We start from the raw sequence: 72,089 nt of genomic DNA, 5'->3' as shown, positions 1-72,089 counted from the left end.
GCCGTCCGATTTGCTGTTCATGAGGTACAAAAATAGTCTGTTTTAGATGCGGCTAACAATAACATAAACATGAGGCATTGTTTTCTCATCAAGATATAACTCCTTGTGTAACAGCCACAGGTTCGGCTAACAGTAACATAAACATGAGGCATTTTTTTACATCGAGATATAACTCCTTGTGTAACTGCCGTAGATGCTGCTAACAATAACATAAAGATGAGGCATTGTTTTATCATGAAGATATAACTCCTTGTGTAACTGCCGTAGATGTGGCTAACAATAACATAAACATGAGACATTGTTTTTTCATCAAGATATAACTCTTGTGTAACTGGTGTCTGGTTTGCTTTTAACGAGATACAAAAACAATCTCACATCACTCTCCGGCACCTGATAGTTTTAAGTGTTTTTCATTCTGGTGACTCTGATGTAACTGTCTCACTTGTCGCTCCCTCTGTTTGGCTACCTTCGCTTGGCAGAAAATCTGAGATCATTCTTGCCGCTTTATCCACCATGATTTTTTGAGTACCTACACTTAAGAGTTTGACAATGCAAGTTTATTGGTTCCCAGGAGGAAATTCATCGTTTCCCGAAGGAAAAAGCTAGTTCCAAAGATGGAATTAGGCGATTCTGATAACAGGTCATTGGTTGCCACGAGCAGTACATGGGTTTCGGGCTGTTTGGCTGCAGAAATCACTCGGCCACCGTGTTCGACAAAATCTTGGCGACTCACACTTAGCAATGTTTTTGAAGTCCAAACTTTGTTTGAACCTTCAACACCGCGAAAAACACTTTACAAGAAAGGACTGGACATAATACTTGAATGCTTTGCCTAATAATACGCAGAAAATAACAAGAAAACATGTCAAATCTTACCTTTTGTCGACAAGAGGTAGAGCATTCACCATTCGCGGTAGGGAACACGAGGAGAAATGCAACGTTGCGAAACGTTTCACAGTCAATATTTTTACGCAAAGAGATCGCACTTTTACGGAAAGTGGTTGGTGAATCCGCTTGTTACACTAGTATTGATGTGTTTGAGACAAAAAGACGTGCTACCAGATTCAAAGTGAGAAAAGCTTTAAACAATAAGTTTGTTTGTGTTTTTATAACCTGTAAAGTCTATCGAAATTGGATGCTCATCAAATTTACTTCCGGCATTATCGTGCGCCAAGAAAATCGATCGTGATCCCAAGGTCTCGTAACCACAAATCTGTACATTAATTTATTCATTAAACCGTCCCCTCTCCTACTCGGGATGTATTGTTCTGATTGTCTTCAACAGAAGCAGGCCAATCAAAATCCATTCTTGTCGCTTATCTCGCAAGGGAGGGGACCCACTCACCCCTACCTGTGTGGCGTCAACGCATCATTTGATACATTTATTAAAAACAGATTAAATTTGTGGCGCCGTATTGTTAACATGTTGTGGACTCAAGTGTGTCGTTTTCAAACGGAAATTTTACCGTTTTGAAAAGGTAAATCGAAAGATTAACTTCTAAGAAGCACTTAACATCTAAAACGATGGAAATTGGAGAGTTCCTGGCGAAGGAATTGTTCTATGTTTGACATTTCTAAAACCACGACGGGACTGAAAAGAGGTCATTTGAGCAGCTTACGTTATCGTAATGGAATTATCGAAATTTCCGGTGAAACCCTATGTAACGTAACAAAAAGGGAAACAATGTAACGCGATCTTCGTGACTCAAACTTTCCATTAGCAAGGATAGTTTTGTAAATCTGCGAAGCATACAGTTGGAATAAATGAATCAGCTAAAGCATCTCGCGTTTATGCCAGTATAGGCATGTTGTTTAATTACAATACACCGGAACAGGTCATAATACATTAAAGAACATTTCATAAAAAAATCGTGTGTTCCATTTACGTGAATCCAATGCAGAAAAGGAATTATTTTAATTTTTATTTGATGCTGTTGAAACGGTTATATCTTTTTTCGACAGGCACGGTAATCCGCTCCTGGAGTGCTGTAAATGTGGGGAAGAATTATCAATCCAGTCCTTTTTTGAGAATGGCAACCAAAAACGTATTGATGACTTTTTGGGCAACTGGTGCAAAGTAAGACTCCCTGTCCCTCGTGATGGTCACTGTATTTGCTCGTCTTGGATCAAGGTATTAAAGAATGAGTAGTCAAACAACCTTGTTCTTATTTCCGTTCAGTTTTGAGCTAGAACTACATTGCAACAGGGACTGAAGGTTATATTGGGAATGATATATCCTCGCTTGTGCATTCATAACCAGTTAACTCCAAATATACCGGCCTTTTTGCTCTGACGGCGGTCCAATGCTTTTTTCTGGATCAGGAGATTGGATCGATGAATTCTCGAGGTTATAACTTCAGTGATATTTTAAGTATCAAATTGAACTTAACACTTATGATACAGCTGGGCTTGTAAATATTTTGCAGTCGTAGTTGTCATGTTTACTTATCACATGACTATGTTCAAGTGAAAATTATATTGGGAAAGGTTTCTCCTCTTTAAATGTCAAGCCTGCAACAGAGATATCTTTCATGAATGTAGCACTCAAAAATAGGGAAACCTGTCCGATTTAGAATTTCAAAATTCAATTTTTGTGACATCGCAGTAAGTGACGTCATAAAATGGAGATTTTAAATTTTTACTGTACTGATTTAACAGATACATGAATGTTATCATCTTATCGAGCAAATTAACAAAATACACCACTGAAAGCTGTATTTAACAAGATGCCTATACTGGCATAAACGCGTGATGCTGAGCTTATTCATTTATTCCAACTGTATGCTTCGCAGATTTATGAAACTATCCTTGCTAATGGAAAAGTTTGAGTCACGAAGATCACGTTACGTTGTTTCCCTTGTGTTATGTTACATAGGGTTTTAGCGGAAATTTTGGGAATTCCATTACGATAACGTAAGCTGCTCAATGACCTCTTAACATTCTCCCATCGTGGTCTAAGACTGTCAAACAAAGCACGATTCCTTCGCCAGGAACTCTCCAATTTCCACCGTTTTAGATGTCAAGTGCTTCTTAGAAGTTATTCTTTCGATTTACCGCTTCAAAATGTTTAATTTTCTGTTTGAAAATGGCACACTTGAGTCCACAACATGTTAACAATATGGCAACACAAATGTAATCTAAGATTAATGAATAAATCAAATGATGCTTTGACGTCACACAAGTTGGGGTAAGTGGGTCTCCTCCCTTGCGTTAGACACAACAAGAATAGATTTTGATTGGCCTGCTTTTGTTGAAGACAATCAGAATAATACATCCCTAGTAGGAGAGGGCAGAGTTTAATGAATAAATTAATGTGCCGATTTGTGGTTACCATAAAGAAAAAAAAGAAATCAACCCGTTATTAGACACAGTATGACCCTCAGGGCATCCTGCGTAATTATCACTTATAATCTGAGAGATGTTGTCCACATTCCGTGCATTCCATCTCTGGTGTGTTTAGTTTTGACGTCACAAAAGTGAAGAATTTGAAACTCTAAATCGGACAGGTTTTCCCGATCGTTGTATACTGCATTTGTGCAAGATATCTGTATTTTAGGCTTAGAATTGAATAAGGATAAAATTTGTTCTCACTAGTATATCACATGACCATAAACCACGGCAACTGCAAGTTTAACAGAGCTTAATTTTATGCGTCGATTTCAATTTTCCTTGAATCTAACTGGTGTTGTATTAAACTTCATGAATTCATCCATCCTATTGCTTCCCCACATATGCATTTGACTGCTTTGAGAGCCAAAAATCATCTGTGTAACTGGCGTATTGAGCACAATCAGAACTTCACAGTTAAGCTAAACAATGTGACTACAGTCACACCTGTATATGATGGCCCTGGGCCATCCTCTTTGAACCGGCAACTCACCTAATCTCGCATTTTTGCTGATACAAACTTCGCATTTGCTACCATATTGAACGGTCACCTCTATTAAGCGGCTGCGGCCTCCAAGAAGCAACCCCAAGTTTGTCTGTCTTTGTTGTTTTTGCCTGTATTAATTTACTAACTTCTATAACCACCAAATGCGACTTTGAAGAAAACAAACGCTAATAAAAGAAACGAACGAGTGCCTAAGGAAATACAGGGCACTACAAGGAGTTTTAATGACCTTTTCTTCAAAATCTGCATGTACTACCCTACCTCAAATTTTCAGAAATTAGAAATTAGCTCTAATTAATCGTTCGTGCAAAGAGAAATAGTAATCTCTGAGACAGATTTTTCTCAAACTAAGAGAATGTGATATTTTTCCTTTTTCAAAGAATGGTCAAAGTCTGTCGTGCTTGAAGATGTATCAGAAAAAAACACAAAAGTTCTTCTGACAACAAAATTCGGATAGACCCTCGCCTTTATTTTGGTGGTGCAAAATTAAGAATGGGCAGTGGTTCGGTCTCATTTCATTGATGTTCTCTTAAAGTGTCTTGCAGACAACGGAGAATCAATAGAGGGAGGCGTGTTTGGACTCATAGATATGCTGACGACCGAGATCAAGAACCACCACGATCACTACAAAAATTTCATCACCGGCGACTGGAAAAAGGATCTTCACGACTACAAGTTGTACAAAAAGTTTGACTCCGACATAGTGGATCTTCTTCTGCACGCCCTTGCTAATTCTACGTCAACTTCATGTTATGTTGTTAATGCAGAGGAAGATATCAAATTAAAGCAATTCACCCACCGTTGTTGCCGCAAGAGAAATTTTTGTGTCGAAGTTAGGCCACCACTACTATGCCATTGCTGACGATAAACCCCCGGCCTCTCCCGCTCCAAATCACCTTGGTTGGCAATCACAGGCAAGATTTCCTCCAAGAACCACAGCATTCATCCTCATTGGTCATGGTCAAATCCAGTTATAATCTTCCTGGTCAGAGACTGATGGTAGAAGCCACTGATGATACAGTTACTGACGATAAAGTTACTGACGACAAGGCGACCGACGATAAATCGACTGATGTTAAAGTGACTGATGACAAAGGGAGGGATAAACTACCATTTCATGATGAAGTGACTGATACTGGAGAAACTAATCAGACAAGGTCTCACTTGATAGTACATAATTCAACAGTAGCTCAAAGCAGTGAAAAGGGAAGCAGTCAAGAGACAACTGCCAAGCACTTTTCCATTGTGCGGGAGAACAAACAACAGCGCCGCATTAAAAAGATTAAATGCTCGGAATGGGATGGTGTAACCGTAAAGAAGGTAGATGCTTTACCCTACGACATTGATGGACACTGCATATATCAGTTGCCGTATTCCAAGAACAAATTGGCTAGCAAGTACAAACACAAAGGAATTCCCAAAAGGCGCAAGGAAGATTGCAAAAGTGTAAAGGCAGTTATGAATGCAACGTGATTGATTGCATGTTTCGTAAAGAGTATGGGAACAACAACACCGCACATTTCGATTTCATTTCTCAAGACTGTGTGATTTGTAGGATTTGTAAGACACCAGCTATTTTTCGCGCATGTCCCACCGTTAAAGTCTGGGAATTTGAAGATCATTACGTTTCGGTAAAACATACTGGTACACGTACATGCCACCCTGTACTGCCTCTTTCCACAAAAAATAAAGAAGTTGAAAAAAAAAGTTAAAAACCACCCAGATTTGCCACTAAAGCGAATACAGGGGGAAGCAATCTTAAATGAACTCTATAGTGAGAAGAAGATCGAAGAAGTGAAGGCAACAGCCAGGGCCATGATCGACACTAGGAAAATAAAAAGAGTTCAAAGTCAGATGATCCATCCGTTCGGTCATAGTATAGACGCTTTAGAAAAGTTAAAGCTGAAGACCGAGAAAACAGACAATTACTATATTTTTGACATAGGTGACTCCGCGCTAACTACTGATACAAAAGGAAAGACACACGTTTTTAAAATGAGTAAAATTGCCGCAAAGATAGCTATTGATATGGAGAAGGGAGGTGATCATTTCATGGCTAAAGAGTACTGTTTTTTCGATGGAAATCACAAACGATGCGGAGGCTTTGTTATATTAGGTTGCTATGTGTACCACCCACTTCTTCGAAAAATAATTCGCCTTGCAAGCATGGAAGTAAATGTGGAAGACTCAGAAGCAATAGAGATGTTTTGGACCCTGTTCAGCAAAGTCCTTGCTGATTGTAAGGGGGACACCTTTTATAAATTCAATCCATTTGGTTGGCGTGCAGATGAGGCAGGATCTAACTGGGAAGGACTTTTCCGTGTTTTCGGCAATGTCCGCGACAGAATTGTATCGTGTGTCTTCCATCATAGGTAATCCGTAAATCGCTTTTCATTAAGACTACCCACCATGAAGGAAAAAGAAAAGTTCAAACTACTTAGTCTGGAATTGCAAGAGGCAGCAACGAAAGTGAAATGTTTCGAGACCCACGGAAAATTGACGCAATTTATAACAAAGAAAAAGCATCACGCACAGCTTTTACTTCACTGGTTTGAGTGTTGGCACAAACGTCGGGCTAACGTATTTAACGCCTTCAAACCTGTGCACGGCGCACCAAGAACGAATTGGTCTGAGGCTGTCCATTCTTCTTGGTCGCGTTCCTCTTCAATCAACCTCAGTTTAGTTGATGCAGCTTATCAGGATTTAGTGGACGCCATATTAACTGAAGTGCAGCTACAAGAAATAAGCTCTGGTGCTTTGGCTCCACTAAGGGGCCCCGATGAGGCCACCAGACAGGCAAGGGACTTCGAAGACCAGAAACATCGCGCAAAAGAGTATGCCAGTACTATCCAAGAGATAACTAAGAACCTTGAATCAGCAGCAAAATCCTTCACAGTTGAACCTGACTGCACACATAGGCCCGACAAATGGAAGTCTTCCGCAAGACGCCTGCGTGTTAGCATACACGATGTACGAGCCCGCGCTGACGAAATTCACCTGTATTCATCTAGTTCTGAAGACGAGAGTCAAATATCTGACATCCCTAGAAATCTTTTGAAACGACGGAGGCCGAAACGCCGCAAACGTTTCAATGAAAGTCGTAATAGAGCATAACGAGAACGCTTTGCTTTGATTTCTTACCAAAACGATGGCCGCGGCATATACTGCAGTGTAAAAGGAATCCAGGATACATTCTCTGTAACAGTAAGCAGGTGTCCCTCTTGCACTTGTCCATACTACATGTACCGACTAAACAATTCTGATCAGATCTGCAAGCATTTAATATGGGTATATGTCAATGTCATCGGGCTTTCCAAAGATGACGATGCAATTCACCAAGTGTGTCTCAATGGCCAAGAGTTAACTCGTATCCTTCAAAAAGCCCCAACACAACCACCCAGCACGGCCGTTTCAGTGGAAGAGTCTAGTCGGCCACTGCGGAATGCCAGTTTCAGTAGCCAAGTCCTACCACGAATGACAGCTACCAATCAACACCTGTCACAGCATGCCCCACAGAATCGTCCACCTCTGCGGTTTTTTCTTATTCCATAAATGATGCCATTGGGTACACCTATACCTCGGCCACTTTGCCCTCTGTAATGGCCACTTCTCAAACCCTTTATACAGGGACACAACACGCTTGTGTTTCGTGAACTCCCATTCCACCATCCTTTCTGCACTACCAGCTGCCGTCATCATTTCTTGTAACTTTTGGAGCTACAAATGCTGTGACTTCATCAGCGACCCTAGGGACCGTCACCGTCAAATTTGGTATGTAGATAAAATGGTTGGACATAGCACGGCGAAATGTGCTTCCTGCACACATATTCAAATGTTACCTGGTGTGCCCTCTGTTAGAGTGTGTGGCTTATGGATACCTCGAGGACGAAGAGCTGCTATTGATAGGAATTTCTATCTATGTGCGCATCCCGACTGTCTTTTAAGGAAACCACCATTCTCCAACTTGCGAGTGCCACCCAAAGAAATCAAGGTGTCCGTTAACAGTTTTCTCGACGAGAATGACATAGCTATTCTCACAGAACGCCGTTTGCCACTTTCATTTCCGTTACAGGACTTGTCTTAAACTTATCAAAAACAGGTGGTTTGATTGTATAGTATCATATTGATTTGCTCGAGACATGACAGGGTGGAAGTTCCTTAAGTTTTCAGCAATTTAAGGTGAGCCGCACAAGAACAATAACTCGTTTTTTCAGTATAGGATAATTTGGGATAAGTTGGTTTTGATTTTACCTACTGTGAAAGGCTGACTGGTCGGAATAGAGGAACTTTAAATTACTTCATGACAGTGCCCAAAAATTTCAAAACTATTTTAGGACACTTGAGGTTTTTTGCTATGCAGGAAAATTAAAACTTCTAGTTAAAGCTATTCTACTCTCAAAAGGAATTTGATGTGCGTTTCGATAGCCCTTGCCGAGATGTGATTGTTATAAAAGGCACATAAAGGTACTCTGGTATTTAGGAGACGTATTTCTTAATAAAAATTAAACAACCAATGATACAGAAGTTAAAGTAATGACAAGAAGGATTTAAAGCCCCTTTCGGCAGTTTCATGTCACAATATTCTGCAAATGCGCAATTGGTGGGTGTAAGTGTTGAAAGCGAACAGCGTTTTACACGATTCACTTTAAATACTTTATTCTTCCTTGGACCTTATTTCATCTCTTACCAAACCAAACAAATGTAATACCAGCATAACGTTATATGAAGTTAACGTGAGTATAGTTTCACTTCTAGTATTTAACTGTTTAACACAAGTAGCGTGACAATGTTAGGGTTGTCTCCGCCAAGGCCGTTACACAGTTGCGTGACGAGCCAAGTAAGCTGCGAAAGAGATATTCAGAAAATTCAGAAAGAGGGTGTCGGAAAAAAAATCGGCAAGAGCATAACCTCAATTCATACCCACAATACATAAACATCCTTGGGAGTGTAGGGGATTCCTCCCTCCCCCCCTCCCGACGCAATGAACAGTTTTCATCTTTAGGAAAAAAGCGGCGGCCACAGCCTCCCCCCCTCTTCCCTCCCCATGGCATGCGGAGAATCCTTACGCAGGAGTCCTACATTGGGCATGCAAAGAATCCTTACACAAGAATTCAGCAAAAAAGCATATCTCCCCGTGTCCACTTGACTCTGGTCACGCTGGTCACCTGACACTAGGTAAAAACAAACACTTGAACACACGCCTGCCACCCGCCTTGAGTATTGTCAATGCGCAATTAGCGAGATTACTCAGCGACAGTTGCTTATTATTGAAAATACGCCTTTCGCTATGCTACATAGAAACATTTCTGTTGGCATATTTGTATTTAATAATCATTTTAACTTCCCCCTTCTCTTTACATAAATTCACCGAAAAATTTACAAAATGTTTTGTGAACAATGGGAGCTATGCAATATAAACTATAATTGTTGCTAATTCATTTGATGCCATGCATGGTCCCATGTACACCTGCGAGTGAACTATCAACAGACTAAACTAAGACTCAAACCTTGTAACATGATAATACACGAACTATAACTGAACAACAAAGCTACAGACAGAGCATCAAGCTTTTGTTAAGACTTAAAGGCCAGGGAAGGTTCTCATATACGAAAAGTTTACACCGACGCAAATGTGAATGATTCCTCACTGCATATAACGGAATTCATTATTTGCCAAAACTGCTGGTACGTAGTGTAACCTCTGGACACAATGTCCAGAATTCCTCCACAAACATGCGCTTGGGGGTACGGCTCTTCCTCATTGGACTTGTGAAACTCGACTTTGATGTTGGTTATTGTCAGAGTTTCGCTGCCTGTTACCCATCTTAGAAATACCACAGCGTTTTCTTGATTCAGTGAACAGGTACATTGCCTAAAGTAAGAAAAGACGCACTCCTCCTCCTGGTCGGCACAGTTAGCACTTAGTATGGATGTGATCTTCTCTGGAGTAGGGAGAAGCTCGCTATATACACGATGCAGCTCGCCAGCCTTGATGTCGCACCACACGTGGCTGCTATCTCTCACTTGGAGCATACCTTCCTTTATTTTTGCCATAGAGTGCATCGGTGCATTAACAAGAATAGCCCTAGACACTTCTATAATTATAGTTCTAATGTTATCAACAGTAGGGGCCAAAGCCACCCCTCCCCTATCGGCAAAATCGACCAGAAAATCAGTATCCTCTGCGGATAAATGGGTAGCACTCATGAGCCTCAAAAGGCGCTCACGCTCATACACTGTTAAGTAGTCGAGCAGAGCATCTCTGAATGTTGATCAGTAAGGATCGTCGCCGCACAACAATGCTTGCATGAAAGCCTTGTTTAGGAAGACTGGGAAGATGCCAGCTGTAACATAGCCATAAAAACTAATTCGACCGATGAGAACATATTGTTCCCTTGATATACCAGTGACATGGGGAATAAAGGAGTTGTCTATTCCCTCGAGAAAACCGGGACCGGGCTTGTCGCCAAAAGAGCGTAAATACATCTCTTTTGATCCCATCCAAGTCTTATCCTTGTTCACCAATGAACTGGAATTGGACTCCCCGAGCCAAGTTCTCCATGTTCTTGTGAAAATCGAGAACATCTTGAACCAAATTGGTTCTAAGAATGTTCACTTGATTAATGCCATTGCTTTCCAGGCGGGCGCTGCAATACCATTGTTCTCTTGCGTTAAGCACTGAACTCTGGTTCTAAAGCAAAATTGAATAATTAGATCGTTTAATTATTTTTATTGCTTAAATTTGTGGTAATTATGGCGGAGTAATTTCTTGAACTTATCACGGCTTGGCATGCAATGTCATTTCATATCACAAAGTTAGGGTGGCACTCAGAGGGTGACATACTCAGTATGCCAGTTAAACTTCTGCTCGAAGGGTACAACATCAAACTTCGAACACAAGATGTGTATTAAATTTATGAAATCACAACTGCAATAGTTGATAGGGATTGTAATATATGGTGATGAGGACAATAATGGTGACGATGATGACCAGGATGATATTTAAATATTCTTACCTTTGGCGGTACAGTCTCCCTATCGTGCAGTAGTCCGGCAAGGGTAACATTTCGAAAAAGCCAACCTGGATCCTTTTGGGAGAAGAGATGTAAACAGGGAAAAAAATAAACACACAATTGCAGCCTGTACAATTTCGTCAGCGCTTCTTAGTGGAGGTTAAAATAAACTGGGGGGGGGGGGGTGGGGCTTATCAGCGGGTTGAAAACAATGTTTCAAAATCTATCTATTTCCCCTTGGGGAACAATGTTGGGCATCTCTGACGGGTGGGGTGGGTTATTAGAGGGGTGTGGGACTTATTAATTTTTTGTAAGGCGCTATTCTGTGGCTATCATATGTTACCACCTGGCACGTTTCTTGTTTTCTGTATCCGCCATTTGCGCAACTGTACGCCTCATTTGATGGCTGTTGACGCTTACAATACATTGGCTTGAGCTAAGTACGCAACTATTGAGACATCAGGGAAACAGAAAACAAAAAATATATAATATATATTTGATAAGAAAACCAGGTACTCACAGCCTCCCCAGTGTTATTGGTTGCAGAAGTAATGTCCGCAGCGAGCCGCCTTGATTAATGTCGTGGGTGTAGCGAGATCTAAACCAAGTATTTTAAGAGGAAAGTAAATTTTGTAAATTGGTATTCGGTGTTCACATCCTAACTACCAAGATGATTCACTGAAACAGAGGAAACACCAAAGAAACAGATAGGAATCGCAATGTCCTACCTCCTCATCTACCACTATCGTGTCATTCTTGTCGTCATTTTCGTCCTCCTGTCGAAGTAAGCAGATGCAATTAAAGAAAATTAAATAGCTAGCTCCGCGAGTGGGCAGATTGTACCGAGGCCTGTGCTGAGATTGGCTACCTGGGCGGGCAAGATGAAGCTACAGTGGAACCTCTCCTTTGAGACACCTCTGTTCAGGGGAAACCTTCCTGGAAAAATGTTCATATAATCTTTGTATCCGTTACCTCTTTTGAAAGGACACCTCTATTCAGAGGAAAGGGGCACTTTCTCTGGGCCCCGAAACCCAGTTTTGACCTCCAATCAGGGTACACGTTAACCACTTTAAATGTGATTGACCCCAAAGTGGGTTGATAAGAGCCTAGTGCCAAGTTACCTAAGCTAGCAGATTTTCAGTAAACTGCGGTTGTTAAACAACCACGCATTAACACACCAAGTGAAACAATTCGTGTAGCTGAAGAGCTGATAAATTATGCAATGTTCACAGGAAAAAAGAATTGTCAGGCCTTGTGCTAATTTTATAAGGGCATACGACAATTTACAGAAATTTATATCTATACGAAGACTTAAACAGTCTGACATCACTAATTTTTTTATCCACTGACTGCTTTGTAGAGTTGGGGAGAATCTTACCAATGTAGTGGTACTGTGTGTGTTATAACAACTTGCTCTAGTTTGCGAAATGTACCCAATACACCCTATTTTGTGACTGCCTATGCCACTTAAATCAATGTACTGTACTTGTGGGAATTCAAAACACAATATCGCAGAGAGGATCCCAAGAGATAATGCTATTTTTGTTGGTTAATTATTAACAAACCAAACCCAATCTCTATTCAAGGGACACTTTCCCTGGTCCCGAGGGTGTCCCCTGAATGGAGGTTCCACTGTATCTTGAATGCTAGGCATTACCCGCTGTCTCGTAAGAAAATGGTGTTTTTTATGCTATATAGTAAAACCTTTATTGACCAAGCTTGTTCGGTCAAGATGGCTGAATTGTGCGCATTTATGGACCAAAAAACGCAAAAAGAAAAAAATATGCCAATATCCAGCAATCTTGGCCGAACAAACTTGGTTAGTAGCCCATATGTATTACCGTTATGCCTTCGGTCAACTCCCAGCATTGTAAACTGGAATTGAAGGAAACGAGAAACTATTGGCCATTTCCTGTCATGTTTAGAAACGTTTTCCACCGGATAGCGACAATATATGCTTGTCAGTTAACTGTTCAAAGATAAATATGTCCGTATTCAACCAGTGAGGGTACATGCAGCTAACCAATAAGTATCACATTCAGAAGGGCAGAACTTTTAAAAATTTATTTCTAATGTCCTTGCAATCAAAAGGACATTAAATAAGCACTTTTGGTCTTAAAGCCAATCTTATGCTATTCAAAATTAGTTTAAATCGTCACTGTAATATCTTACTTCTAGCAAAACCAGAGGTGGTTGATCACCGATGGGCGGCCACGCAGGTACTTCCCGAGGCGGGGTTTGCACAGCATCTACTGGTGCTTCCTGAGCTTTTGCATCAGTGTCTTCCGCCTGAAAATCCAAAGCAAGAATGCAAATCACTCTGAATGTGAACGATGTATAGTGCTTACTCACGAAATCGCCTCTCGCTGTCCTCGGATAAGCGCCGCGCGTTTAAACAAAAATACTAGTAATCGCCACGTCCCTCAAAGAGCAATAGCGCGCCAAATCTAAGGACTAAGATTGTGAAAGTTAGGTTCCAGGAAATAAAATACACTGTATGACTAATGGTTATAAAGATTTAGTGTCATATATTGGTCGTGAATGGGAGGTTCTACAAGATAAGCTAAGAGAGAAAAACTCACCCCAGGAAGTTCTTTCCCTGTAGAAGTAACCAGGCACATTGGGTCATGTGGCCTCCTTTCTTCTTGGATGGCTTCCATGGCTTCCTTGCCTTCTCTGATTACCAACTCTGGACCACCCACAGTGTCTGTTAGAAAAGAGGCACCAAGCTGTGCCCTTAAACATTTTTTATAATGTCGCATAACCCCAATCGGAAAACCTTATGACTGAAACGACAAAATAAATGAACACAAATTAGGATAAACAATGTAAATTCTTGATGTGCCATTTGAACGCTCTGAATACAATATACTTAGAGATTTTCAACCCGAAAGTGTTGGTCCCATATGATATAAACGACAAAAAAGCTGAAAAAGATAATACTTCCAAAACAGCGACACTCATTGAAATAGTCGTATTTGCTTTCTTAAGGACTCTTCTACAAGAGCCATATGAAGACTAAGTAGTAAAATTAACGATTTTATCGTGATCATGGAATTTCCAAGCGGTGCTGGGCATTTTTGTGACCTAATAAACCTTTCCAAAATGCTTTAACTAAAATAAACTATCTACATCCTTTAAAGGGTTCATCATCGCACTTGCCTTAATCATTATGATTTTCGATGGCTAACATAATTACTTACTGTTATCATATTTGACGTCTTCGTCTTTAATGCCTCCAAAAATGAGGGTGTAGCTTGCTCGTAAAAGCAAAACATGAAAGCAGGGAAAATATTTCACAATCACACGTATTTCACCTTTTCTTAAAAACGTTTACAACGGCAACCTTGCATTTGTCGCATTGTTTTCACCAGATATCAGATATGGGACTCGCTCAATTAAACAGTTTTGATCAAGGAGTCTTAGCCCGGGCTCTTGGGGTGTGTTTTGGCCTTTAGGAACTGATCCAGATCATTATCCTAAAATTATTGTAGATCACTCGGATCACGGTGCACCGAAGAATACTTGCAGAGCTACATAGAGGATTCTTCTGTTCATTTGATAAACCATGATCCGTGCGATCTTGGATGATTGGTCTTAGTAAAAGAAACACAAGATCCGTAGCATGCGTAGCTGGTTTTATTGTATTTTGGTACACGGAATTTGCAAGCTCAAGATTGCTTTTATAGTCTGGGTTCTTATTTATTGTCTTGTGAAATGTTCATCTAAATGAATGGTTATTGTTATTGTTAATACTAAAACAACTCAGCCACATGGAAGCGAGTTTTCAAAGAGAGATAGATTTTTTAATCTGTGTGCTGAGAACTAATTCAACTGTAATCATACAAATACCAAGAGTTGAGAAAATGTTGACTTTGTATGTCATTATCTAAAGATTCTGAGTTACGCTTAAATAATAGGAAACAGTTTCGGGCTCAACATAAATTGAGACACTGAAATACAGTGTCAATTGTTCAAGCGTCTTTTGTTTTGGTGCGCGATTTTCTGTAAACATCCACGTTCCCTTTTTTAAATCTCACATGCCGTTTAGTTTACATTTATATTACGGTCTTTTCTGCATAACAAGAACCAGTGGAACTTGTGGAAACGCAATTAAATATTAGATGCTGTAATAAATAGTAGTTACTTTGTAGTCTAACTCAAATATTAGTGTACAGTAAAAACTCGGGAGTAAGAACCTGTAGTTTTAAAAGTTAGTAATATCTTGTGTATTTTTGTGAAAAAAGTAGATCTTTTTTGAAATCTTTGCGTTTTACTATAATTAAGAGCTTATTTTAGTTTACCTATAATTTCTTATTATTAAACATTAATGTTATGAAAGAAGAATTGGAAGGGTTAGATGTTGTTATTTAGAGTGTTTTTGAAACAAGGTGTACTTTAGGTTCTTACTCCTGGATTTGTAGTGTATGTTTTTAAACTCAACAATAAATATTGTCAGCGATCAAGTGCTGTTTTCAGGTGTATCAGGGTAGTAGTCCTAAAAGGAAAAAAAAAGAACAACAATCAAGAGTTTACACTATTTTTGTTTACTGACGATCAACCGTGTTGTTCTATAATCAATAATGTTTGCTACAATAGAGTTCTTCGAATCTGGGATACCGAAATGGTCATGGGAAAGGAGCAATAAGATCTTTTTCAGTATTGGTGGATACTTGTGTGATACATGTTTAAATGTAGAATTGTGGGAATCGAGTTGTGTCCTTGAAAAATTATAGTGTGATATGATTTCGATTTTTTGTACAGAGAATTGAATTTGGAGTGGTTGTTAATGCTCCCAACCCATGAAAATATCGAACAAGATAACAACAACAAATGTATGGGAGAAAGGGGGTAGGGGATGAAGTGCTCGAGTTGCCAATATTATTGGAATCTTACAAGATGAGACAGGTACAATGTAAGGTGGTTGGGAACGAGAGGACTCACACAATAATAACATTTGTCACACAACAACAACCAGGCTAAAGAGAGGTCCTAATCCTCTCTCTGGAGTCCTAATCCCCAGGCCATGAGAGGTGGTAATCCTCTCCCTCTTTTTCATGAGTCCATCAAGTCCCCAGGCTACAGAGAGGTCCTAATCCTCTCTCTGGGATCCTAATTCCCAGGCCCCCTGGGGACAACCACAACAACAACAAAGGTTTAGCTCATTGTTACCATGATAAGAAGTTCATTGTTACCATGGTAAGAAGGATATATGGGGGGCCCATTCTGCCACCAAAACTGACCATGTGAGTCTATGGGGCAAAGGGGCGACCTGTATGGAGCACTTCATCCCCAAAAATACACAAAGTGTATTCCCCATAGACGAACAATAAGAAGAAAGTAAGCTCATAAAATCAATCTAGAATATACAAGACTGCAAATGGAATTCGGCCATCGGAAAGTGGCCGACTAATGCTGTTGGTAAGTTTCGGGAAAAATCTTGGAACCCGGGCCCCTTTGTATCCAATATCTGCACCATACCTAAGACTGTTACATAAACTCAAGACAAATAAATGGTCTGGGTGGTCAATAAGCACCCTCTCTAGGTTATTGACATTAATAGGAGTGGGTAAGGACCCAGTGAATGCTTCACTTTCTCCGGGAAGGGTTGGAGTGAAGGGTTCCCTTGTGTCCATCCCTTGCAGTGTCTCGATCGTGTTCCCTGGGCTCTCGTAGTTTCCCTGGAAGTTTGGGGCAGTCACGTCCCGGGTGTGCCCCTGCACACTTGTTACAGACATGTTTGAAACTACAGGGGTCCCTGTTGCACCACCCACTACGGTTGAAGTTATGGCAAGTGCCTCTGCGCTCGGCCCCAGTTGAGACACTACTAGTTTGGGGTCCATTTGAAAAAAGAGGATACTCCTCCTTTAGCACAGATGGTGCCACCGTAAATATCGTAAGCCATAGCTGCTGATCAATTTCCGACCACACACGGGTCTTATGTTGACCAGCTTTTTGGCGGAATTTATAATCATAAATTGCCCATCCTAGACCCTTATGTACCCGTGCAGCATACCTAATCAAGCTAAGGTACTGTAATAGCTCTTGGGAACGCAGAGGGAACTTCTGCGTGAAAACGCTCATATACGTCGTGAACGCGGTGGTCCACTGATCAATATCTGTGATAGAGGTGGATGTTTTGCCTTTCTTTGAGACTCGAACAACTGAATTGTCAAGGGTGAGCACCAGAGTATCATCCTCATTGAACTCTGCTAGACTTTTTGGAAGGAGCTTTGATAACTCAAAGAACTCACCGGACTGTATATCCTTCACGTATTGCGCAGGGATGTCCTGGAATGGCGCCGCATGTTGACATACATTCGATGGAGATGCTGTTTGCTGTAGTGTGACAGGCTCGATGGCTGGTGTGGCGGGAATGGGATTTGAAGCTGTTTGCGAGGAACTTGGCTGCAAAACCTGAACAGCGGCCAGAGCTGCTTCGTTGGCGAGTTCCCTCGAGGCAGCAGCGATAGACTCCTGAACCAGTTGGCGAATTGTATTTAATTGTCCTTGCGAGAAGGTGGCATCGTTCGCATTTGCGTTGACCCCCACGTTGTTTGGTAGAGTTGGTTCTCGCAGATTTGCGTTTGAAGCCGTGACTTGGGGACCAGAACCTCTTAGCCGGTTCAAAAGAGTGGCCCTGTTGCCGGTGGAAGCAATCTTCTTTTGTCGGCACAAGTTTCTTAGTTGTTGGACCGAAAAACTGTTCAGAAGTGCGGCATCGGCGACCACATTCCTCTCTTGAACGCGGGACTTTCTACGAAGCGGCGGCATTGTCCTTGTCTGTGTACGTAAACTTGAACGGAAGTTCGTAGAAACAAACCAAAACACACTAAAAAACTCCGCTAGAGCGAAGTTCAGACGAGTAATAACGGCAAAAATGCACAATTAGCTACAATTTCTCAAACAGTCTCTGGGAGGTCAGAGAACTTGAAGTGAACTACAGTGTGAAGATACGGCCGCATGGTCTTTGACTGACATGAAGGAAAAGCATGAATGTGATTGGTCTAGAGCTAACGCGTCACGAGGGGAAAAAGAGAATCTTGTCACGGTGGAATATTGCGTGACAAACAGTTTGTTTCAGAAGGGTAGCTCATCTCAATTCTCTGACCTCCCTTTCATGGTTGTTTGCATTAACTTAAATTTATATTACTTATAAATTGGTTTAAATTTGTTGTCCGAAAAATATATTTGTGTTTCATAGAAGTTGAGGAAGAACAAAAAGTGTTGTTTTAAATAAAGAGGCTTTTTTTAGAGGTAAGTTCGTAAGTTTATCTATTGCTAATTTTGTAATACAGCGCAGCGGTTTGGTATGCTACTGAATGTAGAGGAGGTGGAATGTAGGTGCACTACTGGAGTAAACCATGTGAAAAGCATGTGAAGATCATGTGAAAGATATGTGAAAATTTCACTTGCTTTTTCACATGGGCATGTGTGAAAAACAGTGTGAAATCACCATGTGAAAACCAAGTGAAATGGGGTCCTCCTTTTCACATCATGGATGATGTGAAAAGACTATGTGAAATAGGAGATCATGAAATAGGAGATCATCATGCATTGTAGAACTAGGCTTAATGATATGATGTGAATAACTATGTGAAACCTGTGATAAAACTGTGAAACAGGAAATTCACATCATGCATTGTATAGACTATATGATGTGAAAAACTATGTGAAACCTGTTTTGATGCATGATTGACGTGTAAACATGTGAAATTTCAGGTTCACATTCTTTTTCACTTTATCTTGGTCATCTCAGATCCAGTCCGGTACCTGCAGGCCAGACATATCATATATATATATATGCATGCAGATCATGCGCATGCCCATGATCTGTGCAGCCTATAGCTGGCCTGGTCATGATCGATCATGTGATTAAATTAAATCTGACATGATCATTACTTATAATTATAGCGATCTACTACACGTATATATATACATAGCTCGGTTGTCAATTTTTCATTAACTTTAATTATATAATTAGTTTCAAGATGATTTGCTCCAATTAAAATGCAAGTGGCATACACATATATATACGTCAATGTCAAATCATCGTTGCAAGTCCGGCACCAGGTCCTAGCCTCTTCTGAAACCAATTCAGAATGTAGCAATTTCATTAAGCAAATTAAACACAGGCAATTTAACTCTGAAACAACAATTTATTTTTAGTTAACGATCACCAGGACAGGCTAATAAAATTACAATGTTCAATTATTAAAATATAAAGTTATAATTAATAAAATCTAGAAATGTTTTGTAAAATAAACCAAACTATCTATATCATTATAGAAACCCATCACAGTTAATAAATAATTGAAATAAGGTAATGATCATAATGAAGCATACAATATAAGACTTAAGTAATAAATAATCAATCCACTGGCCAGCAGTGATAATAATGAATTCTTATAAGTGACACTAGTACGTTCAAGTTCAATTCAAGATCAAAATATGATCCTGTAAATAATAATATTTTAATAATTAAAATGTTCAATCAATAAATAAATTTAATTATCATTATAAACTTCTATAAAGCAAATTATATTATTTCTGATAATATAATATCGTAAATTAGTATATACCAAGCCAGTGGATAGTCTGTTAATAATTGCGCGCTCTGGTTGGCTACTCAAACTTGGGATAGCATGTGCTATTTACCTCCCACTGCACAAATGTATTTGCGAGAGACTTTTCTGCAGGATTCTGAGAGATAACAAATCAATTATTTTGGGCATTCTATCTCACTGGTTTGGTATATACTAAAACACCACCACTAGCCACCTCCACTGCGGGGAATAATTGTTAAATAGTATGTAAATATATTATAAATTACTTGTAATCGAAATCTAAACTTACTGTTGCCATTCGGCACCTCTTTTTTGGTAATGGCTCAGGGGTATGGACAGCCTCACCAACAGGTACATACACATACCCCTTATATTTGCAATTATTGTTTGTTAGCTCTATTTGTTTGTTGGTTGATGTCACCTGCAGGTCTTGTCCTTCCTTGCTAATTGCCTTTTTCTCTGGTTCCTTTGCAATAGGCTTACTTTGTGCCGCCTTTTTCTCCGGTTCCTTTGCAATTGGCTTACTTTGTGTCGCCTTTTTCTCCAGTTCTTTTGGCTTACTTTGTGTTGCCTTTTTTGCCTTTTTCTCCAGTTCCTTGGGCTTCCTTTGCTTTGATTTGGCCACATATTTTAGCAGCTGGTTTTCTGGCCAGTAAAATTTTTGACCAACCTAATTAAAAAGAAATAGATATGCAAAATGTTAGAGATAAATGGCTATTAATTCCTGGCGTTAATATAATCCTGGCTTGTTTTTACTTGTACTTACCTAGATTTCACAGAGAAATTTCTCTGTGTTTGGTCCCGTCAGCTTGACTTTATCGTCACTTTTCAGAAAGTTGGACTGCATGACCAGCTTTTTAAAGTCACCTTCAATTGATTCAAAAAGCAGATTACAGCTGTATATTAGTACATAATTATGTCATACAATTCTGGTAATAAATTAAATAAACTTTATAAGTGATTTTGGCATGCTGGGTGGGCTTATGCAACTGCAGTAGGTTATATACCATGGTTTGAGGCCGGGAGCCTTCTAAACAGCAATAATTACTATTACACTGTATAAAAAAAAAGTTGGAAATGATCTGATAAGTCTTACAAGTTTAATACTGCTGTACGCACAAGCTTATTAATGAGTGACAATATACTGCAAGGAGCCTAAAAGTGTGACCACTTTAAATTAATTCACATTCTTTTGTGCGCACAGACTATTCAATTAGAAGTCGTGGATAAACTATCCTCATCTTCTGATTGCATAGTCTGTGAGCACAAAAGAGTTTGAATTAATTAAAAGCACTAGTGGTCACACGTTTGGGTTCTTGCTGTAAGATCTGATCAGGCAGGGGTTATGCTGTACTTACTGTCTGCTTTGGATGTTTGGAGAAAAGTTGCCCGGGCCATTTTCCTTGCACCGTCCATTACGAACAGCTCCTCCCTGTAAACAAGGAAACTTAATTAACTGGTTGCAGAATACATGTACACTGAAGTACTAGAAGTGATTCGAAGTGCTGGATCGAAAAAAAAATTATTAAAATCAAAATTTATCTTGAATGAAAGCTTCTCCACACCTCTTCTCTGAAAGTTTATAACAAGATCTTGAAACTTCAAAATTAAGATGCTTCCATGGCACATGCTTAAAAGAAGGTCATTATATACTACGGTTTGACTGCACATATTACACTTGTACTAGTACATCCAACTTATGGTCAACTCTCTCTAAAGCAGACACCCTCAGCTTGCATTGGGACCAGCTCTATCTTAGTGAGGTGTCCGCCTTATAATTATAAAGAGTTAATGTAACTTGATACTATAGAAACCTGTGACGCCAGTCTCTTGGTCCGGCTTCCTCTCACAAAGTCATTCATCAGATTATACAATAAACCAGGTAAACAGTTTGAGATTATTATTGCCGTGGTTGGTCAATTTGAAATACTATCTGGCCTATAATCTATTGATTGTGCAAAAAAATGTACTTCTAGTGTCCGCCTTGAATTTTGTTAAAGAAGTGTCCACTGTCTGCCTTAAAGAGAGTTTAGTTACAGACAAACAAGTGAGATTTGGCAGGGACCAGCCATTCATGTCTGCCTTAGCGAGGTGTCCGCCTTATAGTGGTGTCCACTTAGAAGGAGTTTACTGTATTACAGGATCAGATGCTATTGATGTATAATTAACATATTTTCACTTATGATGACGTGAAAGAAAATCCTGTCTCCTGATCATCTTATTCAACTTCATGCCCTGCAGGATCATCAACTTTAAGAGCCTGCTCAACTTGGATGAGTATGTTGTATTCATCGGCGTGGAGTTTTCTTCAGCAGTAACTACTGGCCTCTGGCATGCCTCATCTTTGTACTTATTCATCTACAAATGAAATGATTATAGAGTTGAGTCAAGTTATCTCCAATTTTTAAGGGAAACCAAAAACAGTTTGAGATTGCCGATAGTAAATATGACTGAAAAACAAGGGCAAGGGAAATAGGTTTCAGTTTGAGATATCAGGTATCGGAGTTCGAGATAAAGAGGTAATATAATAACATTGACCCTGTATTTAAATAAATCAAGGAATTTTATCATGTGCCAATTAAAAACAAAATATTATAATGGGTGGCTGATACCAGGGCATCAAAAGAATTAGAGCCTTAGCTTGCTCTAATAAATTATTATCGGTTCCATGACAGTCAAGTTGACTTGAGATAACTTAAACCATCAATAACTTGAGCCTCCTGCTAACTCAAAGTAAATTTGTTTCCCTTTAGGTCTTTTAGTTACTAACTTTCTTTAATGTTATGGTTATTGTGAGTCAACTGCAATACACTGTAATTAAGCTTTCCACTTACATTTGGAGTTAAGAAGTTGTATTAAAAAAGACAACTAGACTAAGCTACCTGTCTGCTATAATTAGTCATTACATTAAGTAAAGTCAAGATCAGTGTACGTAATGGTTTTGACATAAAATATACAATATCCATATGCATATGATATGAATACTGACAATGAAAATCAAAAGTTAGTTAAGCTTACCGTTTTAGCACGCTTCCAGAATTTTGTATTTTTTATTTGATTCCTTCTATAAATCAAACTTTCAGAAAGCCTCCTTCTTATAGTATGGGCATGGCCATCCAGTTGGGGAAGTGCATTGATTACCTTGTAACATGAATATTATAACACTCATTAATATTCATAGAGAAAATTGAAAAGGAACGAATAATTTTATGATTGTTTAATGAATATCTGTAAACCGGATACAGATTTTGTCCAGATTTAGTTAACCAGTACATTTCCCTTTTTTTTTTCTCTTACACCCCACCCACCCATCTACATGTATGCAGATATTTTGTTTAAACAACAATATTGTACCTGAACTTCCCAGTAACTACTTACAGAAAGGTCCAATAAATTCTGTGGTGACTTACTAATACAGTCCAACGAAACAGTCAAACCCCTATTTAGCGGCCACCCTTGCATTTGGGGATCGGACTTTGATAGCTGGCCTAATAAATAGAAGTTCCACTCCAGATACGAAGTATCAGTCTAGATATATACCTTTTTAGTAAACAGTTCCAGGGTTTTCATGTTAATCTCTCGCATGAGAGGAGGGTTCTCCCAAAAGCCACATTTCCTGGCAGACTCCCTCAACACAAACTGAAAATAATTGAGAAAACAACAATTGTTAAATAGGATGGCCCTGTCCACACTTATGTGTTTTTGTTTGGCTCTGTTTTCAAATGTCTCCACAACTCTTGGCAGCATTGTTGTGTGGCAATAGGCAAAAACTATTGAAAAGTATGCGCTTTTTGTTTCAAACTAAGTATATATATATTAACAAATCAGTGTGGACACGCAGGGCCTAATCAGTAGGATAGAAATGAGACTCACATACAATATATCTTACATGTAAGCTTATTTATAGTCTGTTTCTCTTATTTTCGCATAAGATTCGTATACGTATGCTGTCTATCAAGAGTTACCCTCAAAACAAACTTTAAAGTCGAAAATTCTTAAAATATGCACTACTTTTCTAATATGAAAACAACACATGGAACAAATGGGAATTTGCAAAATTGCAGATCAGAATCATCAGATCGACGTTCGCCCATGGCCACCGCTTACGCATCCGTTTTTGCAAAGAGTTTTATATTGGCTTCCTTAAAAACACTAGCTTACATTCATAAGTAATTCAGAGTTAACATAAAATTAAAACGTCATTTGACACAAGGGTCAGCTAGCGCGCAGGAAGAAATGAACGACCATAAGTTATGTAATTTCCATTTTCCCGCGCGTGCGTTAGCTAGATTCGATCGATCGGCTTTCTGTAGCTTTGCTACGCACAGAAACCAAAATTTTTCGATCTGAAATGTAAGCTTACTACGCTGCCATGAGTAGTTAACTTTCTTCAATAGCTGGCTCATCTTGGGCTTAGCGAACGCAGGAAGAAATAAACAACCGTTAACAATTTGCAATTTCCCGCGCGCGCATTAATTAGTTTTACGATTGTATGGCTTTCTACTCGATTGATCGGCTTTCTGCAGCTTAATTTGCTACGCACGAAAACCAAAATTCTCGATCTGAAATGTAAGCTCATTAAGCCGCCACAAGTCGTTAACTTTCTCCAATAGCTGGCTCATCTTGGGCTTAAGCTTAAGTCTTATAATAATTTGATCATGACTTACCTGAAATGTTTGTTGGGCTTTGCAATTGGACCCTTTACCCTTTGGCCTTCTTCTTGCGAGAAGGTCTTCTGCACTTGGATCACTTTCAACCCTACTTGGATAACTTTTAACCGTACTTAGATCACTTTCAACGGTCGACGTTGCTCCATTCTCAGATTCATGCTTACTAGTATTGCATATACTAGTTCTTGGGCTTTTCAGCACTCCCGTTTGGCCGTTAGTACTCGCTTGTGCTGTTTGCAGAACACTGGACAAAACACTCGGGTTCTCTTCAATATTTCTAAAAATTCGGAAACTAGGTTTTGCTCGTGTTCTGCCATTTTCCCAGTGCTTTGATTGACAGTGCCGTGAAAACGATTCTTCCAGAATTATAAACAACGTGTAGATCTTGTACTCGAACCACGAAGGAGAACGAGACTTTTCGCGCGGTTCGTTTTAAACACAGCTTACATGATCGTTAGACGTATATGGTTATTATGGTCAGTGTCGTGGTGATTTACAAAAGATAACCAACCAAAAGTCGAGAATTTTCGCGCTCCTTCCGGTTGCTGTGGATATATGGTAAAGGTGGGTTCAATTTACCAAAGGCTATGCAACCGCGCACTTTAGTTAATGGATTGAAGGTTAACGAATTGAAGATGCCATACTCTGAGCAGCACAAAAGCGAGAAAGCTAGGAAGGCAAAAAGAACTAGAAGCAGAGATAATGTTTGTCCTTGCAAGAATTGTAAATTGGAATACACTCATTCAAAGAAGATTGTGATGAGATATCTGCAAGTGTTTGGTCGTTATGACGGAGGCCATGAGGAGTTTTCTGAGAGTGGGAGCGAGGATGAACTGCTGGCAAATGACTTGAAAAATGATCAACTACAGAGTGGCAATGATTTCATTCCTGAACTCTCAGTCTTCAGTGAGGAACACGGTGAAAAAGAACGCAAACAACCTCGAATAGATTCGACGAGTATTAGCAGTGGAGACAGTGATAGCAAAATCTTTCCAACTGCGATCGACAACACGATCGCGAGCTAAGAATTGGTCGAAGATGGCTCGATAGAACATCATGATCAGCTTGAATGTGAAGGCTCAGAAATATTCGAAAGCAGTCACTGTGATTTATCCACGTCTAGTGACGATAGTCAGGGTGAGGAATCTGTAGCTTCTAATTCCGACAACTACCTTAAGCTTGAAGTGGAACACGATATTTACGACAGCCAAAATGCCAAGATTCCTCTTTTTGAAAATAGTGATGTCACTGTTCTTCAAGCACTAGCAAGTTACTTCGTGTGGTTAACTGAACATCCATCAACCAGCAAAAGTGCTCTCTCTGATCTTTTGCGATTGAAGAAGCATTTATTACCCCAGCCAAACAACTTCCCTGGGTCACACGATGAAGCATACAGCTTCGTTCAGCCATTTTTGCTTCCCATAGAAACTTATGTTTGTCCAAATGACTGTATCATTTTTCGCAAGACAAGCAGATACGACTATTCAAAGCTACAAAAGTGCCCTGTGTGCGGATCAAATCGATATTGGGCAAATAAAAGTGCTAGAAGAAGATTTCTCTATTTTCCTCTTGGACCCCGTTGGAAGAGAATGTATGGCAATGCAAATATCTCGGAAGTTCTTCAGAGCCATATGCATGCTCAGGACTATGATACTGAGGAACCTAAGAACATTATGCGGGACATTCACGATTCTCCTTCCTGGAATCAAGCTTTCTCTGAGGAGGGATTCTGCAATGGCGATTCCCAAGGCATGCTGTTACAACTTTCAACAGATGGTGTCAATCCGTTCAGCAGCAATAAAGTTAACTACTCCATGTGGCCAATTATGCTCACTATCCTTAACCTTCCCAGGAATGTCCGCAATCTCTTTGAGAACATCTTGCTAGCTGGTATAATTCCAGCTCACACGGATGGTCAAGAGGTGAAACACGTAGATCCATACCTCGAAATTGTTGTAGATGAAATTCTGGAACTTTCTGGTGCTACATTTTTTGATGACTTCAGAAAGGCTCCTTTTACATTCAAAGTTGCCTTAATGAACTATGTACTCGACTATCCTGGCCTAGGAAAAGTGTTTGCAAAATCAGCCCAAGCTGCTTTACAAGGATGCATGTGGTGTGAGCTAAGAGGTAAGATGCACTGTAGCTGATCATGATCAGCTAATTTACAATAATATGATTATCATTCCATGAACTCGCATTGGATATACAGTCGAACCTCCCTTTGCGACCACTTCTTGTAAGCGACCACCTCTCATAAGCGACCACTTTTCCAAAATACCAAAAGTTTTCAAGTCAAATCACTATAGATAGAACCTCTCGTAGGCGACCACCTCTCGTAAGGGGCCACTTTTAGAGATGATTGTTTAAAATTTTCAATTGTTTTTAACCTCCCGTGGGCAACCACTAGACACACAATCTGCTGTATCTCTCACAGGCGGAGAGTGAGAAACCTTTCACTGTAACATATTGGCCACATCATTACAAATCTTACAGTCGGTGCAACCGGAAGTGTTTCTCGATATAGCTTAGCATTGAAACAATTGATAAAATACACATGCACTATACTTCACACTGAAATAAACTTTAATTAGATTGAATCCCTTGTAGGAAAATACGCTCTTATCTTTTATCCGTCTTATCTATTTGCATATGTTCCGTTCATGAAAAATTTAGACAGCGCTACTTGAAGTAATAAAAGAATCAAGTTTCTTTTGCAATACAGTAATTGTCTTAATCGCTGTGAGATACAAACAATAATCACCATAGACCCTAAGATTTTTTTTTTGCCTAGAATGATTTTGGACCAGTCTTAATATACTTGTAGGTAAGAAAAGTTAGTACTATGGGTTTCGTTAAACACTGGCAAAAGGGTAAAGGGTTAGGTCTCCGTTAACAACCCAAAATTTAGACCTCCTGTGGTCTAGCCTCTTGTAAGCGACCACCTCCCGTAAGCGACCACATATCCTTGACATTATGGGTGGTCGCTTACGGGAGGTTCGACTGTATATAAAGCGGTTATTCAGTGTGGAAAGTTGTGAAACACGGTTGGTATTTCTACGGGTCATTTTTTTTTCTAGCCTTTAGCCATACAATGTATAATCTTACACATCTTTCCATTCCATAAATTGTTTATTAAATGACATAGATCTTTCCAGGCTTCTAGCCAGGATTTGAAAAGTGGGTGTCCAAAATGTTCCCTGGGGTTGGCTCGAGCCCAAAATTTATAAAGCAACAAGTGAAAAAATTAATAACTTTCTCTAAAAAACACATCTGGCTAAAAGCCTGGATCTTTCCTAACTCGATATCTCCTAAGGTTTCATTTATTCTGGAAAATTGTGCACATGGAATGCTCATGAACTTAAAACAAGAAGTTCTGAAGTCATTGCGGATTTGAACATCATTACTTTGTGTTCTAGGAAAATTTGTGCCTTCTTTGGACAAGGCGGTCTATCTGGAAAACAGACGCTATCTTAGCAAGGAACACCCTTTGCGTAAAGAAAAAAGTCCCTTTCCAGACCGCAAACCAGAGAAGAGGCCCAAACCAGAAGATGTAAATAGTGATAATATTCTCTGGATTTCAGTTACCCACAGCAGAGCGAAAAACAAGGCTCAAGCCAGTAACGTCACTAAAGCCACTGGATCCCGAGGTGTTAACTGTTTCATGTTGTTGCCCAATCATGACAGGCCAAATCAAGCTTTACCTGATATGATGCATGACCTCAAAAATATTGTTTGCACTTTTTTTGACTTATTTGCTGGCAAGGGTGATAGCTTGAAAGTTAGAAAAGCAGAAAAAGAGTTGGGTCGTTTTCAAGGATGCTGGTCAGTGGAAAAGGAAGGTGACGAGCCTGAAGCACAAAGCACCACACAAAGTAGGTTTCTTCATTTTATTGCAGTGGAATGCCACCTACATGTACAATGTAAATTCATCACAATAGTAGGACCACCTCATTAAAATGTATGTCAATCAGGTTCTTTTAACCATTTTTGCTGTTTGTAAAACTGATAGATCAAAATATGTCCCTGAAGTTTTGCATATTTTGTTTTTGATTAGTACAATACATGTAAATTGGTAAATATAATTGGACTTTGTCTTGAAACTGGTGCCCATAATTATTTCAAATTACCCTCTTGCTTAGCAAATTTGAAATATTCACCCAATTATACTCTGTTCGAATAGATGGAGATTTTATTTTAATGGATGACCCAAGCCGTTCAAATGGATGCAATTTTTTTCTGAACTTCTAGTCCACGGCTAGTGGAAGGAATTGGGTTCTAAAAATGGAAAGCCATTTAAATGTACGTTTTCACTTGGGAGATCTCATATTGTTCTCCAGTTATACAGTTATAGACCGTATAGGTTTGTAACATAATTAAGTTAAATAAAGCACACACTCTGTTTGGTCAATTGAGCATTAATTTACTACATGCGCATGGGTACGTAGCTTACATGTACATTTGCAGGTGTTAACAGTGTAAAAATGTCTGAATATCACTTGTCACATTTACTAGTTTTTTTTTGATACATGTATTCTGTTGCATTTTCTCAATATTTTCTAGATTGCCAATCCAAAGCAAAAAAGACAGGCAAAAGAGCCAAATCGCAGAGTCAGAAAAACATGCTACCAGCTGCTCCTTTCCGTCTTTCTAGTGCTGACCTAACATTGGCCGATAAGCGTGCATTAAATGTGCGTGTACCCGTTGGCTAGGGCTGGAAGCCATGTGCTTTCTTTTGTAAGAGACCGTATCTCAAGTCACATGATTGGCAGCAGGTAAATGTGCATGTATGTGTGTCAAGCAGTTCCAGTCAATCTAGGTCACACGCGACCAGTGTTTGCAAGATGTAATTAAGTCTCCAAATTTACATGTCAGTTTCAATAAAGAACACAGAAAGCTATAATATAAAAGAATGCATCAGACCAGGGTAGAATTATACATGAATCCCAACATGAATTAATAAATCTTGGGGGTCAGGTGTGCTCACCATGCAAAACGTGGCTGATCTATTTGCATTATTACTACATGAATTTAGCATTATATATATAATTCTGTCAGAACGCTCTACTCTTCTTGTGAAATTTCTTTCTACAATTAGGGCTTAAATGCAAACTTACACGTGCGCTGATGAACTTCAGGACTGGAGACAAGGGTTCGAATCTGCCTGAGATTCTTTTTTTTTTTTCAGTAGTGTGGGGCAACTGGGGTAAAAACAAAACAGGCTTTAAGAAATCCTTTATAAGAGACCAAAAACATGGCGGTTGTTGATTCTCCTACAAAAGTGAGGCGGTTTCATTTGACACGAAAGTGGGGAAAATAGTCAATGGATTCTTTCTTGTCTCCAGGGCTCCCCCGGGGGCTGCTGGAAAGTCAAAACTGGACACTGGACTGGTCTAGGCAGCAATCAAACATACATTGTTGTCCTTTAAGTCATGAAATTGTTCAGGTGTGTTAGATTTTTATCATTAAGTTATTTATCTATTCATCTTTATTATGATATTGCAGTAGAACAGCCCTTATGAGGGAGCCATAATAATAATAATCGTATATATCATGCATGCAGGTATTTTAGTGATGTTCCTAATCATACATCTTGTTAACTTTTCATGATAGCTTGCGGTGGATGGGATCTTGAAGTTCTGCTTGAGAGGCCTTCTTGGACGAAACCAACGAATCTCATTCTTCCGCCTCTTGGATGTTCTCGCAAAGATTTGCAGTGACAGTCAGGACGTGCATGCCCTGCTTGCCTTAGAAAAGGAAATGAATGAAGTTTGTGCCAAGATAGAACGTGACTTCCCTATCAGTGTTCAGGTACAATAAAAATATCAATATTATTGTTAACAATAATCATTAACAATAATTTCACATAATCCACAGTCAACACTCTTTAACTAAGTTTCTAATGTCTAGAAGGCAACTGCTTTATAACACATGAGAATTAGAATTATTAAGACTTGTGACACTTCTGACCTGTAGATTTTAAATGCTTGAAAAACCTCCCTCTAAATCTATTCAGTCTGATCCTAATTCAGAAATTTTAGCTTGTTTAATTTCAGACTAGAAAATTGAGAAGTTTGCTGGATCTTTGTTAAGACACTAATTAAACATTCATTTCTTTTATATTTTCTTTATGAATTATTAATGAGGTTTTTAAACTATTTTTAAAGACTTGAACCATATGATGTTACTTGCATGTGCATAACATTGTATAATTTTTGTGTCTAGACCATTAGTCTCCACATCCTGCGCCATTCTGTCAATGGAATTCAGCGACAAGGGCCAGTCCACAGTTGGTAGATGTATTGTTATGAGCGATTTAATAGTTGGATCTGCCAGCGGGTTAAGAACCGCCGTTTTCCAGAAGCTACTGTTATGGAAACATATAGAGTGAGTCCAAAAGAACTACATTCTTATATAAGTAATGTTTAACAAATAGAAAATGGCACGCGTGTTTACATAGCCTGGTGCAAACATGAGAGTGAGTTTGGGAGAATTCAAAAGTTTATGCAAACCCAAGCCATGGGTGAGGGTTTGCATAAGTACTTTCGAATTCTCCCAAACTCACACAAGTGTTTGCATCAGGTTATGTAAACACAAGGCAGCCATTTTCTATTTGTTTTATGAAGTAATTGAAGCGATCGCTATCCAGCAAAAGGTCATATCATCATAGTGTTTACTTTTCATGCAAACTAGCTTCCCAACCAATCAGAGCACACGTTATGTCATGAAAATTTTATAAATTTGATTGATATGTTGGCCCTGCCTTGCATGATCACCTCAAATAACAATTTCCCCCTGATCCCATTGTCTTGGCAGGTTTGCAAACAGGGGGCAAACCTTGCAAGTAATTAATACACAGAACAAATTGAATTTGTACTATTGTGTAACCAGGATACATTACAGCATTGATATATAAATATCTCTAATCTCCATGCCATAGCCCTGGCCACCTGCATCAGACCTGATCTGTAGATCTCACTAGCATTCAGTGTTTTGGGAAGAATTAAGAAAAACAGAAAAATTGGGATATATTCAGAAAATGTGAATGGTAATTAATATGTATTAATTCCATTATTATGTCTTTGTCAGCTATTTGATTGGGTACAGTACATGAAACATTCTGGGTGCCTCTTGAATGTTGATGTGGATACTGGAGAAAACACCAGCTTGAAGAAGAACTCTACCAAACAGTATCAACTCACCAAACAAGAAAGGGAGGACCTAGTTAACTGTGGTGCATTTTCGTTGGATGAAGACAGCACATTAGATCTCAAGCAATCGTTTTCTATGGAGAAACAACTGAATGGAAAGAAGTGTGTGTGGAAATCCTTCACATTGGATTCTGGAGTTGTAGTCTCTTCAGTAGTGAACATTAGTTGCAAAGACAACACACAAATTGGAGGGATAAGTCACTTCCTCACACTGCATGATCAACTTTCTGGCACAGAAAGTGACTTTGCAACTGTGAAGCTCTTTAAGTTATGCAAACAAGATCCTGAAAGCTTATGTATTATACTGACATAACATCATTTGACATAAAAACTGTTGCACTACATTGCCTTTCTTGCCCTCTTGTGACAGCTGCAGATGATCAGAACGAATCCTTGTTATGGCTACTGAACATTTAAGCAAATGAAATGATGTCAAATGGGCGCTTTTCACAGCTGCAGCACTCCACTTATTTTAACATACATGTGTTTAGCAGAGTATGATTGTATGATGATGTAGTTAAAATGTTAGCTAGAAAGACAATCATGCAAACAGGATTTAATTAAAAGCTAATACCTGGCCTGCGCTCGAAGCTTGAAATGGTCTTTTCACCTCATTTTTCACATAACTGGAATACAGCTTATCACCCAACTTTTAATTCACATACTTTTCACAGGGTCTGCACACTTCACATACATGTGAAATTCAATGAGAGATTGACAAAATGTTTTCACATGACTTTTCACATCCTTGACACATGTGAAACAGCATGTGAATTTGGGAAGTCTATCGCTTCTGAAAAGCAGTCTTAATTAAATGACATTATAGTACGTCTCTTACAAAGCATAAATGTGTGGAACCCATCATGTAACAACATTCTAGAGGGAACATCACTCCATCCATGTTGAAGATAGTGTTTTTTCTTTAACATGTCTTCAATACTGAACGATGCTCATTTGATTGCTTTAGATTTCATTTCATGTGAACAAGTTACAATTGAAGGGGTGCATGGAAAAAAAGCTTTAAGTGACTTCTGATTAGTTGCTAGATTCTTGTTCTAAATTGTCTTGTATTCACTTTTGGAACAAAAGGAGAATTTGATCTTGCATCACAAGTCACTTGAAGAATTATATCACACTGTTACTGGTTTTAAGGGATTGATGTGTTTGTGGTAAACAGTTAATATGTCTGAATATGTCAAAAAATAACATCTTTGAAAATGTTGTACCCACATCTTCCTTCCTTGTATTCCTGATCTTGAATTCTTCGTAATACTTTAACATTTAAAAGAAAAAAAAACCATTTACATTAAAAGATAATTGTTAAAGGTACGGTTTTGATAAGTCAAGTGATTGATGAATTTGGTATATTAATTTTGTTTCAATATAGGATAGTTTTTTTACAAAGTAAAGATAGCTCCAAAATGTAACAACGTGAAATTGTTTCTTGTGTAAATGGTTACCAAAGATTCTGAAACCATGCAGTAAGTATTTTTTGTATGTTTTTTAATTCAAGGGAACAAACAAATTAATCTGCTGTGTGAGAGTATTGGAAGGTAAATATGTCAGTGATCTTTTATTTTTGCATGCATTGGTATTAGAAAATATAAAATAGAGCTTAAAGGAATGTTTATGTTATATATCTATGAATATCAATACTACTCAGTTTGTGAATAGTTGATGTGATACTTCAAGTATGTGTACATAGTCAATTTTTACAGGAATGAATGTTCATATAGTAAAACATTTTCTTCTACAATTTTGCACTTAAGTACTTGTAATCGTTATTGATGATATTTACGTTTGCAAAATGGGTCGATAAGTGTACGTATTAGTTAGGTGTTAAAAATGTTAAACAAAAGGTGCTTTGGTTGAAGCAAACAGAAATAAAAGTGAAAGTCAATAACATAATTTATTACAATATGTTAAATTTATAGTTACCAGCTGCATTGCTCTTGTTCTTCTTTGGCACTGTAAAATGCAATTATGTTGTCAGTCCCCGTTTTTGTGCACTTGAAACGGATTGCAATTGCAGTCACTTTCTTAGTTTTACCAGGTTGTTAATACAACTTATCTAGTACTATCACCAAATATTTTTAATTTGATGATGCCCAGCTTGTACTGTTGTGTAGGTAAGAGTGGTAGACTGTTCACAGTCACCTGTTTTTGTGTAGGGTTTTTGAGCTTTGAACGGCTTGCTTGAAGTGATGCATTTTTTGATTATAGGAGGTAAATGGCAAAGATGACACTACAATTTATGGGGTGTTGACAATCTGTGAGCCAGCGAGCGAGCAAGCAATGAAAGGCAGATGTGCGAGGGACCCAGGTTAGCCTAAAAAACACTCTTGTTAGTCTAAAAAACACTCCAATTAGCCTTAATAACATGTTAGCATTTATATTGGAGGTTGTTCATGCCTCGTTTGTCTTGCGTGTTTTGTTCATGCCTCGCACGTCTGCCTTGCATTCCTCACATGCCTTGCTGGGTCGCATATTGTTGACACTCCAATTTATGTGACATGCGAAGTTCATGGTGTACGCTTTTTTAAGAGTTAAAACAAGAAAAGTGTCATGTTTGTATTACGAAGGTGTCCATAATTCCATGATAATACCTAGAGTGTGTAATTGCGGGAGTTAGTTTTAGTAATGCTAACCTCTATAGCTTTCACCACGAATGTAGATTTTCTCTGTGAAATAGTGGGGTGTGCACAAGGCAATAGTTGACTTTATTTATCTGTTATATTTTAATATATATTTATTTGGTAATGATGTGTAAGGATATAAATAGCCAAAAAAACTGAAAACTGAATCTAATAAGACATGTTTTACTGCCAGCTCTAAAAATGATTATGGTTCAATCATTTTAATCATTTAACTTGTGGACTTGTAAGATTAGTTTTGAATTCTGAAAAAGAAGCAGCCATCTATCATTAATTTTATTACAGGACAAAAGGTATTTTAACAGTAATTACACCATTGTACAAAATGTAACTTCAGTGGGAAATTTGTTTTACTATTAGTTGACATGGATATCTAGAATTAGTTCAGAACAATTGACAATTAGGAAATGTTTGGTCAGTGGTAAGCTGCGGTTTTCCTGCTCAAGAAATAATTCATTTTTTGTCTCTGGATTACATTGTTTTGAAGTAGATAAGGAATTGTTGCACTGACATTTTTAATGTTTCTCTGCCGGGGATTAAGCAATGCTAATGTGGTTGTAATGTTTCCAATTGTCACTTTCATTGCAAGCACTTTTGTGCTTGCACTTTAATCCTCTGATAAACTCTCACAAGGTCTTGCATTGTAACGTTTTACTGTGCACTTTGGATATTTACAGTACTGTGCAAAAGTAATGAGAGCGAATTTCGACGAATTTCGAGGCATTTCGCCACTTTTCGACAAAAATCAGCGATTTTTTTAACGAAATGAAATATCGCCGAACTTTCGACGAATTTTCGAAAGCGCTATTGTCTTGGTACTTTCGAAATTTCGAAATTGTATGCGAATGTTTCAGCGAAAATTCGGACGACAATTCGAGAAGATTTGCGAAATTTCGAAGGAAATGTTTCGAAATTTCGAAGAATGCTTCAATTTTTCGAAGCCTTTTTCGAAGTTTCGAAGAGTGCAGCGAATTTTCGAGGCTAAGCTAAGTACATTGTACAGTGAAAGGCTTTCGTTTCGTTTCGATCAACCGTTTACGTAAACAATTCTATTTGAGACAGCGAGGCATCATGGTATCGTGACGTTATCATGGCAACGGTTTTTGTATAAATGTCATATTCAGTGATTTGTAATCACACTGTTTACAGTAATCATGCCAAAGGTTTCACCATACGCTCGAAAGCGAATCCAATCTCTTCACGAAAATGGCTTGCAGCCGCTAGCTATATTCAAAAAATTAAGAGACGAAGGTTCTTCCGTAAGCTATCAGAGCGTTGCGAGAATAGTTAAAAAGATCAAACTTACCGGTGCTGTCGACAACCTCCCGAAGTCCGGTCGGCCAAGAAAGCTGAACGCATACGCCAAGGCATTTATCGAGGCACAGATGCGAAAAAATGACAAAGCCACCAGCCGCCAAATCCAAAAGAAGCTTTTCAAGCGTGGCGTGGAAGTTCATCCATCGACAGTTCGAAGAGCACGCAAAGAGCAAGGATGGACTCTTCAAAACACAAAGTACTGCCAGCTGATCTGCGACGTAAACAAGACCAAGAGACTCGAGTTTGCGCAGCGAGTGATAGCCACTGAAGATACCTTCGACAACATCATCTTTAGCGATGAATGTTCCATCTCTCTTCAGCAGTTCCGCCGCACGTGCTACCGAAAGGTTGGTGAACCCCCTAAGCGAAAGCCGAAACCAAAGCACCCTCTCAAAGTTCACGTTTGGGCTGGTATCAGCAGGCACGGTGCTACCAAAATCTGCGTCTTCGAAGGGATAATGGAAGCTGGTCTTTACTGCAGCATTTTGAAGGATACTGTTCTCCCCTTCATCCGTGAAAAACTGCCAGACCACCGCTTCATGCAGGACAACGATCCCAAGCACACTTCGAAAACTGCAAAGACCTTCTTTTGAAGAAAATGAAATCAACTGGTGGTGAACTCCCCCGGAAAGCCCAGACATGAACCCCATCGAAGATATGTGGCGTGAGGTAAAGTTCTAAAAAAAAAAATCTAAAAGTTAGGTTTTGACATCTTGTGGATACACTTTAATTCTTCGAAGTGTTTTTAGAACAAAGGGTAGACAAATGCTGTGAACTTAAGTGCTTTGTTTGGTATAGGTCGCACTTAGCAAAGTTTAGCGAAAATTTATTTACTTTGTGGTTAAAATCTGTCAACGAGACACTTTTCCTAGAGCGACCCTAACTTTTATGGTTTGGAAAATTTTTGGAAATCAACAAATATCTCAAAGGTGTTGTAGTGCTTGGGTGTAGCAGGCATATTTCAGAAAACTCAGGCTTAACAATAGGAATTACAGCGAAAACTGTCATCATTTGTCATTGAACAGGAAACAGAAACTATATGCAATAAAATTAAACAGCGTGCAAGATCTGCTTCACTTTGTGTTTTTTTATTACCACGAATGGACATAGATTTTATAATTCTTAGAATTTATCACATTTTCTCGTTTTTTTTCAGTGGGAGCAAAGACTATTCGCAATACACTGTATATGTATTCTCAAGGCGAAAATTATAGTCTTGAAGAAGGAACTATTAAGAGCCCCTTGCAGAATTCCTCTGTATCGTCGTCTTAAGAGATCGTCGAACTCAGTGGACCAAGTTTGTCGTCTTCTGCTGTGGAAAGACAGGCTTACACTCGCTGGTCAGATGGTTTTGAAGCAATGTTGCTAAGATTATAGGCTGAAAATTTTTACCGAAGATTTTATGCAGTGTCATCACTGAGATATCTTTTTCAGCTACTGCGACCATGATAGTTGAAAGCAAAAGTTTGCTTTTTGGTTGCGGTGTCAAATTTTTTGTTTTTTTTTTTTTTGGCCTGCAAAGTTGAAAATTTTGCCCAAGTGCGACCCATATCTTATATCACAAACAAATTGTATGCAAATGATGTTGTCATTTTCTTGCTGAAATCGTTAACTGGTTTCTTTAAAATAAAGATTACAAATACAGCATGTGTCTGAAAGTTCAGGTTTTGCTGTGAGATTCACTGTTTTTGTTGGAGTCAACAAAGTTTTGCACTGCATGTGATTCCTTGATATTTATTGAAATTCACTTTGTAAGTAGCTGAGTACTACAGTGTATTTTGATGCCTGTTGGTGTTAGAATTGTAATTTAACATGTTTAATTTCTGAAAGTTTATTTATAATTATTAGTCAAGGTCTTAAAGTTTGAACAGACCCCTTAAATATGATGAGAGAGAGGGTGTTATAGTGTTGTTAATTTTCTGCACTCTCTGCCCACTTTCATGAGAGATAAATACGCTGTAAACAAAGTTATGATACTAAACAAATCAGATTTTTAACCAATTGTGTATCTAAGATTACCATGATACAACCAAGGAGTATGTTAGTGGATTTTTTTTTTACATAAACGTTTCTTTCTTAAGCTTTCTGTGATAGATTTTTCAGCTTTTTTACTGGTATTTACCAGGTTGAAATAGGTACAAAGTGAGGCCTTAACCTCTCAGCAAGTCTTTTTGTGTTCCACTGTCATCAAATACTGCAGAATTAATGTGCATGCTCAAAAACACCTAAGCCAAGAAATATATTGCAAGTTCAGTCAAAGTGTACTGCACATGAAAATTGCATAGAAGAATAGGAGACTGTGAACAGTCTAAAGGAGTGGTATTTGTTTCAGCTTTTAAGTTGTGTATGGTTGTTTTTGAAATACAGTTGTGGTCAGCAATGGGTTCATGTTATTGTTTGATTAGCATGCTGATGAAATTGTTACAAATTGCATTACAAATTCAATTGGGGTTACATTTCATCATAATAGAAGCCCAAGTTTGTTTTAATCCTAATCAGTTTTAAATTTTTCTCTATAAATTGTTTGTTGTATAATAGTTGTCAAGTGAATGAAGGAATTATCGGATAGTAAGTACAAGATGAAGAGAAGCAGAGAGAGAGAGAGAGAGAGAGAGAAAGAGAGAGAGAGAGAGAGAGAGAGAGAGAGAGAGAGAGAGAGAGAGAGAGAGAGAGAGAGAGAGAGAGAGAGAGAGAGAGCTAGATGTATTGGCACTTTTGTAACATGAAAGTGGCACTCTTGTAACGTGAAGTGGCACTTTTGAAACTTTGTGGCACTTTGGTAACTTTAACAGGTGGCACTTTTGCCACTAGTGGCACTTTTGTAACTCTTAAAGGTGGCACTTTTGCCATTAGTGGCACTTTTCACACTAGTGGCACTTTTGTCACTTTTTCAGGTGGCAATTTTGTAACTTGGTGTCGTTCTTGTAACATTCTTAATCACGCTTTATGGTTGATTTTTATACAGCTGCATTCTTAAGGCTACCAGAAGGAAACGATATCAAGCAAGCATTCCATTCATGATACATCATACCAGCGTCAAAAAATCTATTCAGCGCCTCGTTTCAGTTATCAAGCAAGCGATAAACAATCATCCCGAAAGCAATAGTCTAATCATTGTCAGTTCTTGGTCGAATTCTTTATAACAAATGGGACTAACATATTGGTCTTATAATTTCAATTTCAAACTACCTTGCGAAATGCAAGAAATACCTAAAAAAGAAAAACCTTTGCTCCAAAGTTAGACAACGCGCGCGACAGAGAAAAAGCCATTCTCAGTGAACAAGTTAACCACGTCAACCTTACACCTACATTTTAAGCTTTGTTTCATCTGTTTTCCTTTCTCTATTTATTTGTTATCATAGTTAATGTATGCATGTTTATCGAGGTTGTTATAAATTCAAACAGTTTTCTCAAATAATTTTGTAACTGACGAAGATATGAGACACATCGAAACCGGCGTGTTACAAGCTAAAAACTTTCGTGATCTTTTCAAACATAAGGGGCGTATTATACGGATGCGTTATACAAATTAGAAGGAAAGTACTCAAGTGTTACTGATGACGACTTCAAACAATATTTCACTTTTAGACAGCATTCTGGTGGAGGAAAATTGTATTCTTGACCACTCCCGTAAGAACTACATGCAGGTGTTGTTGTGAACACGAGGCATTCTTGTTGTCACTTGCAACGCAACACCATTTCGGGAAAAGCTGATGACGAGAATGCTTGTACATCACAGGAAACTAAATGAAAATAAAATATATTTACAAGAAAATCAGACTTCCTTAGTTCCGAGATACATTTTCATGGCATTTACTCGGGAAATTGTTTTGTGGTGCATCTTTCATCGTTGTGTTCCATCTTGTTGCAGAAATTGCCCCTTGTAGAACTATGTAAAGAGAGCGGAGAGAGAGAGCCACCAAACGCTAGCAATTTTTTGAACAGCAACGTTTAATGACATGTAAAAGATATTAAACTCTAACCTAGAACTCTTATATGCGGAATAGTTGAATAGCACAGTACTTCCATAACGCAAATTAAAAATGCAATATGTTTTGTTCGAAAACTATTTGTAACAACGAAACCAGAACCTGTATATTATGTACCCTGTCCTGTAACGCGCGGGTTTTTCTCTTTCAGTATCCTGTATTAAGAGTAATATATTTGACCTGGCATGCGTTCAAATGATCGCTCCATCGGCGCTTTTCCTACAGGCCGTGATGTTCTCCCTTTTTCTGATATGTAGAGAATTTCAAAATAAAATGACTTTAATGTGAAAATGTTGAGTATCATATATAATATCAATAACAACTGAGACTAAATCAGGAAACACTGTTTAGGAAGCATGACTCCCCTAACAATTTTCTCGATAGCTAACAGACAAATGACCTTTCGAAAGCTAGAACATTTTCGGCTCTATGGAACAAAAATCCTAACATTTACGAAGCACGATTTGTATCCGTAACAAATGTCTCTCACGGAGCTAGCTGGCAAAAATTTCCGACCTAACAGTGTTTCCTATTTTAAAAGCCATATCGCCATTAAACAACAGCGAGAGGAGAATCCTGGCACTAAACACAGCAACCCCGAACTGTTAAACGAGCGGATGCCTTTCTGGCATTAAAACTGTTAACGATTATTTATTTAACTTTTACGCCTTTATTGGAACCTTTCGTGAACTAGGACGAAGTCTTTCTTGGCAATTTGGGCCTAAAATGTACCTGACCGGTTCTCATTGCATTTTTTAAATTCAATCAGTGAAAGAACCTAAGGCTTAGTTGGACTGTACACTGTGTTATCAGGACAGTTGAACAAAAACACGCTAGGAGGCTATTGTTCCTTGGTAGATGTATTGACTTCAGGAGTCTCTTTTCGTTGAGCTTAATGTGATTTTTGTCGCACTTTTTCTCTTTTCTGCTTTCGTTCATACTTCAGTCGATTCACCACCTGTTCAACTGTAAAGTCGCTTTGCATTTCCTTAGCCTGGCTGTCGTTTCTTAATCTTTGTATTATAACCGGCTTTGAGACAGGGGCCCCATTGATCATATCTTTGAACAGATGCAGCAAACATTGGACTTGGGTGGGACTGAACACGCCTGGCTTTGACCTTGCAGTAGTTTCCGTAGGAGAAATGATGTCAGAGGAATCATCACCATCTTCAAGCTTTCGAGAAGCGCTAGATTCGTTGAATATTCTGCTAACACGGTCAGCAACTGTTTCCTTTTCCAATGGCAGGGTTACCGTCATTGTTGCATTGTTCTCTTTACGTTGATATCGCCACTGGGCCCGTACTTGGTCATATACCTTCTTTGCACCTTCATTGCACAGAATTGGATCCGACCGTATTTTTCCCCAACGGAGGCGATAGATATACTCTGTGCATTGATCTCTGCACTAAACAGATGCCTTATGGCGTTCTTCTTTTCTTCACTTTCTTTTTCCACTCCTTGAACGTTTTGGGGCAACTCTTCCAGCTTTTCTTCTGATCTCTGCTCGTTACTTTTCTGGGATTCTTCCTCAACTTCTTTACCAGGTTTGAGTGGCTCTTCCACGTTTTCTTTCAGCTTCTCTTCATAACTTTTTTCGGGATTTCGCATGATTCCGTGCAGTACCTCCGATGCCTTAACGGATGATCTTCTTTTGTCAAAAACCCCATAGTATTTTTCAGCGGTAGACTCCCTATGGGCCATCAGATCAGCTAAATTACCACTGATGTCTTTACGGTTCTGATGGCACTCAGAGACGGCGCTTTTACGGTACAGTGTGTGACTCATTGGCCCATCGATACCAGCCTTCTGGAATATTGAACTCAATGCCCTAGACATCTGGCTTGACTGCATTTCGTTTCCTCCCCACGAGAGAAAAAGCTTAGCATCACCGTCATCTTGTCCTTTGAGAGGCAATCGTGATCGCATTTCCTTCACGAAAATTTTGAGATGGTTGTATAAGTGACTGGTCAATACAATTTGAGCTGGTCCATAGGCGTAATCAGTTTTGTGCTTTAAAACACGGACTACATGCCTGTCACCTTCACGTCTAGCCCTCTTAAACTCCTGGATGGTCATATATACAACGACTCCCGCTCTGTTCGCATTATCAATCATGATCTGGGCGATTAAGTAATCTCTAACGAGAGTATATTGTGCTTGGGTAAGCTCAATATTGTGAGGTCCGCTGAGCTTGCCTAGAAGGATTATGGCGTCTCGTACTGCCTGGCTTCTATCAAACGCATTGATTTTGTCTGGTGTAATGAGGGTACTGAGATCCTCTTCCATCTTCTCCCACCTGCGTCTTGTTGTGTCACGCTTGTATGAGGCAGACCAGTTCCTTAGTTTTTCTCGTAGGCAGATGACGTCGTCTCTTTCAAATGTACCTCCACTCGCCGGTTTTTCCGCTAACAAAAATGAACAGTAATGCTGCAAGCTCATGAGATAGGACTTGATCGTTGCAGGAAGGTATTTTACTTCTGCATACCGACGAAGGAAAACGTCTCGAATCTTTTTCGTGTCAACTAATGACTGAAGACACGTACCTCCACCTATTACGGACAAAACCTTTTTCACTTGGGCCACGTGTTGTTTGGCAGTTTTTTCGTCTTTCGTCTCGCAGTCTGGGGAAAGCAGCCAGTCGTCAAATTGTTCAAACGTCTGCTGTACTTCAGCTGGGGGCTCGTCAGGGCTATTGTTGCTACCAGATGCAACAGGTTCTCCGGTGTCAAAAGCAGAATGATCACTGGCGAAGGATTGGTCAGGGTCATCTTCTAGGTCCTGTTGAGTTGATGCTGACTCAAATGATGAAAGACCACCAACATTCTCGGCTCTTTCTGCTTTGATGCGAAGAAAGATGTGGGGCTTCTTCGCAGATATAACCTTTGCGACAGATATATACTTCTTGTACTTTGCATCGTCACTGCTTAACTTATGTACTTGGTGCAGGTGCTGAGGAAGTCTCTCCGTCACCGTGGAACAGCCTGGAATAGGGCAGATTTTTGTCCTCCGACATGGCTTCTTCTTGCTTTTGGCATCGGAATTGTTTTTAATTCTTCGTAGTTTCCTGTTTCCAGCAGAAGCAGTTTCTTGACTTGAAAAAGTATATTGCTTTCGTAGCTTGAGTCTAGATGCAGATGTTCTCGCGTATTCTCTGGACCAGTTGTGTACGTCCCTCATATGCCTTGGGAGATGACGAACCAAACTGTTACAATGCGATAAGGGGCACCTTTTCTTCCTTCGTTTTCCATCAGATGTTTCACCTTGACCTTCGTCTTCTCTACCATCAGCATCGCTGCTCTTGTCACTGCATCCTTCGCCTTCGGATTCCTCTTGCTCTCTTAGATGCTTGTTCATGAACCTTTTATTCTCACCACGCTCGGAGTTAATTTGCACTTCATCTCCATCATCGATCCCTTCTGTACATCTTAGTTTCTCATCATCGTCTGTATCGCTAGAAATAGCCGCACCCTCACGCACGTCGTCATCACTCATGATTTGCTGTCCACTATGACCTTCACCTTTGCTAACATTAACATCCTTTTCCTTGTCACCGCATCTCTCACCTTCCATTTTCTTGTGCTCTTTTTGCTGGCTGTTTTTTGATGCTTTCTTGTCATCATAAACGGAGGTGCCCTGAAGGTCTTCTCTTTGGTCAACTACTTCTATTTTTCGTACTGTCTCATCCTCGTGCGTCTCGCTGAAAACATCCACGGCATCAGTACTTATTTGTAACTCTGCAGGTTCCTCGCTATCAGAAACCTCAAACGACGAATATATATGAGACTGTGCTCTTGTCCACTGCCACCTCAAATTAAATGCTCTTTCTCTGCGCTAAAGAACAACAACAATAACAATACTTCAATGTTATTTTTGATTTCTATTTTTAATTGATAAAACATGACTAATGCAGCGATCGCTTGAGGAATATTTGGGTTCGATTTAGCTGAGATGCGCACAAGAGAGATACCAGTGCTTAGAGAGAAACCCCTGGCTAAATAACTCCTCTCACTGAACTGCCACCCTCATTATTAAATGACTGAATATTGCTGTATCAACTGTCAACAAAAATGACTGAGACTAGAAACCTAAATTCCACCCAAAATTTACTCCCCACTGTGGAGTATTTACTTTAATATAACTATTCACCCCAAATTTATTTGGTTGTTTTTCTCTTGTTTTCCCTTTTTTCTTCTTTTCTGTTTCTTTTCTTTTGGTACGGTCTTATGCAGTAACTATATCATGAAAAACAAAATTGACCAAAAAAGATCCTGAAAAAAGTTCAAGAAATAGACATAATTCACCAGCCCAACAAAGAAATGTGAACACTTTTGAGTTGTGTGCAGCAAATGTCCAACTTCCAAACTCCTTCACAGCTATCAAAATATCAAATTTTGTAAAAACACAGTTCATGAAAGATAATAAAAACGATCAACCAGGGACCACCCCAAGCCAGTCCCAAGGCATGTTTGAAGTCAGTCTTCGATTATGATTTAAATCTGGTTTTCGCTAGCGATGCAAGCACAAGCGCAAGCATAAGACATGCATGTCAAGTGAAACTGAACAAACTGTGTAAGAAGCACAAGCCAGTAAATAGGGACTAAGGATTCAATAGTTCCATACTCTTTCTGAGTGATAACGGTAAAACTAGGAGGAATCTGGGACGGGTGTCGTTCACTGGACGAGCAAAAGAGCTTACGTTGTGCCCACGCAATGTTCTGTTTTCACAAAACGTAGGCTAACGGAAGCATAAGCGCAAGCACAAAGAAAAAGGAAAATTTTGACCTTTGTACTTGCTCTTATGCTTGCATCAAGCCTGTTTGCACTGTGAAATAAGCGCTCTTGAACTTCCACTTGTGCCTTCGCTTGCGCTTACATTGCTAATGATAACCCGGTTTTACAAGAACTAAGATTGTTTGGGCTTATTGCACGTGCTGAACAATGTCATAATGTCTCTTATCATTGAAACCTTACTTTTATTTTTAAACTGTTCATGTTTGTTTGATTTAGCTACTACCCTTTAGTCGAGGCTTATAGATAGTGCTTATTTTGTTCTTGTGCGCTTTAGTTTGCTGAGCGTAATGCAACTGAGTTTATAGGACCGAATTTCAAACTTCAAACAGCCCTAAAGCAATGGAGCCGTGAGTTATCAAGATACAATAAAATAAGAGGATGCTGAGTAGTACGTGGCCACTGTAAAGACGAAATTCTATTCGTCCGGTTTTCTTCAAATTAATGTACTTCAATTGGAAACGAACTACATCAGGTTTCTTTTCTTACTGATGGCTAGCTGTGAGCGAAAAATGAAAGACTTATATTTTTTTTAGCTCGTGCGACTGAATGCTTGATACTAACAAATATTTCCTCTGAAGTCGTTTTATGTGTCAGTTTTTCTAGTTGAATATTTCCTTACCCTTTTAGCTGCTTCATAATCTCCTCGACGCAGTGCTGCCTTTTCTGCAGTCTTTAAAGTACGTAGTCGTGCATCAACACTGAATTTGTCCATCTTGGTTCCACTGTTTCAGTTAACCTGTCATCTAGAATGGTTAAGGAATAGAATTTAGCTCAAAATGTTTAGCTCGAGAATGTATATTTACTTATAACGGTTTGCTTATAGGAATTGTGGCCTTAGCAGATGTTTAATTACATCTACACCTGACATTTTTGACCCAATCCCATTCTCCATTGTGCCATGATCAAAATTCCCCACGAGTAAGAAAAAACAATGCTTTTCTGGCTTTCTTATTCACCATTCAATGTTTAAGTTGAAAAGCAGATGAGCATCCTGTTTATGGTAAGTTCCCCTTTCATATTAGCACCCCTCCCTAAAAAAGCTTTGTCAATTACTTTGAAATACTGGAAAGTATATTGGAAGCAAGATGAAAAGAAAACAAAGAACGAAATAAACAAAAATAAAAATAAAATAAACATAGCGGTATAGTTTTGTTTAAAACTATTTGACCAATAATATTAAGGGACCGTTCATTATTTATCGGAGGGAGGGGGGGGCAGTGGAGGGGGAGTGGTGGGTAAGAAAATAGGCGGCTTGAAATTTTAGCCACTACAAAAAGGGAGGTCCTGGGGTAATTTATTTTTTATGGAGGTGGGGCCTGGAAATTTCAAAGAGACGGTGTCTTAAATAGAAAGAAAAAAAACTACATTGTACCAATAACACCTGGGCACCTCAGATTTCATGGAAGGGGGCCTTTAGGCTGTTATGATTCTCAAGTTCTTTTAAAGAGCACAGCCTTGTACAATATTTTGGTGAAGCCATGAAGTATGATTTCTCATTACAATTTATCTGGTAATGTCATTTGTACACAACATTGCTTTAATAAAATAATGTCCTACCCTAAACATATTACTGCTTTGCAACAGTATTAGACTGAACATCTATTTAAGTTTTACCTCTAGTTCTTCAAATGCACAGTGGATCATTAAACAACTGGATCTTATTTAATAAACTTAAACACCGATTTTTGGGAGACACTGCAAAATTTCCACAACTAGTTCTGACAATGAAATTAATAATAATAATAATAATAATAATAATAATAATAATAATAATAACTTTATTATTGTGTCACAAAAGGAATGTAGCTGAGGGGATGAGTCCCCTCTACTAACAGTGGACACCTAACTAAATAGCCTATTTTAAATCTAGCTATAAAAAAAGAAAGAACTACAATATATTGAAATTGACATCGTAAACCATATTAAAATATTAAAAATTCCATACATCAATTACAAAAAAAAAATAGAGGTGATGGATTCTATTTTTGAAATGGTAACCTACTGATAATCAAAAATTACTGCCCATGTATCGAAGGTTCACCCTGGCTGGTCACCTTGTCATGGTGATGAAAGCTTACACGTCTCTATGATCCCAGGAGCTATGCCAGATAAGGCTCTGTCCCCTGCTAGGTTCAGTCATGCAGGATTGGTTATGAAAGAGGGGAAAAACTGACCAAGTACAGCGGTATATCGCCGCTAATCATTTATAGACCTGAGTGTAGAAAAACAGTGTCAAAAATAGCCAAATAGAGATAATGGATTGCTTCCCCTTTGACAAAATAGCTTGATATCTTTCTTTGGTGTTTTAGGGATGTTTGGTTATGAGCAATAGTATTTGAGGGTAATTGGCATAAACATAAAAAATCACCATAACATAGCGCCTTAAAGCTAGCCCGGGGCAATTTCATCACTACAGAGACAGTTCAGAGAAAGGTTCGATGATCAAAAACGAAAGACGACCCGTTTAGTGCTTTCATTGTTGTTTCAATAAAAATATATTAACAAGGGAATTCTAAGGTCGCTTATACTTGCTAACCGTGCAAGAGTTAGGCAGACGGTCTATTTATTCACGGATAACAATGGATCGATTTTGCAACATACCTTTACAAGTCCTCGTGCGCCATCTTTGAATGGATACGAAAACACTTGTTCCCAATCTCCTCTCGCTGCTGTACCGGAAGTAAAGTCTCTATATTTTTCTCCTACGTTTCCTTTGTGTTGGTCTAAACGTTGCATTGCCGAGAATTCTCTTCTTGATAAGCAATCCATAATTAATATCTTCTTTCCCCGCATTGTTGGCATAAGCCACAGAAAAATACTCTTGAATTAATAAAAAAACGTCCTCCAAAAAAAAAAGATAATAAAAAAAGCAAAACTTTTCTTGGAATCCTATAATACGCTGAATGCACGCGCAGTGACGAAAGGAGGAAAAGTCCTTAATTATTATTATTTTTTTTTCATTTTTATTTATTGCACAATGTTTACATAAAATCTTAATATAAGACCCTGTACAATTTTACCAGATAAAAGTACAGATAGAAATTTACTAGAAGACTGGCAGTTATTATAGTGTACGGTGACCAAAGTAGCCTATGACCTTTCTAGTTGGTCACTGTAATGTGGATATATATAAGTTGGTGTTGGCCTTTAATGTCCAGGATGGGCAACTCCCTTGTGTAAGATGGCGATTGCACGTGAGGTTTTAAGCTGTTGTAGGATTACTGCGTACAATGTTGTTGTTTTTTTTATCACCCCGAACCGCAGATTCTTGGCAAACCCTAAGCGTCAATGAAGTGTGTAATGCAATATTCGGTAAAAAAAAAAAAAAGAAAATGCCAAATAACCGTTTTTTGTATTCTCAAAGGGAAACTTGAACAAAATTGTCACCCATCCTTTATGACAGAGTATTGCGAAGACAGGGTTTCCTAAGATAACATAAGATCAGATAAGATAAAGTCCTTATTTATACACAATGAAAATTACAGCGGTGCTGCTTGTGGGGTCGTGTAAAAAGTAAAATACTTAAAATATAATAAAAAAAGACAAATTCATCCTTATTGATACAGGCAACCCACAACATCACCCGGGAGTACCATACAGATGAAAAAAGTACTTTATAACTCAAGCCTAAAAGTATGCTTAGTAATCGTCGTCGTGCTTTTCACTTCATAAGTATGCGCTTGCTTGCGCACTTATCAACAATCGTTACAATCTCAGCAGTCTTGCGCTTGACACCCATTTCACAGGGCGATGGCTAAGCATCAGTGTGTTTAGTGGACCGCCGAAACATTTCCTGATTGTTCTTTGTAGGGCCAGGAAGGGAACTATGTTGTGAGTTTGATTCAAATCACCTCGTAACTTGGCCTAGAGCTTTATTCAGTTGTTCTGTGAATGTGAAACATTAGTGTAACTTGTAATGACTTTGATGCGGTTGATGTGAAAGCTAAATATTAGACCCTACATAATTTTTCTAAATAAAGAAAGTATAGATAGACATTAACTAGAAGAAACAGTAATTATAGTGTACAGTGACCAAAGTAGCCTATGAGCTTTCGAGTTGGTCATGTAGATATATATAAGTTGGCGTTGACCATATGTCCAGGATTGGCAATTCCCTTATGTAAGATGGCGATTGCACGTGAGGTTTTGAACTGTTGTAGGATTGCTGCGTACAATGTTATTTTTTTCACCGCTAGCCGAAGACTCTCGGCAAATCCTTAAGCATCAACGGAGCGTGCAATCTAATATTCGGTTAAAATGCCAAATAACCGTTTGTTTTATTCTCAAAGGGAAACTTGAACAAACTTTCCATCCATCTTTTAAGAGACTATTACGAAGACAGGGTTATCTAAGATAAGATAAGATAAGATTATACACAATGAAAATTAAAGCGGTGCCCCTTGTGGGGTCATGTAAAAGTAAAATACTTAAAAGCTAAAAATAACAGCTGCTTTTTGCGGAGATAAAACCATTAAAATTTGCTTACTATAGTTTCTTTTTGCGAATATAAAACATTACAAATATGCCACTAATGGGATTAGGAGCTAGTGATATAAACGGTCTGTGTGGTTTGTATAGCCCAATGACGTTGCTTGTGACGATGTTATATTAAAATGCAGAATGAGGAGTGCACTCGATTTTTTCGCAACTTTGAAACATTCCCCTGCTGTGTTAAGGTTATCAATTTCGGTTGATAAAATGTTTCACAAAATGTCCGCTCTACGGGCAATAGAATCCTTCATATACTTACGGTATTGAACTGTGGCATGTGCATCTCTTTGAGTGTCTTCATTGCATGATGTCTGTTCTCTTTGTTTCTCTGGGTTTCCTTAGGCCTACTATCCGGCGTTTGGTTATTATTTGTATATTCGTTATATTAAAGTTGCCGTTGGAGCCCCGAATGGAACCCATCTACTAATGTACAAGACCTTGGTTTTAGGCCAAGAGACTATGAGGTAAAAGAGCGAATCCCTGTGCCCCATGATAATTATTTTCAATCTTTGGGAAATTATAATCCGTCATTGAGTTTAAAATTAAATGACGTCGCTCTAATTGACCAATAAGATGTCGACATTAAAATAGCAACGCAAACAAAAATAGATTGAAAAAAATTTTCAAAGGAAGAGGGGCATGTATGGGGGATTCGCTATCTTACCTCATAGTCTCTTGTATAGGCATGTTCCAAGGAAGATTGATTCTAGCTGCGCCGCAGTGCAGAGCTTCTAATACATTGAGTCCATCCTTATTGGTACAGGCCAACCCACAACATCACCCGCGAGTACATTACAGATGGCAAAAGTTCTTCAACACAAGTCTAAAAGTATGCTTTGTGGTCGACGTCGTGTTTTTCACTTCGTCTGTATGCGCTTGCTTGCGCCGTGTCAATGTATTATCTATCGTTACAATCCCATCGGTCTTGCACTTGACACCCATTTCACAGGGTGATGACAAAGAATCAGTGTACTTAGTGGACCGACGAAACATTTTCTGTGCAGGACCATAGCTTTGCTCCTTTTAGGGAGGGGAACTATGCCGTTAATTTGATTCAAATCACCTCATAATTTGCCTAGAGCTTCATTCAGTTGTTCTGTGAATGTGAAACATTACTGAAACTTGCAATGTACTTTGAGCTGCGGTTGTAGTGAATGTGTTGTGTAAAACGAAGTGACTACTAATTTGTGTTATGTTATAAAATCAATTGCAAGGAAAAACACATGATTTAAACTCCCCCTCCGAAGACAGTGTGCACTGAAACACCCAAAGCCTGTTTGTTGTTAACTACTCATGGAAGGCTAGCGCATATTTCCTTAATTGTAATCAGTACCTTTAGAGCCACAACCTTGACTTTAAGAACAGAAGAAGACCTATAATCAGACAGTATCTGGATCAAGGGATGAGAAATTTGGAGCAATACAAGTTCAATTCTCCTTTAGTCGCGATTTCTAGCTGCGTTTTACTAATTGTGTCACTTTTGAAACGCGGCCTCGAGGCAAAAGATGCTTGTAAAAAAATAGTTATAACGGCAAAACGGTCCAAGCTACAAAGCTCTAACTTGGTGACGATAATCCTAGATAAAAGGGTTATAACATAACTTCGTTTCAGATTTTTTCGTTAATTAACAAAGACACTATCTTTCTTTGAAATGAAAAATGTAAACTTTTGGCCTTTTCCCGAACTGGAAACTTGAACACCAGTTAAAATTCCTACCATCATAACTCAACTTCTGGTAAAGTCTACAAAACCTTTTGTAAAATTATTGGGGTGGGCGGGGGAATATACCAGCATTTACTGGCCTTTGATCTATCTATTCATTGCAGGTAAAATTGAGTTTTACCATTCTTTTGTGTTCATTACCCTTCAATGTGGCACTTTCATACCCTTTTTGATGTAAAATGTACCCTAAAAGAACGCCAAATAATGCTGTAAATTGGAAACTTTAATGAGAGATGCGTTGTACCTTGTTGTAGTTGTAGTGAAGGTGTCGTGAGGAACGAGGATAATTTCTTAAAGTTTTGACAAAAGAGAGAAAATGTTAAAAAAGTGCCACACTTTTCATCTACACAGAGAGAGAGAGAGAGAGAGAGAGAGAGAGAGAGAGAGAGAGAGAGAGAGAGAGAGAGATCCAAAAAAAATGGGAGGGAACTGATGTTAATTTTTGTAGAAGACCATCTGCCATTTTCTTAGGTCATTAGCTGAATGTTATACAACTATTGGGTAATTTATTATGGATTTTAAATGTGCAAAGAATTTCTCGTAAGCTGTTCTTCAGATATACTTTTTTTACACAGAAGTTTCCAGTAATATTATTATAAAGAAAATAAACTAATTACCTGCTGTGTATGTTGCATTGTTCGAAGCTATAGCTTGAACTGCAATTTAATAGTAATTGTCATTAAAAGAAAAGCAGTGAGATGTTTAATTTCTGGCCCCAGTCGTTCAAATAGCAAATAACTTTATTCGCTGGATACGTCACTATCCAGCGGTGTAGATTTGCTCCAAGTAATACTTTTGGCAAGTCTTCCACAAAATCCCATATTTAAATTTGACATATGCTTGTACTTTATTCACCAATTATGAGGCTATTGGGAAAATCTTGCACACATTTCGTCGGCCAGATAGCGACGTATCCAGTGAATAAAGTTATCGGCTTTTTGAACAACTGCAGCCTGTACTACAACGGTTCATATATTAGGTGTGCTTAGATGTTATTTCTACCTTGGTAAGGTAATATTTTTATCAGCAGTAAGTGCGTTGATTTGTCTCTTGATTATTAAGTATTTTCTAGAAGGTAGCTAACTAATAAAAATGGAAGGAGTGTTTTAAGTAAAGATGTTGGTTAATTTACAAAGGTGTTATATTAGTTTTGAACATGTTACAGTGATGAAGCAATTTAGTGAGATTTTTTGTTTAAAATGAATTCATTGCATGTATTGTGCTAAAAGGAAATTCAAATTTTCTGAAAGTTTGAAGAGCCACATTAAAATAAGGAACAAAACAAGTATTATAATACCAGCGGGTCTAAGATGCAGGTCACAGGTTGTAAGTTACAGGTTACAGATAATGGGTTAAAGGTACAACCCTAATGCTAATCTTACCTGAGATTAGGGTTACGGTTAAGGTTCAGTTTAGGATTAGCGTTGTATAACTGCAACCTGTTATCCCAGCGTAGCTGTCATTTATGTTTTAGACCTGCTGTTTTAATACTAGGCAATGACTGCATCTTTTAAAGTGAATCAATAGACTTTGAGAAACCTTAAACATTTTTGTCAATTTCTTAACAGATAAAGATTAAAGGAAAATTTACCCTCATTACTGAGCCTCTTCATTATTCGCAATCGGTCAACAGTTAAATCAATCCATGTTGGTCTACTATCTATAAACAAAAGACAGGTGAGATTTTCACAAGGGAATATTACACGTTTTTCAACACTGGTTTAAGTGATTTCTCTATTTGAGAGCATGAGGTAGTTTCCATGTGATAAAAAAAGTTTTCTTGAAAGGATTTTATTGTGACAAATAGAGAATATACCTTCTCTTTGCATGGTTGACATCTTCAAGCTAGATACAGTGTATGTTTCTGAAATTCACTGAAAGAGAAATAGTTGATGTAGTTAACAAAATACTGAATAAAGTTGTTAGTTTTTTCTTAAGAGATGTCATTTGATGGTTTGAATGTAGTACTTGTTTATGTTGGTGTGTACTTTAAGAACAAAAAGAGCTGGTGTTAAAATGAATAAAATATTAAAGTGTTCATAGAGGATGATTATTAATTTTGATTGTTCTTGGAATACAACTGTTAGTGTAAACGAAGGTTTGAGATGCTTGAACTAAATAGAAGAAAAAGAAACTTATCCAAAATATATGATTCAAGGTGAATTTTTATAATTTTTGACTTGTTATTAATTCAAAGGTTAATACAAATTAACTTATGCATAGAAGCATGCCCTCCTCTAGTAGGGATGTATTGTTCTGATTGTCTTCAACAAAAGGAGGCCAATCAAAATCTATTATTCGTGTACATATCACAAGAGAGGGTGCGTACTCATCCCTTCCTGTGTGACGTCAAATCATCATTTGATTTATTCATTAAACTTTGATTAAATTCTACCCTCTCCCAGAAGGGATTTAATGTTCTCATTGTCTTGAACAAAAACAGCCCAATCAAAATGTATTATTGGCATGTATATCACAACGGAGGAAATTCACCTATCTCTGCGTATGTGACGTCAAAGGAAGCGATCATTTTGAAAAGTTGTTTTTGTTCAATGGCGGCATCATGTATCAATTTAAGAATGTGATCTGCCGTTTTCAGATAGAAAACAAACCTTTTCAAGTAATAATTCGAAATAATAACTTCTAGGTAGTACTCGACAGTTGAAACGGTGGAAATAGGGAGAGTCTACCGCGAAGAAAGTCCGGTTTCAAAAACAGATTGACTAATCAATGCCAACAATTAGAGCTATTGGAGGGCGGACCAGTTCAGTGGAGTCATGACATTATTGCAGAGTTAGTTCTGGTATGGTTTGTAGTAACACAACGATAAGTATCACGCCATATATCTGAATAAAACCATTCAGAGAATTATTTTACTTGCCAAGAGAGAATAGTTTTTAAATATCTGCGAAACATACGATGAGGAATAATTGAGGTTACAATAAGGATTCCGTGTTAATGTAATTAGCCGGGCATCTTGTTCTTTATGGTTTTTTGTTGAGATTGACACATCAAATATCTTTTTATGAATTGCCTCCCAAGAAGTTTGTTTAGAGTCTGTTGTGAGATGCGAGGACAACTGTCTTAGTGGGATCCACCTTGTTTGCTGTCATTATTGCTTCTCATTATCTGATGGTTGAACAATGCAAGTTTGGGGTACTTGAAGATGGAGTTAACGATTACTGAATTGTGAAATGTTTAATTGTAAAATACTGTAAAAGTCATATATTAATGTGTCTATTGACAGAGATAACAGCAGTTTATTACTAGAAACATTTGAAAACAAACTTTGCAATAAGTTAATTGATATATGAACCACTATTATATTCTCAGTTTTTACAAAACACAATTATGCCAAAAGATTCTGCATCCTGTACACAAATTTTAGTAAATCATGCTTCTCGGAAACAGTCCAATCCTGATTCCCTATCAAGGTATTTTGTGTTATCCGAAATCCTGTACCATATTTGGGTAAAATCCTGCATCTTCCAGATTCTGGTATAATGATAAAAAAAAGTTCTATACCAGTTTTGAAAGAATTCAATGATTTATTCCTCCTTGTTAGCTCAAAGTGTTGATGGGTGATTGCTGTAAATCCATGTCACATTAGTTTTTTCTATAATTTGATGAAACTAGAGACTGTTGAGAACTTTGAGGAGTACGATCAATAATTAAATTACTTCAGTCCATAGCATTGTTATGCTAAGTATACTCTCACTGTTAGCATAACGGCAACGTTTGTTTTGCAGAATGCCTAATATAACATTTTACACTTGTGTACACCACTTTGTGATAGAAAATGAATGATGTTAGATTACTCTTAGCAGTTTGATGAAGGACTGGACATAAGACAAATTGACTGTTTGTGAACATGACTCTGCACAAGGACTTTAATACGTTGTCTCTTTGTTTTCATTCAAAGAAATTTTCGCAAATCCTACCGTTATTTTTTTTATTTAATAATAATTAATATTTGTATGTCGCAAATTAGCATCTGCATATGATCAAATGCGCAAATTTCCATGCAGTTGTGAGGTTTTTGAAATTTTCAAAACAGTTAATAAAGGTAAAGTTCTTATAATCCAGTATTTAACAGCAAAGTGAATGCTGGACATTGAAATCACTCATCTCAGTTTTATAAATTGAATTTGAAATTAAGAATTACTTAATAATGAAAGTATTGTTGCTGGCTAGTTCATTTTAGGTGTGGCTGGGGTGGGAGATAAGCACAGCTTATTAAGTAAAGCATTTGGTTTGCAGGTATATCTTCCTTTACAGGTCTAAAACTTCGTACCAGATAATAATTTGTATTTATATGTCCAGTGTTAAAAACAGGATTTTACTCCATATAACTAGGTAGTTTTTGTGTTTGTACAGGAACTTAACATTACAACTTCATGCCGATTAAAGTGTGTACCCCAAATTTTGGGGTCGTTTAGTATTCATATATTCAAGCTATTGTTGTCTTTTTTGTCGAACAATTTCCAACAATAACGCATGTTTCTGAAGATTGCAAACTCTTTGAAGTAGGTTAGATATTTTATCTTTCCCTGGGGAAGCTCGAGAAATAAATCACCGTGATCACGTCGACTCGCAACGCGCGGCTTCAGGATCAAGATTTTTAAAAATAACTTCCCGTCCTGCAAACTAATGAACAATCAATAAACAAATTCCATTCGCTAAACGGATACATTGATTTCCCAATTTGTTTACAGCGTTCTATAAAAAATTCTCGCGTTTCAGCTAAAAATTTTTTTAGAGAATCACTGTATATAAAATGTAAATAAGGTCAAAAAGAGCGCGTGGTACATCGGCCAAAGAGCTAATGTTATTGTTTGTCCATGCGTAATTAAGTATAATCAGAATGCGACTTCCACGCTGAGTTTCCCTGTTTTCTTTTTTTTATTCCTTTTTCGGTTTGACATTTTGGATTCTCTTTGCTGGGAGCAAGTATTTTAGAAACAAAAAATCTATTACTATGTAACGCGTCCTCACTTGTAATAAATAAAGCGCCCAACATCAAATGTCAGTTTGCTTACAGTGAATTACAATTACAACTCTTTTCACAGCTCCTCCTTTTCACACTTTCTTTAGGGAATACAAATCAATGTTTTAGCTTTTTCGTGAAAAACGTTCCATTAAACAGATGGTATTTGATTTCCACACAGTACATGCGTCTGGAAGATGATCATGCCATGCACAAATTTAATTAAGCATTATAACTTCGCTGTTCTAAGCACCGCTTGATGAAGAGAGAAGCCTTATCAATGTCTTTTGAATAAGGCTGTGCAGCTAATTCATTCGATATCCAATAAATTCAATCCAACAGGCCTCGTTCACTGGAGAGTTAATACCCGATCCTGATATTTTAGAATGTAAAAAAATCACTAAAATTGTATTTTTGTCAGAACCTAGCCCTTATTATGCTGTTTGCTATATAGTTTGCCAACGTTTTCTCAAAGCTTGCACACGTACGAACTTTGTTTCTGTAGGACAACCGTGAAAGTAGCCAAGTATCAAAGCGTTGCAAGCGGACAGCGGATGATATGGAATGGCGGAGGTTACACAATATTATTTTTAAAATGAATTGGCAAACGCCAGCATGTTGAGTCTGCAAGACTGCAGGTCTGCAGTGTGCATTTGTCGCAGACCGCTTTTTCTCCCCTATTCCAAAAATCATTCTGTGGGCTGTGTAGTAGCTCAAATAATTGAGACTTTATATTGTTATATTGTTGTGATAATAAGAAAATAATGAAGGTTATTGCAGTCAACTAAAATTATTAAGGATCAATGTGGTTTTACAATCAAGTTTGAAATGTTGTCATTTCACAAAATGAGTACTTTTTGCATTTGTAAGCTTATTTTGATATTTTAACTACACTTTGTAAGTTTCTAGTGTGAATTTGTTGCAGAAATATCCAGTTCTTCTTGCTGTGCGACAAATGCAGACTGCAGACTTGCTGACTCAACATACTGGCCTTTCCTAATTCATTTTAAAAATAATATTGTGTAACCTCCGCCATTCCATATCATGCGCTGTCCGCTTGGTACGCTTTGATACTTGGCTACTTTCACGATTGTTCTTCAGGAATAAAAGTCTTACGTGTGCCAGTTTTAACGTTGTCAAACTATATAGCAAACAGCATAATAAGGGCTAGGTTCTGACAAAAGTACAATTTTAGTGATTTTTTTTTATTTTCTAAAATATCAGGATCGGGTAAACTCTCTGACGAAGGAGGCCTGTTGCATTGAATTTATCGGGTATCGAACGCGGCCTGGCAAGAACGAATTAGCTGCACAGCGTTATTCAAAAGACATTAATAATTGGTTATGGAGATATCCGAGTTCAAAGTTAGAATAGCAAAAAAATTATGCAGACATGTCGCTCAAGTGGTCGCCCTGCCAAAGTTAGTTTGAATTTAAAAATTCCTGCGCGTGATTTCAGCTCTTAAAATTTCGTAAACAACACATGTCTCCACAGGGGATTATATCACTCGATCATGCTAAATGCCGCCAGCTAGTGAATCAGCAACACTCCATGGAATCAACAACACTAGCATATAATTCTCGTTAAATTCCAAAGTCGCAAAAATCCGGAAGTATGCAGGTCGGCAAGTCTTCATGGTTGTCCTGAAGGACAACAATGAAAGTAGCTAAGTAGCCTTAAAGCGTACTTAGCAGACAGCGCATGATGTGGAATGGCGGAGGTTGCACGATATTATTTTTAAAATGAATTGGGAAAGGCCAGTATGTTGAGTCCATGAAGTCGGCAAATCTGCAAGTCTGCAGTCTGCATTTGTCGCACACCGGTTCTTTCTCCATATTATGGGAACAAAAATGATTATACCTTTGGCCAAAATTATATTAGCTGTTAAATTTTTTATTTCCACATTGAATATATTGGAATGAAAAAGGAATCAATTGGCTTAAATATCAAGAAAAACGTTATTTTTCAAATGTAGCGATTTAATTGATCTTCAATGTAGGAAAATGAGTAAACTTAATAAGCTTAATATAAGGGTCTGCGATTAAGTTAATAGTTTAAAACATGACAAGCCTTCAAGATGAATAGGCTGCAAGCTAGGATTGTAACAGAAAGCATTGTTTACAATCTAACAAATTTGATTCTTTACCATAGCACGTATTTCTTGATTTACATAAATTGAAAACATAGTTTTTCTGTTTACTAAGGTAAGGAAGGAGAGCTGATCATGAGCTTAACATTTAACATTCGTTCATTGCATGACTTAAGAATTACCTTCTCTGGATGACTGTTTGTTCTCCATGCATGCACGCATTGTTTTTTCCAACCGACCAAAGTTGTCACCACAATTGGATGTTTAACTGCAATTGGTTACAGTAATGAGGTTGATATCCGAAAAAGTTATGAGCTTTAGTTTTCTCCATGTATAAAATTTTAACGAAAAATACTGGAAAATTACATGGTAAACGAGAAGACAATGAACTTCCATGCCATTGGTTAATAATAAGACACATGATCAATTTAATATATGCAAAAATAGAGAACGAGTCACAACGTGGTCAGACAGCTTTTTTACAAGAGGAATCTCTGAGATTTTAAAGGTTAATTTAAAATCATGACATAAACTTGTACAACCAAATGTGGCAAATTTATTCAGCAAAAGAGGGAGAAAGTTTACCGTGGTGTGCGCACGTTCTCTGACCCACTGCAAAAATCATTTTCGTCATTTCACGTTATAGTTTTGTAGAGAGAGTTAAATAAATGTACCACATTTGTAACGCAAGTGCAGTGCCAGTGTTGTGCCCATTAAACCCTTTGTTTTGTGACGTTCTCGTTGTTGTCAGTAGCGTGCCTAAGGTCCCTTTCCCACGCGATTCCACCTTCTCACTGGACTTTTTCTGAATGAAAAGAGGAACTATGTTTGATCTGTCATATTTCTTTTCCACTGTTTGGATGAAGGCAAGTGACCACCGACGTGGTACTAATACGAATGAAGAACTAGTAGTAACGTGTACGTGCTCGAATATTTTTACATGGGAGGCGGCGGTGTGAAAAATGACAGCTCTTTAGAACTAGCTGACAGATCACAAAGTGATCTGAATAGAAGTGAACCAGTTCAATTTTCAATTTACCAACGTTACCGATTTGTGTACAATTTTTCAAGATGCCAGCCGAGGCTATTGTGGTTGGAAATTTTTTTGGAATGCGAGAGCGACGTCAAACACCGAGCTCGAGAACTGGTAATAGAAGTAGAGTTTATTTGGTTTGCGTTTCAACCCTCATTGACTTACTCAGTTTGGAGTCAGATCTTATCTATGCTTACCTACTCCTCGGTAGCTTAAATGTACATCAAATTTATTCTCTCGGTAGGTTTAGAAATGAAAAAGAAAGAGAGCATTTCATGTGTAATTCTTACTTTTTGCTTCGGTCAACTAAGGTTTACCTTTGAAACTAAAGTATGTTGTTCTTTCTCAGCAAGAGACTATTTCATGCCATTGTTCCTATTTGTTTACGTGTTTATGGAAAATCTTGTTGTAAGAAAAGCAAAGGAAAATGAAATGACATGTGTTTTTACTAAACTTTTATTCACTGTAACGCAAAACCTGTCTATTAATTCGTAACCTCGAAATGAACAAATACACGGATATAAATGTGCCATCACAATGTACACATTGAGTATGATTGAGTATGTTTGTGAGAAATCAACGCTTCCTATCTTGCGACTTACAGGAGATACATTCATGTCTCGTAAAAAAAAAAACCAGCAACACCTTCACTCACAACTAAATTTAAAGTTTTCGAACCTTTCTTCCCCCTTGCTATTCTTTTTCTTCCAACTTTTAAAGAAAATGGGTCTTGCGGAAATGGACGCTGATTAGAAATTTCGGATGACGCAACAAGAAATAACAAAGTGAATAACGAATTTAAAAGGGAATGGTTTACTTGATAGTGGGTGATGCTGTTTAGAAGCTACAATGAAGCTAAATAAACAGTCTAATTTGGCAATGTAAAGCACAGGAATAAGAAAGTGAAGAAGCATAACGCAATTACTTACCGTTTGATAGCAAAGCAGGTGTAGGAATGTGTTGTAGGAAGATTTTTGGGTGTTGGCAACTCGGCAGTGATGTGGCTTTTTCTTATTGGTTGGAGACTAGTTTTGATTGACATCAGACATGGAAAGTTTTTATTGGCTATGTTCATTTTTCACCCGGAGGGGATAGCAAGGTACCAATTAGATGACCCAGAGTGGCCCTAGTTTCGGAGATTACTAACTTTTTTTCTTTCTTCTTCTTCTTCTTCTTCTTCTTCTTCTTCTTCTTCTTCTTCTTCTTCTTCTTCCTCCTCCCCCTCCTTCTTCTTCTTCTTCTTTTTCTTCTCCTGCTCCTGCTCCTCCTCCTCCTCCTCTTTCTTCATCTTCTTCTTCTTCTTTGCCAAGCGCGTAGCGCAAGGCTGATTTGAAATTACGAGCCTGATTACCCCTCAATTGTACTACACGAAGTCCTTTTACCAATTAATTGTGCCAATAATTGAAAAAATGTCTGTATAAAAGTCACTGGACCAGTTTCGGTTCAATGGAAATATCTCGTTCACGTTTCAAGCAATACAAAAACCCTTTGCTCATTACACAAATCAATGTTTTGGGGTGTTTTGTAAATTTTTAGGTAATTTTTAGGTATATTTGGGAGGAGATAGTTTTTCTCAAAAGAGTAGTATAATTAAGAGAAATAAGAAATATTGAAGATTTAGTGAAGTTTTAAAATTAGAATTTGTAGTTAATAATTAATAGATGGACCAAGTTAGTACACTAAAAACCCGGGGTGCTCTTGCGTGGGTATCAACTGTCTGTTAGTGTTCCAAAAATGATTTTCTTTCTTCTATCCATTCTTAAAACATCTTCAAATTTCACTCATTCGGGTGTACCCCTGCCTTAACTATATTTCTATCGGATACTGCTTCACTGGTCTTGAGCAATTTTTTGAACAGCGGGTGAAAATAAAACCTAATTATGGGGTGCTTCCAACATTGTGGTTCGAACAAAACTATATAGAAAGGTATTTCAATTATGAAGCTGTTTCAGAGATGTAATCTTGTACCAAATGTTTGAGTTTAAAGGCACCATGCACTCACCATAATGGATTACCGTACGCACACGCCCGGTCGAACGGCGTGTATTTTTTTCTAAAACAAGCATGTCCGATGTTTTTGACAGCAAACGTATCGATAACTATTTTTCCCCTAATTTCTCCACGCCTAGCAGTACAATCAAGTTTCATGCATACAAGCCTTCTTTCCATTACGGAAGTACGTCACCTGACAGGCTATAAACTCTATAATCCATGGTAAATAACGTTTAATTAATATTTTTTTAAGGTTGTATTTCTTTGGGAAAATACGAATTCCAATTTTTGAATCCATATCATTCGGATCATGCTATATTAAAGGAACACACGAAAAATTCTGAATGAAACTACGCCACTTTTTGGCGCCAAAGAACAACGTCCTCGTTCCATTTTCCCTCGGTCAACGCTCATCCCCAGATCAAAACGGCGGGTTGGGGTGGCTCTGGAAACGAGAATACTGCTTCTCTCGCAAAATGGAGCATTTTTGTCAGCATTTTAAAATAATATACGGGTTGTAATTCTTCAGAGGAAACCTTCTGCTTCTCTGAATTCCCTCCAGGCTTGGGGTGATCTATTGTGTTCACCAAACAAAGTCTTATGTAAAAGCAATTGATTTCTACTGGAACAAGTGGCACATTGAGAGAGGAGGAGAGACATGCTCAAGAAGAGAATGTTAACGTTCGACTCATAAGTAAGCTTATGCACTCCTTTAATCTTACAATCATTTCTACTTTTCATGTTTTAAACGCTCTTTATTTTTGAAGTACAAAAAAAAAAAACACTGATTGCATAATCCACTTCATTTCCTATTAAATACCAACAGTAACCTTACTCGTATGCATACTAGTATGAGGACTGAGTTTATAACTTGTAATTAATAGACAACTACTTTCGCTATAATCGAATTTCCCCAACAACTATTGAGCCAGAAATCATTCCAACTAGTTTTTCTATGTACTAGCCTTTCATCTCCTTTAGTTCTGAACATTATTCCTAGCGAACAAATATGTTTCATTTAATGTTTTATTCTCACACTCATTTGAACATGAGCTTTATATATTCATCTCACTGTACTAGTGTATAATTTAGCGCGTTAAATAACCTTACTTCTTATTGCATATCCGCTTTTCTTAACGGGTATTTTATGAACATAAATAAAGTGATCATCACAGGAACACTAATAAACCATTGTCAGTTAAATTACTATCATTCCAAATGTTTGCATTCCATCATCTCTATTTGGCTCTCACTGTTTGACTTCCTTTTCCCACTGTTTGATAGTTGAAATCAAACAAATGTACTTGAGAATTGAAATACCAATACAGCCTTTACCACACTGTTTCTGATATATCCAATGATTCCTGTTGATATTCATGACGCCATAACAACGCAACAACAATTTGTACAATTTGCTACTTTCGGTTATTGTTGAACTTCATTAAGCTTATCTTTTCCCAGTACTTCAATTAACTTTCTGTCACTCACAGAATGGCAATACATCTGATCAAAACATCTCAGAATAGTGCATAACACTTGCTGCTATCAATAAGCCATGAAAAATCAACAGCAATTTACCCCTTTGCTGTGTTGCAGGAACTTTAATCTTGCTGTACCAATTGGATGTTGATCATCTATTCATCCTTTTTAACACTCTTAAACTGGTCATCACATGTGAGTTTGTTGTCTCAAATACCATTCAATCAATAACGATGCAATAGTGTTCAAACCACTGAGCTCGAAATTAAGTGTTTCTTTGTTTAAGTCTGCGAAAGAAAATAACACGTGATATTAAATAAGAAAAGTAGCTATTCACCAATAAGTAATCACACTATGTAGCTTACCTTGATTCATCTGGAACAGAGAAGACAAGATCCCACAAAAAGTGGGATAACACTAATCTTACAGTTCATATAACTGCTATCTCCACCTGCCATATCATCACCTTACATTTATTTTGATTTTAACAGCATCATGATCAGAGTAGTAAACAGGAATTACCAAATGTTCAGTCGTCTCTAATGCTATTGATCTTACATAAACATGGTCCAGTAAGCTTCCTGAAGAAATATATGTAGAGCTTTGCACAATTTGTGCATAGTTCAAGGAATTAATCATTAATCGCAGTCCTTTTGAATCCTCATAATTGAAGAAATCTATGTTAAAGTCACCCAAAAGTACATCAATGTCGTTACTAAGGAGAAGATATCTTATTCCTTCAATATATTGTAACACATTAGAGCTTTGTTTCCGATACAGAAGTAGAATTGTTTGTTGAAATTGTGTCATTGTGTCAACAACAACAAACTTAATTGCATTTACAGCAGAAAAATATTCATATCCAACAATTTCAATATTCTTCTTTCCACAGATAGCTAAACTGCAAAATTTGTTAGTCATGGTCTTGCCTATATAATGTATATTGTACTAAATTATTTCTGATTTCTTGATCATTACTTTCAGGAACAAGTTGTGTTTCAGTTAATAGTATAAAATCGCTATCTGTTATTTTGCTATCAAACTTGATATCTATACTATGTTTGTTAAGAGATCTGATATTCAGAAGAGTTAAAATCAAAATCGCTTTGTTCTGGTTCCCAATTTCATTCCTTGGTATGGAAACAGCCCCAGCATTCCTCATCCTCTCATATTCTTCATGTACTCTACAATTTGTTCTTACATGTTTATGTTCAATTTGTCCTAGTGTATACAATCCTTTCAATGTTTTGCATCGACTTATTGCAACATATATTTGACCATAGTTAAAATATTTTTGCCTTTCAAGATTGAAACTGACTACAATTTTATGTAATGTGAGTCCTTGTACTTTGTGCACAGTGCACGCCCATGCTAATGTTATAGGAAATTGTATTCTTTGTACTTCTGGTGATGATGGTTTCCCTGGTCTTAGCTTAAATCTTGCTAATATTGGTTCAATTGGTACAACTCTCTCTTTTTTAGCAAACTGATTATTAGATTTGTTAATTAAGTTATTTCCAGCCTTCTCATCATCAAATTTAACATCAATAATAGATGACGTCTGACTGTTGTGGTCAAAATCTATTTTAATTATTGTACCAAGCTGACCATTTAACAATCTGTCTTCAATGTCAATATTGGTTGTTAGCATCACTCTTGCTGTTTCTTTGACATTAATTTCAAACTCAAGGCCACCTGCGTCAGATCTTCCTCTTGCAAGAACATTGTCAATAACTGCTTTTGAAATATTAAGTGGATATTGATCCTTTGCCTTTAAGTTGAATAGACGTTTTGGTATTTATTGTAGTCTCATGTTGTTATATTCAGCTACAGGCTTGTTCTCAGCCCATATGTGCACAACATTCAATGGGTAATTGTCATCTGATGGATTTATGGATCTAGACTGAATACACCTTATGTCTTCATCAGTCTGCAATCCAGTTCTAAATCTGTTTAAAAGTTCAGTGAATACCACATCGTCTTTTTGTCTCATAATTTTTGTAAGCTCAATCATTTGAAACACATGCCATGGGTGGCAAATATTCAAAGTATCTCTCTTATAATTCTCAAAGACAGGTTTACTCTGTATTGGTGGTAACTGATACAAGTCACCAACTGCAATAACACTTATTCCACCAAAGAGCTGTGAGCCAGAACTGCAAAATATTTCTTGTAGACGTTGATGAACTTGAAGCAGTATAACATTTGAAACCATTGAAATCTCATCTATAATTAAAAGTTTTAGCTCTGATAATAATAATCTCATTTGTGTCTTTTTCTGATCTGACATAGCTGGTAGAGTGTAACCTGCATTTTTTGGGATTGAAAGGGCACTGTATATAGTTGTCGCGTCAATATTTATTGCCGCTACTCCTGTCGGCGCTTTAAGTAGCACTGTTCGTCTTTCTGGTTGAATAGGAGCATATTTGAGGGTTTTTATTGCGCTCTGATGAATAGCTTAAATCAAATGACTCTTCCCAGCACCTCCACCTCCACTTACAAAAAGATAAATTGGTTTCACTTCTTGTGGTTTTAAGCTGTTAAGGTTTTTCATAGTATTTCTACACCAGCAAAGAACCATGTCAAATGCTTGTCATTGTGAGATGTTCAGGCACCTAACTGATTCACGGAATTGGTCATCAGAAACTTCAGCTGGTACATTTTGATTGGTTAATAAAGCTGGACATGTTTCTCTGTTACTTACTGAGTCTTGCAAAAGATGTGAAGGTAATTCCTGATTGAAGGACTCTTCTACTATTTCTTCTTCAGTCTCTAATAATTCAATGTCGCCATTTTCTTGATCATTCATGCAGTCAAATGAGTGGATGATATTTCCTTCATTATTTCGTAGCAATGCTAATGCTTCTGTTACTGCTTCTGCATCGGGTTTAAAAATTGCCCTATTACGTTGTACTACAGCTTGAACTCCTGGGTCATAAAATTTTGAAGCATAACTATGTTCACTACCACACAGAGTTGCTTTATCTCGCCATGGGTAATACAACATAAGTAAATGATGGAAAACAGTTCTGGTTCCTTTCTTTTATTGAATGTATGATATCTTATGACAGCCTTAATTTTTCTCCGTCTCATTGTCTCATTACAATTCATTAATTTTATTTGGTTTGGTAATGACGAGTCAGCATTACAAGGACCATGTTGAATTTCTATTGCATTGTCAGTAAGTACTTCTGGTTGTGCATCACTTGTTTCATTTTTTCTTTCTTGTATTCTTTAAAATAGTAAGCTACAAATTGAGCAAGACAAAGATGATCTACAGCAGGAATAGAAGTTGGTCTTTTGCAATACGGTTCAATGATGTTGGATTTAAAGATGTCAGTACTCTCATCATCAAGCTCATCAAGTTCATGTTGTGCTTTTGCAACTCTTATTCTTTTGTTTGGTAAGTCTGTATTCACAAAAACGGTTCCTGGAAAAATCTTCCTTAACCAGAGTTCAGGCGTACATCTGTACACACATTCCTGCGAACCTACCTCTCGAGTAGACAAAAAAGCTGCACCAATTTTTCTTAGTCCATCTCTAATGCTGACGTTACCATCTTTAGCTTCTTTTGCTGCATCCATTATTGCTTGTGAACATTCAGTCTCATCCTTTGTGAAATAAGAGCATACGTATGTTATACATTTATAGTGATCAAACACAGGTTGCAAGTCAACATTTGCTCCAAACCCTTTTAAACCAGCAATAAAGTAATTGTTAATAAAAAACCGCTGTTAACAGGTCTTTTCAAATGCAACTCATAATTAGAATCTGAAGAAATTGATAAAGCTGAGTAATATTGTTCTTTAATGATCCCAATAGAATTCAAAATGTCATCTTCAGTTACTGATGAATCATAAGCTGGCATACTTGGATTTAGAACTTCGTCTATTTTCTGTTTAACAGATGACAGAATTTCCCTTCTATTTTGTAACATTTTGCTTTTTATCATTTCATCTACGTCCTCAGAAAGAGGTTCACTTATAATTGTTGTATTTGTGAAAAACTGTCCAAAATTAAATCTGCATTGAACCTTCTTATACTTTCTACAGCTTTACGAATGACTATGCTTCTGATACATATTAACCAATTCGTATAATTCAACATCCTCATCCTTATTTGGAACATAAGCTTGTACATATTCATCTATGTAGTTTATATATACTTGTTTGTTACCTTGGTTTAATCTTGGGCAATCTGAAGTCCATAATAATGCATGTAAATGAGGAGAACCTCTCATTTGAAATTCTATACGAAGTGCATAGTACACTATTTTACCAATTGGTTTTGCATCAGTAAGCAGAACTTCAGTGAAAAATGTTTCAACTCTGTACTGGAAATGCTCAGCAACTATAACAGGATTCAAATTGAGCATTTGGCATTTTTCATTGTACGAAAGAGCTTCAACGTCTTCATTGGTCATGTTTTGTCCTTGTATTCTTGCAATTATTTGAAACATTTCTGGCCATCTAAGCTCAGCACATGACAATGTCATAAACCACGTTGGGATGCCAAGCTGTTTTACCATTGCCACAACTTCATACATAAACTTTTGCCAATATGGTGAGAGTGGTATTTGCCTCAAAAGTAAATATGCTTGATCCTGACAAATGAGGTTTCGTAAGGTTTCTGCATTGGATTTCAGTTGTGATGCAGTAACAGATTGACCATAAATTTTTTTAAGAGCAATCTTAATACTATCTGATACTTTTTTTTGTTCCATTATAAACTGTGCAAAGGAAAGATACTCTGGGTTACTTGCAAATCTGCCACTGTAATGTAACAATCAAGCATTAAAGTATTTTACCGGTGATATTTTAACATCACGTTCACTTGTGGGTAATTTTGAAGAAGAGCTCCCCAAACCGACTGTCGGCCGTCTGTTGACCGACAATCGGCCAACAGTCGGCCCACAAACGGCCAACAGTCGGCCGACAAACGGCCAACAGTCGGCCGACAAGCGACCGCCAGTTGGCCGACAAACGGCCAACAGTCGGCCGACAGTTTATCAACAGATTGTCGACCGACTGTTGGCCGTTTGTCGGCCGACTGTTGGTGATCTGTCGGTGAGTTGTCGGTAGGATTTAGGTTGAAAATACATTAAAATAAATGCATTATCAAAGAAATAAAAGGAATTGGATTAGATTCGCTTAATTTACTTGTGTTTCTGCTTGTGTGTGATCGTTGCTGGGACTCCATATTGTATTTTTGACGTAACTGTTTACTAATACCCAATCCCCCTCATTTGTCGTTATTAGTCATTTTATAGTTGGTCATTTACTTTCGCAAACTTGGTGGCTCCTAAAAGAGCCGTTTTGTAGTTTTACTCGTTGAAACGCTCATCAAACTTGAGTGGCAACAGCTTCCCCTCTCTCCGCATGTTGGCCATCACGGGTATGTACCGCCTGAGGCGCCTCCTGCAGACAGCTTCAAGGTCTTTAACTGACGCGGACTGGTCGCGGATGACGAGATCGTGTTCTCTAGAGTCGACGATCTTTAACTCTGCTATGGCCACAAAGTCTCTAAGGGTACTTCTGGGGCAGTCGGCCAGCCGAAAAGCATTCGCCATGCTGCAGTCATTTTCTTTTAGGATGTGCAGGACTTTCTGGTAGCGCTGATGGATTCCCGCGAGGCTGTGCGTACTGACTCGATTTGCACCCCTTTGTTGTTGCTGCTGCTGCGGTTGGTCCGTTTGGCTTCTGCGAAGCATCTCCAGCTCTGTCTTCAGAGCGGCGATGGTCTTTTTGGCATCCGCCAACTTGTTTTGGAGGGTCTTTATTGCTTCGTCTCTCGTCCTCACCAGGTTAGCCAGCTCTTCAGCGTCAGCAGTAGACTCTTCTAACTCCCTCTCTTTGTCTGCCAGCTCGCCTGCGAGTTCTTGGTTCTGCTGCTGCAGGTTCCTGAGGGACTCCCCTTCCTGTTCGTGTTTTTTTTTTCAGCTTTTCGTAGATTCGCTGTAGCTCTTTGTTGGAGGCGGTCTGAGAGGACTGTGATGACTGCGCTGCTGATGTGGATGGCTCAGGTCCCTTGCTCTGTGTTGCTCCTTTTCTTTTCTTTTTCTGTGGAGCCTGGGCCGTGCATAAACACTGGCGAACGTCGCCATGGCATACACCGCACTTGTGATTGCAATGAAATATGGAGTGGTCACCACCACAGATAATACATTTTAGAACTCGCTGAGACATTATTTTCGGGTGGATTCTCGTGCTATGCCTTAATGACACTAATGAATTTTCGAGCTAAGTTGTAATGCCTTTAAACACTTCAATGGATCGAAATCACAGAGATGTGATTGGTTAGTAGCTACAGAAAGGAATACTAATGAATAATTGTGTGATTGTTTATTAGCCAAAACCAATTACTTTTGGAAAAATTTTTGCATATGAATACTGTGCTATTACCATAACTTAGTTTCCATTGGTCGATTTCGATTCGACCGATGTTATAAAAGGATCACTCAAAATTGAATTTGACTGATTTCACTATGAATCATCACGAGCTACTCACCTTAATCCAGAGTTATCAGACTATTTTCACGTTCCTTGTCGATCATGGCTTACTCGCTGCAAGGCGTGAATGTGATTGCGGACAAGAGATGGTGTTGAGAGAAAGGCCGTACACGCAAGATGGATACCACTGGGAATGTTCGGCGCGTCGATGTAGAAAACGGCGATCCATCAGAGCTGGCTCCTTTTTCGAAAATTCAAAGATCCCGCTGGCACATTGGCTGTATGTCATTTTCCTGTGGTCCATTGAAGTTCAAAGCAAAAAAGTGGCAATGCTGACAGGGTTATCACTGCGGACAGTCACCACAGCACTGCAGGCACTCAGAAACATCTGCTCCCTAAAGATCCTACACGGTCACATTAAGTTAGGCGGGCGCGGAGAGACAGTGGAGATCGATGAATCGATGTTCGGCCACAAACGGAAATACAATAGAGGGCGCATTTCCAAAGGCACCTAGGTGTTCAGCATGGTTGAAAGAGGAAGTGGCAGAGCTCTCACCTTTCGAGTACCCGACCGTACTAGAGAAACCCTGGTTACCGGCCTTGTGCAGAACTTCGTTGAACCCGGAACTCTCATCATTTCTGACAAGTTTTCGCCCTACTTCAACCTGAACAATAGCGGTTATGTTCATCTCATGGTGAACCATTCGGAGAACTTTGTCGATCCTTACACAGGAGCCCACACGAACACCATAGAAGGAGTCTGGAGTCAGGTGAAGAGAAAGTTGAAAGCAATGAACGGGACCAACAGTGACAAACTGCCTAGTTATCTTGACGAGTTCAACTGGCGGAAAGTTTATCCAGGCGATCACTTCGATAACCTGTTAGCTGACATTGCCCAGTTCCATCCTCCCAACTAAGTTCGCTTAGTTAAACAACAAACGGCTCCTTTAGGAGCCACCAAATAAAATAAAGTCTTTGACCAACAAATCATCCTGTCATGTGTTGTAGCTTTTAATTAATGGCTTTCTCTTATGCACATTAAATGATACTACGATAATTGAATTTCAGACAACAAAAATCTCAGACAACAGTAGTCCCCAACATAAAAATCCTACGCAAATATATTATACTGTTTTTGTTTTATATTTTGAAGCGCTCTGTGAAAAGAGGGAAGGCGCAAATATGTAAACACACCACCATCTTGGTTTTTGCACGTGATCGTTAGGATCATCATTCTAATGTTAATTATTTTCGTTAAATGGTACTACGATAATTGAATTTCAGACAACAAAAATCTCAGAGAACAGTAATCCCCAACATAAAAATCCTACCCAAATATATTATACTGTTTTTGTTTTATATTTTGAAGCGCTCTGTAAAAAGAGGGAAGGCGCAAATATGTAAACACACCACCATCTTGGTTTTTGCACGTGATCGTTAGGATCATCATTCTAATGTTAATTATTTTCGTTAAATGGTTTACAATATAATAGCATGCGCGCGTGTTTTCTGAGAGGTAAGTTTTGTATTGTCTAAAAGTTTACAACTTGGTCACTTTGGAACATTAATGTTTCATCTCGTTTTAATCAGTATTATCATAATCTGAACTCAAATGTAATGGTTCGGTCGTTTTCTGGGCAGACTAAACCTTTCACTCAAAGCCAGTAGTCTGAGTGACACCATGCCACCGCAACCTGTTACAATAGAGGGATGAAAATGTCAACGTTAGTAAAGACAAACTTTATGTGGACATACATGACACACTTACAGACAGAGGAGCGCAAAGCATTATAGGGCGATTCCAAAACGCTTTTAACTACGCTTATTGATGAGAAATTGAGTGAAGTTTTAGAGGGAAGAGTGGATAATTTCAAAGAAAATTATTTCGAAATGGACATTTCTCTTATTCGATTCTCTTTAACTACTGAATGTATGTATATTTTTAATTTTACAGCTTATTTTGATCGAGTAATACGGAACAGTGTTTTGTTTGTAACAAAACGTAAGCTTAGATACCATAAACTAAGTTAGGTTCGTGGACTGTTCAAGTAGACTTATAATCTCACTTATATTGTACGGTGGAATTGATCTGTCGGTAGTCTGTTGGTAAACTGTCGGTTAGCTGTCGGTCCACTGTTGGCCGACAATTTACCGACAGTCGGTTTGTGGAGCTCTTCAAAATTACCCACTTGTGTATCCAAACCTTCCTTTAGGGAACAAAACTGGAAATGCTAGCTCCTCACTTTGTTTGTCAGTGAAAAAAGAGAGTGGTTCTTTATTCTCACCGGGTGCAATACTATACACTTCATTCCCCACCGATTGTTTATTATTTTCTACAGTGACAGAATACTTGGGTATTATGGATTGTAAACAAATCTCATTTACAGGAGATTGATATTCATTTAGAGGATCATCGTTTCTTCATTATCGTTACTTCTTACTGTAGTAGCTTCCACATTATTCTCAATTCCACTACTAATATTACTGCAAACAATATTTGAGCCATGAATCTCTTGATTATTCGTACTTCCATCTTCATTATCATTTCTGTCATGTTCTAAAAATCTAAAACTTGCATCAATATTGTTAAGATCAATTTTTATATCTTTGTACAGTATATTGTTCCTCTTCAGCCACTTAAGAGCTTCTAGAATTAACTCAGGTCTTACAGCTTGAAAGTATACATGACCTTTGAATTCCAGTTTTCTTTTCAGTTTTAACATTATTATCCCAGATCTTTCAGAAGGACGAGGCAAAACACTACATGTCTCATCACATTCAACTGGTGTATTGCAGATGGCAACTTTTAATTTTTCTCTGTTGTCCTTTAGGCAAAACAACAATTTTTTCAAACACTATTCGCTGAGCTATCAAAATTTGTTCTAATTTTTGGAGTGAAACAAGTTCTGTAGGTATTTCATCTACATGCATTTTATTCACTACAGCCTGACAGGGAAGTTTTCGATCTTTAACTTTTAAATGACATGACTTACAAATGTATTCTTTACCATCAAATGAAGTCTGCACAGAGAAATAATTTTCACACAGGTACTTATTTTGGCAAAAAAATACAACTGATTTCTTGTAAAGTAATCGATTGCATACACAACATATATAGTAAGGGCCTTCTTTTATTTTATTTTTAAATTGTTCAATGCAAAAATCTATATTTTTTCTTCCTTTTTGAAGCAGATCTTTCTTTGACTGGTAATTTTCCTTTCTCTTACCAAGTAATTCCTTCTTTTCCAAACAATCCATTGTTTCGTAAGTTTGTACACGTTTTTCTAAACACATCTTCTTTTCAGCAGGTTCCATATCAACATAATTATATCTCATCCTGTGATTCATTATAATCCTCTTTCTTTCCTTGTTCTCCATTTTGCATGAACACAGCTATAACTTTAGAAATTGCTTCAACAACTGAGTTTACACCTTTGATACCTTTCATATGTTTGATTGCAGGTGAACAGCTGTCATCATATGAGAACAGGGAGAACAAATACTTCACTCTTTGCTCAACAACACAGCTTATACAATAACTCCCAAGCCACAACAAAAATCCTGTGACTTGATGAAGATTATTTAAAATCAACTTTTTAAAGATGGATTTGCTCTCACACAAGTTGAAACACAACACACCACTGCTTCCAACATGGACAACCACATTGATCTCAGCTCCACAGACAGACACACTCCGAGGTACATCAACCGGCATTAAATGTCTAGAAATGCCCATTTCAGTA

The 72,089-nt window shown here is 38.1% G+C and overlaps 2 protein-coding genes and 5 pseudogenes across 2 annotated transcripts; 2 read left to right on the top strand and 5 right to left on the bottom strand.

Annotated features, from left to right (window-relative positions):
* Window positions 1–20,029: 20,029 nt before the first annotated feature.
* LOC146455284 (uncharacterized) lies at window positions 20,030–23,057 on the bottom strand (annotated as a pseudogene).
* Window positions 23,058–25,731: 2,674 nt separating this feature from the next.
* On the top strand, window positions 25,732–31,770 carry LOC146455283 (uncharacterized; annotated as a pseudogene).
* Window positions 31,771–35,161: 3,391 nt separating this feature from the next.
* LOC146455282 (uncharacterized) lies at window positions 35,162–35,917 on the top strand. Its single transcript, XM_085094454.1, has one exon. It carries the CDS (start codon window positions 35,162–35,164, stop codon window positions 35,915–35,917), a length of 756 nt encoding a protein of 251 aa, XP_084950580.1.
* A 2,092-nt stretch (window positions 35,918–38,009) lies between these two features.
* LOC146455281 (uncharacterized) lies at window positions 38,010–45,153 on the bottom strand. The gene is made up of 2 exons (XM_085094419.1): window positions 44,724–45,153; window positions 38,010–43,144 (listed from the first exon to the last, which is right to left on the bottom strand). The coding sequence occupies exons 1-2, from the start codon at window positions 44,814–44,816 to the stop codon at window positions 40,568–40,570; spliced, it is 2,670 nt and encodes an 889-aa protein (XP_084950545.1). The 5' UTR covers window positions 44,817–45,153; the 3' UTR covers window positions 38,010–40,567.
* Window positions 45,154–62,086: 16,933 nt separating this feature from the next.
* On the bottom strand, window positions 62,087–66,272 carry LOC146455280 (uncharacterized; annotated as a pseudogene).
* Window positions 66,273–66,736: 464 nt separating this feature from the next.
* LOC146455278 (uncharacterized) lies at window positions 66,737–71,661 on the bottom strand (annotated as a pseudogene).
* On the bottom strand, window positions 67,189–68,000 carry LOC146455279 (uncharacterized; annotated as a pseudogene).
* Window positions 71,662–72,089: the final 428 nt, after the last annotated feature.

This window comes from Pavona decussata, unplaced genomic scaffold, assembly GCF_977016875.1.
Source record: "Pavona decussata unplaced genomic scaffold, jaPavDecu1.1 SCAFFOLD_280, whole genome shotgun sequence".
Classification (NCBI taxonomy): domain Eukaryota; kingdom Metazoa; phylum Cnidaria; class Anthozoa; order Scleractinia; family Agariciidae; genus Pavona; species Pavona decussata.
This window is presented reverse-complemented; position numbering and strand designations above follow the sequence as displayed.

What these genes read in the sequence shown, in the direction of transcription:
- LOC146455282 (XM_085094454.1), top strand. Translation starts at nt 35,162, where the DNA reads ATGCCAAAGGTTTCACCATACGCTCGAAAGCGAATCCAATCTCTTCAC.
- LOC146455281 (XM_085094419.1), bottom strand. Translation starts at nt 44,816, where the DNA reads ATGGACAAATTCAGTGTTGATGCACGACTACGTACTTTAAAGACTGCA. An exon ending in ATTATGAAGCAGCTAAAAGG is followed by an intron (nt 43,145 to 44,723) that starts GTAAGGAAATAT and finishes GTTGTTCTTTAG; the next exon opens with CGCAGAGAAAGAGCATTTAA.